We start from the raw sequence: 71,324 nt of genomic DNA on the forward strand, positions 1-71,324 counted from the left end.
TGGGGGGTTGGGGGATGGATGTAAGGGGAGTTGGGTAGACAGAAGGGAGAAGGAGGGGATTCGGGATAGTTGGGGGGAATGGGAAGGGTGGGATGGAAGAAAGATATATAAAGTCCTTTTTTTAAAAAAAGAAATAGAATAGTTGGGTGTTGAGGCACAAATCTTTAATCCCAGCACTTGGGAGGTGAAGGCAGGTAGTTCTCCATGATTTCAAGGCCAGCCTGGTCTACAGAGTTCTTCCAGGATAGCCAAACATACACAGAGAAACCCTGACTCAAAAACAAAAATTGTAAAGTAGAAATAAAAGAAATAGAGTAGGGGTTGGAGAGATGACTCAGTGGTTAAGAGCACTGACTGCTCTTCCAGAGGACCCTGGTTCAATTCCTAGCACCCACATGGCAGCACAAAACTGTCTATAACTCCAGTTTCAGAGGACCTAGCACGCATGGCAAAACACCAATGTACATAAAATATAAATAAATAATTGAAAAAAAGAAATAGAGTAAAGAAAAAGAGTCATGTAAAGATGGAAAATACACAGAGAAGCTGTATACTGTATGTGATTTGTTATAAGGAGGGCCCCTTTGTTCTTCCCGGCCACCAGCTAGCTTAGCCCCCAAAATAACCACACAGAAATTGTATTAATTAAAACACTGCTTGGCCCATTAGCTCTAGTATCTTATTGGCAAATTCTTACATCTTAATTTAACCCATTTCTATTAATCTGTGTATCACCACATGACTGCGGTTTACCAGCAAGATTCTAACTGGCGTCTGTCCCAGGCAGAAGATCCATGGCTTCTCTGACTCTGCTTTCTTCCTCCCAGAATTCAGTTCTGTTTTCTCTGCTTACCTAAGTTCTGCCCTATCAACTAGGCCAAGACAGTTTCTTTATTCATTAAACAATGAAAGAAATACACAAACAGAAGGAACTCCTACACCAGTGATTGTGTTGTCTTTGATTTGTTTGACTGTTGAGGAAGGAGTAACAGCTACTAAAAGACATTTGATTATAAATGCTGCTGGAGCCATGCAGTGGTAGTGTATGTCTTTAATCCCAGTACTTGAAAGGTGAAGACAGGTAAATCTCTGTGAGTTTGAGGCCAGCCTGGAATACAAGAGCTAGTTCCAGGACAGTCCAAAGCTACACAGAAACCCTGTCTTGAAAAAGAAAACAACAACAACAAAAAAGTGTTGTTGGATTAAATTAATGTATACATTTTGAAATATCTTGACTTCAAAATATAATTCAAAATATAAGTCCCAAGACTGGCAAGGAATTCCGATGTAGATAAGAATATCCTTGAACTTCCTGCTGCTTCTTCTCAAGTGCTTGGATGAGAGGTGTACAACACTGATCCTGGCTCAGGCAATAATGTAGATCTAACCAAGGCCTCGAGCACCCTAGGAAAGTGCACACCCTCAGAGGCCGGACACTGATGTCCCACCCAGTGGTTTCTGTTTGTTCTTTCTTGCTCCAGTACTTCTAGGAAAATAAGATAGAAATGACCCAAGTGGGTTACATTCATTCTTCTGCCCCTTATGGCTTTCCAAAGATGGTCATTGTCTTTTTGCTTCCTGACTATGGCTCTCACTATGTAGGCCAGACCATCCTTAAACTCTGGATCATCCTGTCTCAGTATCAAGAATATTGTTGCTTTCCTAACCTCAGCTAAACCCAGAAAGAAAGAGAAAGAAGGAAGCAGAGGGAACATGATGGAAGAAGAAGGGGTCGGGGGTCCGAGAATCTGAATCGACATGAGCAGACATAGGGGGTCCAAAAAGCAAGATTTACTACTGGGGAGCATTGCAGAAACTGATCAATCAGGGAACACAATATAGACTTGGGAGCTGACTACTTCTGGTTTTCTCCTTTTTTGGCACCCAGATTGGCACCAACCAGAAACAGAACAGAACCCAGGAACTTGAGTAACCCCCAAAGATCCAGAAAACAGCAAACTGGGCAGTGGTGGTACATGCTTTTAATCCCAGCACTGGGGAGGCAGAGGCAGGATGATCTCTGTGAGTTCTAGGTCAGAATGGTCTACAAGACCTAGTTCCAAGACACACTCCAAAACTACAAAGAAACTCTGTCTCAAAAAAGAAAAAAAAAACATAGAAACAAACAAAAACCCAAAACCAAAACAAACAAAGAAACAAAAACTAAGAAAACAGACAGTCTGAGGTGCTGCCAAACTGGTTTTGAAGGCCATCATGTTTGTGCATTCAGATTTCTGGCCAATGCATCGTAATGTTGTGGGTTGAATGTTCCAAATAAAACCAAACACAAACGGAGGTTCTAAAAAGCAAGATTCATTACTGGACAGCATTTCAGAAAATGATCGATGAGAGACCACAGAACAGACTCAGGAACTGATTGCATCCCTTAATATTCATCTCACCAAGCAAGTAAGCACCAACTCACAAACATCTGTACCAATGGGTTATTTGAAACACAGAGGTGGGATTGTCCTAGAGGGAGAAGGGACCGCATAGTCAGGGTCAGTGTGATCATGAGATGGCAATGAGCACACAGTACAGCCCACTGGACTCTGCTTACTCAAGATATACACACCACTTTCACCCTAAGCCAGGATCTTAATCATCTTTTCTCTTCTCTGAGAGTTGGCTGTTTGGGTGGAGCTTCACCCCAGTTCTTGGCATTTGTTTTGGATTGTTAGGTAGAAAGTTCATTTCAAGCCCCTTGCCCTTGGAGTTACCTCAGTCCAAACTCCACCTACAAAAAAACCTGGCAAAGGTGACCCCTCCCCAGAGAGGGTCAAGATCATTCCCACAGGTATTTAAACTGCCCCCCACAAAGAACAAACGCATGGTCTTTCTGGTTCTCATTTTCTCTTTCCTTGTTTTCCCAGAGGGCCACCCAGGAGTGCTGGCATTAATTAAACCTGGGCTTTTTCTAATTCAGGTGATTTTGTCTGATTTGGATTATTGTGAGAGCAGAGAGGCCACCTTGAACCGTGGAGAAAAGAGAACCATTGGCAGGTCCTGCAGAGAAGAGATGGTCAAGGTGTCATTAGTGACCAGACTCCAAACTCCCAGCTGTAGGAGTGTGGGTGGGGCCTAGAAGGTCATTCTGATGGATGTTTAGGGAGATGGTCCCTGGAGAAGAATTTAGAAGAAAATATATTTTCAGAGTCTTTCTTATGAAGCTCTTTCCCCTCACAGTGGGCACCTGTCACCACTCTGAACTTGATGGAGATTGGCTTTGCTCATGAGTCACTATTCCTTGGTCTCAAAGGCAAACTCACTACACTGGCAGCTTCTGGAGTCTCACTCAATCAGTCACATTCACCATTGTCCCAACCAGTCCCAGCCTGCTACTCTGAAGCCCATAGTCCTTTGGAAGGGGGAATCCAGGAAGGAAAAATCTGAGCTCTTTCCTCACGGCAGAAAGGATCCTAATCACCTTTCAGAGACAATGGAGGTGTTACATGCCCACAGTACCCATGTTCTGATTTTAACAAACTGATCCTGTGTGCTAGGGACTGAGGAGAATCTGTGAAATGGGGTCATTGCCTTTAATTTTCAAAGATTTAGCACCTTGTTTGGGGAGACTATTTCATACTACTTTGGCATAGAAGGTGTATTGGGTATATGTTTGGGGGACAGTATTGGGGGTTCAAGTCTGTTTAGCATCTTTTTTTTCATTTCCTAATTATGTAGCCAGAGCTGGCTATGTATTCCAGGCTGGACTCAATTCATCCTAAGATTCTAGAATTGGACTCTAGTCAATCTGGTGTGACCTTAATGCTCAGTGTGGTGCCATTCAAACATTTGCCTTTCAAATACTGAATGATGTCAGTCTGGTTGGCAAAACCCAGATATTTCATTACTTTAGAGGCAAATGCAGGAGGAATTCCATGCAGTCTAGTCTACACTTTGAGTTTGAGGCCAGGCCAGTAGCAGATGTTATAAAAACAAAAATAAGCAGGAATGGTACGGATTGATGAGTCCCTTTGATTTTGACTGAGGTTGTCTGGTACTGGAGTTTGATCCAGGTCCTGGCCTGTGTTAGACAAATGTTCTACCTCTGAGCTGCAATCAACTCAATCATTTCCTTTTATTTTACATAGAGACAAAGTCACTTCATGTACCCAGGCCATCCTAGAGCAGGAATTTGGTTTCCCTCACATCTCTAGTGCTAGGATTCCAGCATTGTGCAAGTAGCCTACATGGCTTCTTTTTATGTCAGTTTGAGGAGTGAACTCTTCAAACTGACCAGACTGAAGCAACTGCACCCCAACAGGCACTGTCCGAAGAATCACTGTCTTGTGTCCCTTCTTAACAAAACCATCCCCAGGCTTGTTTTTAAGATACCGTTAAAAATTACATCGATTATCAGGGTGGTGGTGGCACAGGCCTTTTATCTCAATACTTGAGAGGCAGAGGCAGACCAACCTGATTTATATAGTGATTTCTAGGACATCCATTGCTACTGCCTTGGAAATCAAAACTATTTTTTTTTCAATTTAAGCACAAAAGTACAACCCATGAGCTTCAATTTCTGGCATTATATCACATCAAATAACAATGATTCCATAACTGAAAGCAGCATAGCAGAGAAGCCAGGACAGAGCTAGAAGACCTGAAGTACAAGAGCAGTCAGGCCTGGGTAAGATTTTGTCTCAAGGCTCTCAAAATACTGAAGAACCTACACTTAGATAAAACTTAATTATAGTCTATCAGTCATTGGCCATTAAAACCCAGCTAAACCACTGGGCGATGGTTACAAAGACAGACAGATCTCTGTGAGTTCAAGGGCAGTGTGGTCTAAGAGTGAGTTCCCTGACACTCAGGACGACACAGAGAAGCCCTGTCTCAAAAAATGTAACAAGCAGAAAGCCCTAACTAAATCAAGACTAATGAACCAAAAATACCACCCTGCCTCTTGAAGGAATTTTATTTTAATTTTTAAAAATATTGCTGATTTTGTGTGTATGGTTATTGGGACTGCCTATATGTATGTGTACTATTTACATGCAGTGCCAGGCCAGCAGAGGACTTTACATGTTTGTGATCTGTTATGTAGGTGCTGGGAATGGATCCCAGGATTTCCAGAAGAGCAGTCAGTGTGGTGTCTCATGTGTTAGGCCATCTCTGCATCCCCTAGAGATAATATTAACATGTAGCTCAGTTACTTCAGGTGCTTGCCCAGAATGCAAGATGTTCTGGGTTCTATTCCCAGCTCTGTACTAACCTGAAAAACACCTAGAATCTGAACAGTGAGGAGTTGTAATCAAAAAGATCATACATTCAAGGTCAGCCTGGGCTACATGATACCAATTCACAAATATACAACTTTCAAAGCTAAATATGAAGAAACAGGCCTGTGACCTACACCCCACCTCTTGTGAGGTGCAGAGGCAGAGTTCCAGTTCCCAGTCAGCCTGAGTTAGAGAGATTTCATAACCTAATGAGAATCCATCCCAAATAAAAATTCTAAAGTTCTTAAACAAACACCTATTTTATTTTTTTTCCTGATTTTTCAAGACAGAGGTTTTTTGTTTTGTTTTGGTTTGGTTTGGTTTGGTTTTTGGTATAGCCTTGGCTATCTTGGAACTAAATCTGTAGCCCAGGCTACCCTCTAACTCACAGAGATCCAACTGGATCTGCCTCTCATGTTCTGAGATTAAAGGCATGTGCCATAGCTGGAACCTATAAGCTAAAAATACATGTTCTTCCATGGTCATAATTGGGACATGAAGGCAGAAAGACAGTTCAAGGTCATTCTGTTACACATGATCTCTAGGCCAATATTTCTATTTTGTCTCCAAAAGCTAAGAGGAATTTTAAAATACATTTAAATTTTTGATCTCCACACTCAAGAGGTTCAGGCCCATGAATTTCTGCAGGTTTGAGTATAACATGGAGTATGGAACCAGACTACTTCAAAAAGCAAAATTACAAATTTTCTATGTGAACCGCAAGAAAAGCTTAAATCAAGACACTGATATCTCTTTTCCCAACAGGACTTCTAGATGTTGGGAGGCTGAAGCAGAAGTCCATGCGTGAATTCACCTCACAACAGTGAGACTATTTACTTTTTAAAATTCGTACATTTATTTGCTTATTTATGCCCTTGGCTTATAATTTTCTTCTGTGATGGACTCTTACTTCATAGATGATTTTGTTTAGGACACTCAGCAATCCTCCTGCCTCTTTCGTCCTGCAACTGGCTGAGTTTTTTCATGTATTCTCCACATTGTTCTGAGTGTGCCTCAGCCTAGTGTTTATCTGTGCCCAAAAGTAGACAAAAATGAGCTGAAATTATTATTGTCACACCTGTGAGTATTTTCTGGAGTTCAAGACTGAGCTTGATGTTCTTTCACCCTCTACTGTGGCATCTCTGAGAAGACTGAGATGGAATACTGGCGAAGGAACAGTTCAAAGTCATCTTCAGCTCTACAGCATGCTTGAGGACAGCTTGAGCTAATTGAAATCGTTCTTTTCAAACTTAAGTAAAAATAAACTGTAACTGGTTCTGCTTGTTGGGGTTTCTGTCCTGCCCAGTTTCCACAGCTGGTAAATCCCAAAGAAATCGCATAAAGGTCTCCAGAAGTTATAAACTGATTGGCCCATTAGCTCAGGCTTCTTATTAACTCTTAAATCTTATATTAACCCATTATTCTTATCTATGTTAGCCACATGACTCAGCACCTTTTTCAGTGGGGCAGGTCACATCCTGCTTCTTCCACGTCTGGACAGGACTGTGGGAAGAGCTTCCTTCTCAGAATACTCCTGTTCTCATTGCCCCACCTCTACTTCCTGTCTTGTTTACCCACCTATATTTCCTGACTGGCTACCGGGCCAATCAGTGTTTATTTAAAATATAATTGACAGAATATAGAATTGTCCTGCACCAGTGAACAAAAACAGAAACAGTGGCTTTCAGGGAGAAGCAGCTCTTAGTTCCCCAAGGGTTAATAGTGTTACATAGAGGATTAGATTGCAAATGGATAGAGAAGAGGAAATTGAGATTGGGTGGTGAGCATGTGGCAGACCACACCTTTAATCCCAGTACTCAGGAAGCAGAAGTAGAAGTATCCCTGAGTCTTGAGGCACAGCACCCCCAAGATGGAGATAGAGAGAGAGATAAAAATGTGTGTAAACTGGGCAGAATGATCGTACAAGTTTGTCATAGAACTGAGGGGTCTGAAGAAGACTGCCATAATTTGGAGTCTAGTTTAAACTACAGAATGAAACATTATCATCTCACCTATCCAATGAACAATAGTGAGAACAGGAACTCAATACAGAGAGCAACTTCACATTCAGTCAGGAACTCCATGATGTTGTCAGTGTAGGACATCCTGCCATGGCGGTGAGATCCTCAACCTCCTCCCCCACCCCACTTACCCAGCGCTTACACACACACACACACACACAGAGAGAGAGAGAGAGAGAGAGAGAGAGAGAGAGAGAGAGCAAGGAAAGAAAGAAAGAAAGAAAGAAAGAAAGAAAGAAAGAAAGAGAGAGAGAGAGACAGAAAGAAAGAAAGAAAGAAAGAAAGAAAGAAAGAAAGAAAGAAAGAAAGAAAGAAAGAAAGAAAGAAAGAAAGGAAGGAAGGAAGAAAGGAAGAAAGACACAAAACAATAAATTGAACAAAGACTGCCGGAATAGGTACCCTTCAGGCACAATCCCATTACAAAGGACACTTTTGTTATTGTTGTTGTTGTTTGTTTTGCTTTGCTTTTTTGAAACAGAGTATCTCTGTGTAATAGCTCTGAATGTCTTCGATTGCTTCATAGACCAGGCTGGTCTTAAACTCACAAAAATTGAACTGTCTTTGCTTTCTGAGTCCTGGTATAAAGGCTTGCACCACCACTGCATGGCTAAAGAGCTCTTGATACATTATTTGACATTTAATCCCAGCACTCAGGAGGCAGAGGCAGGGGATCTCTGTGAATTTGAGGTCAGCCTAGTCTACAAGAGGTAGTTCCAGGACAGGTTTCAAAGTTACAAAGAAACCCTGTCTTGAAAATCACACACACACACACACACAAAACAAACAAAGAAAGCAAAAAACCAACCCCCAACATACAGGACAGACAAACAAAACAGAACTTCCACTTCATCAGAGATAGCCACAAAGCTCACTTTTCTGCTTAGCATCCTTCACTCTGAAACACAGACTGGAATCTCTTCCCATGTTTGCGGGCAGAGGTAAAGGCTCCTTCAGCCATTGCTACACGCCCTCTTGAAGGTGGGCTTTTTGTTGTTTTCATTTTTAATTTTATGTGCACATTTGTGTATGTGTATGAGGCTGTCAGATTCCTAGGAACTGGAGCTACAAACAGCTGTGGGCTGCCATGTCAGTGCAGGGGATTGAACCTGGATCCTCTGGAAAAGCAGCCAATATTCTTAACCACTGAGCCATCTCTCCAGCACCTCAAATGGGCTCTGAATGTCCTAAGATTTCTAGTGCTTTTCATCCAGAAGCTGCTGTCCTGCTTTTTCCTCCCATTCTCCCTAAGGCAGGGTCATATGTGATCCACGTTTGCCCTATCCTGCCCCTGCTGGCTTTGAACACCTAATCCTGTTCTATCAAGCCTAAGATCTATACTCATCCTAAATCCAAAATTCTACTTGTGCTTTTATTTTATTTCTATTTCTCAGTCAAACAAATTGTTAATACTTTATATCTAGTGAGACAAAAGGATGCTCTGAGAGCCACCTTGGGCTACTGTCATCCTTGTATATCGGCCAGGGATGGACTATGTCCCTTTGGGGGGGGGTCATAAATTACCACTTTTCTAGTCCCACAGAATGAGGGATCAGCTTAGTGAATCCCCACTCTGCTCATCCACATGGAGTCCTAGATGGGCCTTGTGGGCAGTGGTGATCATGCGAAGGTCAGGCGCTGATTTTCTTTTGGAACTCACTATGTAGACCAGGCTAGCCTCCACGGTGCTAGGGTTAAAGGCTCTTGTCAACATGCCTGGCCTCAGAGACTGGCTTTCAAGTGTCACTTTTCTCCTCCCACTGGAATTCTGGAGATCACACTAAGGTCTTTGGTCTTCTGTGGCAAACCCTTACCCACTGAGTCATCCCAACCTTCCACAAAATTACTTTTCTGTCTAAACCCAAGAATAAAGAAAGCATTTCCCAGCCAACACTCTGGTTGTTGTGGCCACATGTTAGGATCCTCAGTTAATTCTCATGGATGCTCATGTGTCATTAATGTGCTCCTGGATTGACCACACCCCTAACAATCATCTCTTAATGATAGCACATTTGTTGCCATCAGTTCCATGGACTATACTCTACAGTGATATTTTATTTGTGTTTTAATATATAAAGCTTGCCTAAAGATCAGAGTGCAGAGCTAAGCCACTAGAGGCCAGGGAGTGGTGGTACACACCTTTAGTCCCAGGACTTAAGGCCACCCTGGGCATTGTGAAATTGAACCTGTCAAAAAGAGAAACAGTCTTCACAGGAAGCTGTTCGCAGCACATGGGAGTCACAGGCCTTTGATCCCAGCACTAGGGAGGTGGAGACAGGAGTGAAATGGCTGGATGGAGAGAGGTGTGTGAGGCAGGAGGAGACAAGATTGCAGTTTGAGGTTTGGTGGGGAGCATTGCAATCTGCAGTCATGCTGATGATAGGATCACCCCTTTTTTTTGTCTGAGCCTTGGTAGAGGCAAGAACTCTCTACTTGCTTGGCTGCTTTGTTTTCTGATCTTCAGCTTGAACCCCAATATCTGTCTCTGGGTTTTTAAGTCGTGATATAGTCCTCCATGAAGATGAGCAGGTGGAAATTAAGAAATACGATCCCTCAAATTCTGGGATTGGAAGGCAGTGGTTGATTAGGGCACCTGTGACTCCTGTGGTCTTAGAGTTTCACTGGAGCCATCTACAGTGATGGAGGCTTCAGAGATTTGCTGATTTCAGTGTCCTCCCATCGGTTCCAAATGTAGTGACTCCATGACTTCAAAGGAACCCAGTGCATCATCCTCAGCCTGTCTTCAGAACAATAGCTGCCCAAGTGATACAGAGACATTCCTTTATACGCTCTAGATTAAAACTATTAACATATCATTAGGGTGAAATATAGAAAAGATGAACATGAAAACAAATGTTGACATTTGGGTTTGAGATAAGTATTGTTGTTTAGACTTGTAAGGTGAATGTAGTGATATTTTATTTATATTTTAATCAATAAAGCTAGCCAGAATATCTGAGAGCAAAACTAACCCACTCTGGGCCAGGGAACGGTGGCACACACCTTCAGTCTCAGGACTCGGGAGACAGAGACGATAGAGTTTTAAGGAACATTTAGGATAAATCTCCAGGCAGGTACAGGATGCACACACACTGTACCAGCCCAGCCTCCTGCCAGCCTCTGCTTCCTGTCTTGAGGTGTGTTCTCATGGTGCTGGCCAGACTGGTCAGTATCTGGTGAGCTCTGCTGCCACCATAGTCTTTCTCTCATCTTTCTAGTTACCTGCGACCACATTTAGACACCCCACACCTGAATTTGACAATCAAAAGACACAAAATATCGGGAGCATCTTTGAGATGGCTCAGCAGGTAAAGTCACTGCCTGTGTCTTTGTCGTGACCTGACCTCAAATTATCTTCTGATCCTTTTGGAAAGTCGTGAGATGTTTAAATTCAAGTACACACAAGAATAATAAACAAAATATAACTTATATTTAATTTTTAAAAAAATCTGGATGTAAGAGCTGGAGATATGGCTCAGTGGCTAAGAGCACTTGTTTCAGAGGATCCAGATTTAGTTCCCAGCCCCCAACCTTCTCTATCTCTAGTTCAGGGTATCCATTGCCCTCTCTGGCCTCCATGGGTACTAAAAGCCTTTTGTGCACTGATGTAGTGTACTTGCAGCAAATGTTCATATTCATCAAATAAAAAAATCTATGAATCTTTAAAACTATTGCAATAGAGAAATCAGTATTTGCATTTCACGTTAGCTTTCAAACTGTAACCTTTCATCACAACATTTGCATAAATATAAGTCCCCCACTGTGTTCTTATTCACTGACCTCCCCCTTTGCCTTCTTCTTGTTTCCTGTATTCCCACAATACTTGAAGCTCCATTTTGGAACACACTCCATGTTTTCCCACTAATACACCTCCAAGCCTCCAAGTCAGGGAGGCCACCATGCCTTTTCTATTGGTGTGAGCCTTGGCTCCCATTATTCATTTTATTTATTATTATTATTATTATTATTATTATTGGTTTTTCAATACAGGGTTTCCCTATAGCTTTGGAGCCTGTCCTGGAACTAGCTCCTGTAGACCAGTCTGGCTTTGAACTCATAGAGACCCACAAAATTAAAAAAATTTAAAAAAGCATAATTTTCTGGATAGATACTAGATACAAAAATTAAATCAAGACCAGTTAAATGATTTAAATAGACCTATAAACTGCAATGAAATATAAGCAGTCACCAAAAGCCTCCCAAACAAAAAAGCCCAGCACCAGATGGTTTTAGTGCACAATACTACCAGAACTTTCAAGAAGAGCTAATACCTTTACTCCTCAAAGTATTCCACATAATAGAAAAAGAAGTAACATTTCCAAACTCTTTATCAAATGTTATTGTTACACTAAATCCACACAAAGGCTCAAACAAAAAAAAGAATAACAGACCAATCTCACTCATAAACATAGCTGCAAAAATACTCAATAAAATACTGGCAAACTGAATCCAAGAAGTCATCAAAAAAAAATCATTCACCATGATCAAGTTGGTTTTATCCCAGAGATGGAGGGATGGTTCAATATACAAAAAGCTATCAATGTAATCCATCATATAAATAAACTGAAAGAAAACAACCAATTAATCATCTCAGTAGATGCTGAAAAAGCATTCAACAAATCCAACACCCCTTCATGATAAAGGTCTTGGAGAGAGCAGGGATACAAGGAGCATATCTAAACATAATAAAAACAATATACAGCAAGCCGACAGCCAACATCAATTTCAATGGAGAGAAACTCAAATTGATTTCACTAAAATCAGAAACAAGACAATAATGCTGTAGCAAGTCCTACAGGCAATAGCCCTTAAGCTACCTGCCCACTGGGGCATGGCCTCTTTTACTTTTTATGCCAATGTAAATCATGTGTCTGCTCTGTTTTTCAGTTGCAGGATTCGATCCCTGTTCTCCATTCCAGCAGAGGATATTGACTTGTGGGTCTACTCCTAAATAAATAACCATCTACTATTCTCAATTCTGAGGTAGTGTAGGATTTATTTTAAGCTTCCATCTTCATCTGGCACCCATGTGGAATCGAACTCCACACCTACTTCGTGGACGGCCTAAAGACCTAGCAGGTCTATGGCACAGAAATTCTCCCAACCCTGCCCTCTTGGCTTGCTTTTATGTAAGCAGTTTTTTGTAGAACCCCCACCACAGTGGAGCTTACTGAGTGTGGTAACTTGGAAATTTCCCAAGCACACAGACAATTGCTGTGTTTCCTGGTGTGGTTCCCTGGCAGGGTTCCTTGCTGCATGGCAATTTCTGTAGCTTCCAGTTTGTGCTTCCTGCCCATGAGTTCTGGGTTTCTTGCTCCGTGTATGAAATTGATTTAATTGCTTTTAATTTGTCAAGCAAATCATATTTCTCAGTATTTAACCAGTACCAAGGCAGGAAACTAAAGTGGCTCAGGACCGTTCCTGATGCCACCAGTTGCATTGTTACTAGTCGCAACTCTGCAATCAAGACACTTGCTGGACAATAAAGATTACAATTTATCAGATCACATAACAAGTAATTAATAAATCAATATGGCAGGCTACATTAATATTGAAACATTTAGTAACTTTTTTGCTAATACTCTAGATTGTATTCTGCAAGGCTTATATGGTTCTGGTGATACTTCAATGTATTGGCTGTTGGGACTCAGTTTTTTCCTTCATATTCTATCATTAAAAAAGAATATGGCACTTTTAGGAATGATACAGTCTTTACTGACTAATAATGTACAGCAAGTGGACAGGATCAATACCATCAAAACTCAAAAGTTACCTGAAAAAATTAATACTATTAAAAGTGATAACATCAATTTAACAGACAAAATTGAATCCATATTTAAGAGTACTGAGAAAGTATCTGAAAGAATTTGTACTGTTGAATTTGACAATCAAAATTTGTTAAAAAGTTATGATAGGTTAGCCAATAGAGTATCTCTCCCGGATGGCAATCTGCATGCAGTCCAAGTAATGTTCAAGGATGAGGTGTTATCTTTAAAGGAGAAACTTTAGACCTTGGAAACACATGTGAAGAATGAAGACCAGAGGCTAGGTGCCACAATGCAATCACTAGAAATATATAGTCCAGGAGATTCAGACTTTACAAAAGACATTAGTAAAAAGATTTGAAATAATTGAGGAAATTATTGGAGCTGATGAACAGGAAAAGAAGGCACAAGGACAGGATTCATCATCGCCAAGAACTGTCAGAGATGACGCAACCAGGGTTTTAGTTTCCTACCCTGCAATCTTCTCTGACAAAGTATCAAGTTCTAAAGCCCCAAAAGGATCCAAAGAAGGTAGATGGATACCTGTAGGAATGAATGATCTAAAAGAAAATAAGGAAGCTGTTGTAACTTTTGGCTTGCATTCCACATTTATAAGGGAGATGATAAAGACTTGAGCTTTTAGCATCAAGGCAACACCAAATGGCTGGATTCAGTTAGTTTCAGCAGTCCTGGATGATGGGCCCCAGTTGATGTTTAAATGTTATTTCAGGGAAGAGGCAAACATTTTGGAACAACAGGGAAAAGCAAAAGACCTTGAGACTTCCCAAGATCAAATTCTTGGTGAAGGCACTTATGCTGACAAACAGGTTCAAGCTCTTTATGATGAACAAATCTTGTCCCTAGGCGAACAAATAACCTTAAATGCTTGGCATAGGAACCAGGAAAATGAATTGAATCCTATACCAGGGCTGAACATGGCCAGAGAGAACCTTTTACTGACTTTATACAAAGATTAACTAAGGCTGCACAAATAGGAGTAACAGACCCAGATGCTAGATGAGTATTTATTGTATCTGTGACTTTTGAAAATTCCAACTTAGAATGCAAAAACATAACTTGTTCTAGATCATCAGCTAGATAAATAGATCCTGCATACAATGAACATTGAGACATTTGACTATAATAGTGAGTCTTGACTTGGAGAAGCAATTTCCAAGAAAAATGAGGAGACATCAAAATGCCAAATGTTTTAATTGTGGTAGAATAATACATCTGAGAAGGGAATGTAGACAAGGAATTCCTAGGAATAATGTCTCCTCTGGTAATGGCAAGAATAGGAGGAATCAGCTTTCCGGTATGTGTAGAAAGTTTGGCAAAGGTCGACATTGGACCAATGAATGCAGACTAATAAAAGACAGACAAGGAAACTTGATACCATTGGGAAACTCCTTGAGGGTCCTCTTGCAGATCCCTAAGCAAAAGTGTCCCAGTCATTCCCAGTCACCATGGAGGACATGTCTCACCAGAAAAATTAAAAAATTCAGAGCCTTTTGTAAAAGACCATACTGTTTTAGATGATGGCATAAACATGGAGAATAAATTTCCAATAGGAGAGGGAAAATGTATATTCTAGCAGACTTCTTTAAATGATCACAGACAAAGGCTAAGAGTGCATAGAAATGCTATTATAATTGTTGGTTTGATAGACACAGGTGCTGATGTAAGTATCATTACTCCAGAATATTGGCATCCAAATTGGCTTCTTCAAGAGGCAGTTGTTCAATTACTAGGAATTGGAACTATAACTCAAGTTAAATATAGCACAAGATGGTTTGGCTGTACTGGGCCAGAAGGACCAAGAGGAAAACTGAGGCAATATTTGGTTAATATTGTAGTAAATTTACTATTTATGCTGAAAAGTGTGCATCTGCTCTCCTTTCCAGCTGTGGAATTCAGTTACTGTCCTCTGTTCCAGCAGAAGACAATGATTCATAAGTCCACCCCTAAGTAATTAATCATCTATTATTCTCAATTCTGAGCTAGTGTGGGATTTCTTTTAAGTGTCCATATTCACAAGGTTGTCCACTTTCTCCAAATCTATTCACCATACTTCTTTCACCTATGGATATAGCAATAAGACTACAAAAGGAGATCAAGGGGATTCAAGTTTTAAAAGAAGTCAAACTTTCATTATTTGCCAATGATATAATAGTATATATAAGTCACCCTTAAAACTCTACCAGGGCACTCCTCAAGCAGATAAATAACTTCAATAATGTGGCAGGATCCAAACAAACCAAAAAAAAAAAAATCAGTAGCCTTCCTATATACAAATGATAAAGAAACTGAGAAAGAAATCTGAGGAACATAACCTTTCACAATAGCCACAAATAACTTAAAACATATAGGGATAGCACTAACCAGAGAAGTGAAAGACTTATTTGACAAGAACTTTAAGTCTTTGAATAAATTGAAGAAGATACAAGAAAATGAGTAAATATCGCATGCTCTTGAATAGGCAGGATCTATAAATATTGGAGGGGGAGAATTTTGAGAAAATGTAACATAATAAAAAATAGAGACTAAAGATTTTAATGCACATGGATGTAAACTTCCCAACTAAACCTGAGTAATAAAACTCAGCAACACACCTTTCTATCTCTCTTCCAAAGAGGCAGCTTCTGTCTCTCTTCTGCCCACTTCTTCCCCTCTCTCTGCCTCTCTTTCTACTCTTTTCTCCCTTTTCCTTTTCCCTTCCATAACCCAATAAATAAATATACAACCTCACTCTGAAAAAAAGCAAAACAAAACAAAACAGAAAAAAACAAAACCTCATAAGTCAGAATTGTACAAATAGGGATCAAAGGGTCAGAGGTGAGAGGTCGGAGGCTTGCCATGGTGCATGGGGAAGAAGGGAGGAAACAAGAGCCCTGGAGAAAATACAAGGACCCCAGGGTCAGTTGGGAAATGTTTGAGGGCGTCTTGTGAGGAGTGTGGAAATCTGGGTCTATTGTAGATACAGACTAACATGTTGGATTGGGTGAAGCTGTAAATCAGCATATGCACTGCTTGACATGAGATCAAGGGCTCAGCCCACCTCATATAGTGGAACACATTCCAGGAACATCCTTATCAGCTTCCAGCTCTTCATTGGAGACTCGAACATCTGTCCACTGTGTGGTAGGTGAGGCAGCAATCTGAGTATTTTCTAAAAGTCTGCATGAGAATCCCAAGCTGGTTCTCCTTCTCAAGCATATGTTCAGCTGCTCAGATTTTTTCATCAACACCAAACTTGAAATCACAATCTAGAATACACATTTTCTGAATGTCCATGTCAGGCATGTCAGCAGTCTTAGAAGTCTTTTAAGAGGCTGCACGACAGAAGTCTGTGACTCAGTTTCTTCATCTGGTATAGGTTAAACCACAAATTCCTTTTCATGTGGGACAGGAATTCTCTGTCTAAGGGACTTTGTGGGCTTGTGAAAAGCTGGGAAGTAATCATTGGACTTATGTGGGAGACATTCAATGTCTGAATATGAGGCCTTCAATAGTGTTCCCATTGACCAAGGGTGTCTCACACATACTCTTTTCCTTTAATGAAGTATTCAAACTTCACATCTGGCCAAGAGAATTTCAGATCTTCCTTTTCTGTTATGTATGGTGTCTATACTAACATCCTTATCCAAAGGGCCTCTGGTTTTACATTCTGATCAAGCAACTGTCTGACATTCCCACTCTGCTTGAAGACACATGTACATGAGGTGGACAGAAGTCTTGGACACACTTCTTCTAATCAATATAACATTCTTCCCTTCAAGTTTGAAGCCTCAGAGTTAAGGAATAGCAAGGAGAGTCTGGAAAACAGCCATCAGTCTTGAGGGCAATCATCAGAAATGGACTGCTCCTAACCTTAGTGCCCTGAACAGGATGACTGAACACCACACTGTGAGGTGGAAAAAGTGACAAACACCAGCCTCGCTCTTGCAATAATGTTCAGATCACTGCATATCTGCATATCATATTCTGAAGATGCCCTACATGATATTGTTACTTTGTTGTTGTTTTGATTGTTGTTCTCTTCTTGGTGTTATTGTTTTCTTTTAAGTTTAGAAGAGGACACCTTGATATTTTCTTGGTATGTTAATTATCTACTGGCATTAAACTCCGGCAACCAAATGAATAAATGTTTCACATGTTCTACTCTATTTGGAAATCACAACGTATGCATATCTTCCACCTTTTGGTATCAAAGACATACTGCCATGTAATTCAATTTTACAAATGTAGTCATTTTAGCAAACATAAAAAACAAACAAAATAAAAACCTCAACAACACAACAGGAATATGTGCCCCTCTGGTAAAGATGACTGCATTCAAGGGATACATAAATAGACTCATGGATAGAACTAGAGGATCATCCAAATATGTGAAGAAGGTGCCCATAAGAATTTCAGCATTCATTCAGAGTTAAAATAATAAAAAAAAGACAGAAAAGAAAGTTCACATCTTGACTAAATCAGGTTTTCTTTCATTAATTAATATTTTCCAGCCTGATCACTTTAAAAATGTTTTCCATGGCAAACCATTGGACAACATTGTGCTATATGAAGAGAAACCCGAGAATTTCCATTAAAATCCTAAGTGAGGACAGTTGTATGTTAAGGTACATATCTTAATCTAAACACTTGGGAGGCAGAGACAGTCAAAGCCCTGTCTTTTTATGGCAAGTCTGGCCTACATAGCAAGTCCAAGCCAGCTAAGGTTGCAAATAAAGACCACACCTCAAAATACATGGGCAAAAAGTGGACAAGTTTATACATGTTGTCCACTCTTATTCAAAATAATCCTTCATATCTTAGTAAGTATAAAAGGAAACTGCAACCATAAAAATCAGAAAAGAAGGGAAGAGATGTGTCCATTGGTAGCATACATGTCTAACTAACCCCAGCATTCAGGAAATTGAAGAGGCATATCCTTGTGAGATCTAAGTCAGCCTAGTCTATAGAAAGAATGAGGGAGGTCTATCACCACTACACTGTGAAACATGCCTTCAAGGAAGGAGAAGAAAAAGGGAAGATTTGTTCCTAACCATATTGTGGAGAATATGAAAGAGCCTGTGCATAGGAGACACTGCAGTTTCAACACTGAACTCAGCACTGAACAGAGCATGCAATGTGAGCCTGCAACATTGGCAGCTTTCCAATGCAGTATATAGACCCCATCACCATTTTTTTTAATGGTTTGTAGATATTTTAAACTTTAAGAAATCTTTCAATTAACTTTAAGTTATTTAATTTTTATCCAGGTTCTGCAGTATCTGCAGCCTTTGTAAAGTACTTTATTCTCAGGAAACACTCTACTTTCTGCTGGGGTTCTATTTAGGAAGTGGTTCCCTGTGCCAGTGTGTTCAAGTGTACTTCCCACTTTCTCTTCTATAAGGTTCAACATTCCATTTATTCATACTGAGTGAATCTGATCAACATAGCTTTTTTTTTCTACAGGTTAGTGTCCAGCCTCCCAGATGAACAGCCCAGATAATCAAGTTTTCACATGCTTATTTCTAATATTTATTTATTTGTGATTTTTCGAGACAGGGTTTCTCTGTAACTTCGGAGCCTGTCATGGAACTACCTCTTGTAGACTAGGCTGGCTTTGAACTCACAGAGATTTGTCTGCCTCTGCCTCCAAAGCACTGGGATTAAAGGCATGTGCCACTACTGCCCAGCCCCTGTTTATTTTGAATTACACAATGAGATCTAAGGAGAACACTAGTCCTGTTTGCCTCATATCAAGTACTAAGTAAGTCATATCGCCACCCACAGCAAAACGCTTGCCCTAAGTTTGTCCTACTTTCTCTGTAGTCCATTTCCACTAAAAGAGGCTCTCCAGCCCGCACTAAGCAGAAAGCTCCCACAGTGACAGTATAGGTTCTAAAAGGCAGTCTAAGTAGAATACTAGGAAAATGGTATAAGAAGAATTTAGCCGTAAACACAACATTACTTCCCAGTTTCTCTTTGCCTCAAAGATAATAAACAAAACCTCTTTAAAGGCTCTACGGGATTAAAAATGAGTAAAATAATGTATCAGAGATAACTGGAAGAAATGGGTCAAAACACAGTATTGATCTCCTTGAACAGAGGACCTGGGAGGGAGATTATATTTAGAAACCTAATACTCAGCTTCTCATTAATAATGATTGGCTGGGAGGAGGAGTGATAGGTCTTGTGTAGTATTAGTAATGAGGCACAGAGGTCTGGTTTTCTCTCTGAATCATCTGAATACTTAAAAATCAGCATTCAACATGAAAATAAAGTGTGGTTCTATGATGAGCTGGGTGGTTTTGGAGCCGTAGGATTCAGAAAATTTCTGGGTTTGGTCTGATTAATGGATTTCAAGACAATGTAAGCACAGGCTTTGGTTAGATATTTTGGACCTGTCACTTGTATAGAATAGGCCCCACTGTGTGTGCTGTGTGGTGTTCAATTGCTCTAAACATGGAGCTGATTTTCCCTGACATGGACTCGGTAAAACAATTCCCAATGAGGAACCGTAAATTCTGACATCGTGAGTCCTCTGAATCAATGTGCATGTCTCACTGTGGATCATTCAAAGATATCTACTGACATCAGTTCTAAAGGTGTTAACATAAACACATTGATAAGGCTGTCATGGGACCAAATTTTCTTAAATTGGCATCTTCCCAGGGGCATAATTTCCAAAAAAATAATGAGTGATGTCATAAAACTAGCATATCTGTACTTGTATCTATTCATAAACCAAATTTCATCACAAGTTTTTTGGAAATCAGATGCAGAGCCTCAGGGAAGAGAGTGTCAAAGTTTTCTCAACGAATAAGAAAACATCTGCACACACACAAAAAGAAAGGATTCGTGAATGCATAAGTAGCTTCTCACTTGGCCACACAAATAAAAGCAAGTGGCGATACCCAGGTGTTGATTTGATGTACTGATCTGCATGGCCTGTCTTGATTCATCTGTCCAGACTTAGAGCAGACAAACATGCTTACTTTGGTTTTGTTCTTCTTGCTTCAGAACATTTTACCTCAGGAGCCCAGTTCCATTAGTCCCAGGTGCTTTTGGAGAAAGAAGCAGAAGGAAGAGGATGATGGAGACTCATTAACATATCACACCTTCTTTACTAGCCCCATAAATAGAACAGATGCTGCTGAGTATTTGAAAGGCCATTTGAATGAAGGGTAAGTGCCTTTGTATTTTCTATGTAAATGTCATCCTGGATATTCCATGAGGGGTCAAGAGGATTAACATCTGAACAATGCCTTGAATCTTCTGCCCTCTTCTCCCAACCTGCATACAAATAAATAACACCACATTTTTTAAGAGATTACACGTTGTTTTTCTACTTTTAATTTTTTCCAGGGAATGTTCTATTTTTCTCCCAGTCACCCTCCAAATTACCAGACTGGGTGCTGTGTGAATACGTACTCTATACTGTTTCTGTCACATATAGCCTGCCTCTTCACAGTTTCCACAGCACAGTAGCAGGTGATGCCTTGTCTAAAGAAACCCCATTCTCTTTCTATGAATGTCATCCTAACTGGGTAGAAGTAATGGCCATAGAGTCCCCTGATGAACATTCCATCAATGTGTAAGTCCTATGTTCAATGCTAGGACAACTAACAATTTTGGTACTGCTAGCTGTAAAGAGCTTTCACATAGATTTTCAGTTACTCTCTCAGATGCTCTGCATGTGGTCACACAAAACTTTTAAAGATGCATCAAGACAGGAAGTAGGAGACCTGTCCACTCTGAACTTCCTATGAGTTCCTGTTCCTCCATAGTTTACATATACACCTGCACAACCACTGGGCTTCATTTTCAAAGTCCATTTCTTCACTCAAACGTTAGTGTAAAGAAAGAATGTATTAATTGATAGGTTTGTATTTTTTGAAAAGTGAAACTGTCACTAATAGTGGTGACTGCTCACTTCTGCTGTCACTTGCTTTAGTGCCAGTTGTGGCATTTGATAGTTGCCACTACCTGATAACATGGATAGAGGAGGTACCTACCAGGTTCATCTCTGTCATTATTTAAGAGGCATGTGTCTTTTCTTTCCATGTCTAAGTTGTTTATTCTCTGACCCTCATATCGCATTGACCTCTCATGTTTTTCTGTGTCATTTTATTAATTAATTTCTGCCCATTTTGCCAACTTTTGAAATATACATATTTTGATAATATCAATTGTTAACAGCTGTTTTCAAACACAGAAATTTAATCCACTAGGTCACTTTATTGTCTCAAATTATAGATGTTTCTTAATACTTAGTTTACAGGACTTAGGGTTTGAGTTTCACAAGTTCTAATCTCAGATTCCTGTTGCAAGTTACTGAAATTTTCAATGCTATATTTTCTGTGTGGTAATAAAGAACATTCTAAATTTTTATTTTAAAATATATAGATAAATACCTATTTTCATACATAAAAAACCACGGTGGTACAATTTCTAAGTGGTGAAATGATTGTCTTTAACTCGGAATGAATTATTCAAAATGATAATGCGTGTTTGATATTTAATGGACAGATGATATGCAGTGAGTTAGGAGAAAACAGCAATTATTATTCTTCTCATTCATAGAAACACAAATTGATATCATTCTCTTCCAAGTGACTACTTACCCATTTTTATTACATGAAAGTCCATAAATATTTTCCATACAGTTTACAACTAAGGTCTTCTATTTTGCAAACATCTAATACTGGCACATATACATCCCAGTAGGATGACAATTTTGTGTTAGTGTAACTGGAAAGATATATGAAAAGATATTTTCCAGAGGAAAATTTATGTTGGCCAGATACACCTAGTATGAATATATGGCATATCAGTGTAAGCATAAAATAGGGGAGGAAGTACAAGCCTTGCAGTAGGTATAACCCCATGCCTTTGAGGCAAGTCCAGTCTACAGCAAAGGATCATTAAAAACTATGAAATCCACTCATTATCTATGACCTAAATATGCATTAATAATGTCCATATACACAGATGCATACAGACATACATCTTTACAAAATACACCTCTGGTATTTGAATACATTTTAAAATACAACTTAAAAAAGATTTTATCCATGAAAAAGATAAACAAGAAACAAAAGGAAGAAAATGAAGATGAACAGGATAGGATATGTTAAGTACATTACCACTGATTAAAAATAATTGTAAGTAGAAGAGCCAAATATTATCCATTCTATTTTACACTCATCAGACATTTTGACTGCCTTAGCCAATTCAGTTAATTTCACAGAAAATACAGTAAATTCAATGCTTCACACATCATGTATATTTTTATTGTTCAATAATTTAAAACTGAAACCATGACCAGGTTTACTCTTTGGTCAAAGCCTGTGGCCTTATCTTTACCTTCTGAGCAAACACTCAAAAACCAGAGATGGACAAGTTTCTCAGTGAAAGGTGACGATGGCGCATCTTCTATATTAGAGATTCACTCTTATGAAATTTTAAAGTGTTTTCAAGCTTGCAGCTTCTTATGTCATCTGAATATCACAACACAGAAGATTCATTTCAAACATTGGGGGTGGTTGGAATTACCATTCAGTACAGATAGTCCTCATATTCATTGTACATGATTTTCTGTAGGTATTTGTCCCATTAAACACTGTTATTATTTTACAGAACACCAAAGGAAAACTATAAATTTGTATTGGCCTTCATTTTTTCCTTGGATGAAGTCATCAGAAACCCTGATCTTTTACCAAATATGTCTTTCCATTTTGAAATTCTGTCAAGTCGATGTAAGACTGTGTCACAATTACGCAGTTGCCTTGAACATTCTCTCAACATTGATGATATTACTCCTAATTATAAGTGTGTAAATTTGAAGAAATGTGTAGTTATGCTTTCAGGACCAAGCTGGATAGTATCTTCTATGGTTGGGAAAGCCATGCACAGCATCATTCATCAGCAGGTGAGATTTTGTGTGGTTGTGGGTTTGCAAGAAACCCTGTCTCCATTGGGTCCATTCTAGGGTGCTAAGAAAAGCATGAGGAGGAGACAGGCCTACACTTATTTCAAACTGTGTAGTCCATGGGTACTATTCAGAGACTTTAGGGGACTTCTATATTTACATTTTAAAATTTAGATGAGGGAAGAAGTAACAGAAAGAGGGTGTTTTAGAATTCTTTGCAGAAAGGGTTTTTAACAAGTCCTTAGCAGTGCATGCTACCTCATGCTGCTCTGTTTCCTAGATTCTTCAGCTAACCTATGGACCCTTCCATCCTACCCTGAGTGATTGTGAACAATTTCCTTTTCTGTATCAAATGGCCCCTGAAGATACATCTCTACCCCTGGCCATGGTCTCCCTCATACTTTACTTCAGTTGGAATTGGGTTGGACTGACCGTCTCAGACAATGATCAGGGTATCCAATTTCTCTCATATTTGAGAACAGAGATGGAAAAAAGTATCCTTTGCTTTGCTTTTGTGAACATGATTCCACCCAGCATGCATTTATACATGTCAAGAGCTGAAGTGTATTATAACCAAATCTTGACATCATCCACAAATGTTGTTATCATTTACGGTGACACAGACAGTACTCTAGCTGTCAGCTTTAGAACGTGGGTCTCCCGAGGTATACAGAGAATATGGGTCACCACCTCACAGTGGGAAGTCACTTCAAGTAAGAGTGACTTCTTGCCTGAATTGTTCCGTGGGACTCTGGCATTTGCACACCACCATGCTGAGATTTCTGGTCTTAGAAATTTTATCCAGACAGTGAACCCTCTCAAATACTCAGATGAATACCTGGCAAGGCTGGAATGGATGAACTTTAATTGTGGAATCTTGGATTCTATGTGTAAGACTCTGAGGAAAAGCTCATCCAACAGCTCATTGGAATGGCTGATTGCACAGACATTTGACATGGCTTTTAGTGATGACAGCTATGACATATACAATGCTGTGTATACTATGGCCCATGTCTACCATGAGATGCTTATTCAGTCAATGGGCAATCAGGAAGTACACTTGTCTAACTGCTTGGAGGTAATATTTCTATTTGATAATACTCATTGTTTTCTATATCAGATTTTATTAGAGTTTCAGTTGTCCCATTCTAGTGTGTTAGGATATATTTCCTCAAATAGAAACATTTTTCCTCTGTAGGCAGTAAATTTAGAAGTTTGGAAAAATCTCAAATGCAAACGTTGTAGTGTGGGAGACATAATTTCTAAATGAAAATCAATAATTCTGTTATAGTGTACCTGACTATCATCACCCCTGCTGTAATACTGGAAACACGGGAGTCTTCTTCATTAATCCTCTTCATGATAAAAAGATGAGCTTTTGTTCCTTAATTGACAAATATGTGGCAATCAGTGTAGAGTGTGGTTTGCACAGGTGTTCTAAACTGATTCTGCCCCCAACTCTGGGTCTGGAAAACTCACGTGTGTGTGAATGGATGGTTCTTATTGTGTAAGAGTGAATGTTTGTGTGTTTCTCTGTACTTCTGGGTATGTCTGTTTGGATGTTAAATATGTGTTTCTATCTATCTGCATATCTACCTGTCTGTATAAGGAAGAATAAATTGGCCTTGTGTCAATATCTTTCTCTATGGGTGTGTTTTTGTGTGTCTCTCCCTATGTGTATTTGTCAGTGCATGTGTCTACAAGTGCCCATGTGTGTGATTTGTCTGTGTTTTTTGGTTGTGCTTACACTTATGCATATTTGTGTTACTGAGTATGGGCATGTTTTGATGAGTGTGTTGTACATATGTATATCTGTATTTCTGTTCCTCTGTATGTGTATCTGTCTGTCTTCGCATTTGAGGATAAATTTGTCTGTGTTGATGTCTCCCTGCATGGCTGTCTATATCTGTATATGTCTCCTTGCGCATATTCATCCATGAGTTTGTGAACATGTGTGTGGGCCTGTGTATGTTTTTATTGGTTTCTCTTTCTCTGTGTCTGAGCGAATAAGTTTGTCTCTGTGTGTCTGTATGTTCATATCCTTTCTTGGCTTCAGGTGTATGTATGTGTAAATGGTATGTGCCTGTATTATGTATGTACCTATGTATGAATATAAGTCTCTCTGTGTGTTTATGAATATTTAATACTTATCATTGGTGACTTCATGTATGTCTGTGCTTATGCTTGGTATTTCTTCTGAAAGAAATAGAATTTTAGCACCGCTATTATATTTCCATTTATCTACTTGCTTTCATTGAGATTTCTCACATGGGCATATTCAAGAAAGTAGCATTTAAGATGAAATCAGAATATATTTTCTGACTTCAAGGAAGGGCACATTCACTAAAGAATTCTGCCTTTCTTTCAGCTGTACTCCTTAATTAGGAAGACCCACTTCACTAGTCCAGTTGGGGACAGAGTGAATATGAACCAGAAAGAAAAACTGCAGCCAGAGTATGACATTTTCCAGCTTTGGAATTTCCCAAATGGTCTTGGACTTAAGGTGAAGATAGGAATGTTTAGCCCGTATTTTCCACATGGTCAACAGCTCCATTTATATGAAGACGTTCTAGAGTGGGCCACAGGAAGTAGACAGGTAGGTCTGACCTGATGAACTGATTTACATTACACAGCAGTAACCCTGTCACGTGGGTTCACTTGTGCTTCAGTGTAACTTAGTAAAAGTAGATTGTCACATTAGGAGCCATTTTGAGCCTTCTGTAATATGTTTCTTCTTTTCAGTTTTTTTCCTCTCTCTCTCTCTTTGTTTTTTTTTGGGGTTTTTTTTTTTTTGGTTTTTTGAGACAGTGTTTCCCTATAGTTTTAGAGCCTGTCCTCAAACTAGCTCTTGTAGACCAGGCTAGCCTCAAACTCACAGAGATTTGCCTGCCTCTGCCTCCCGAGTGCTGGGATTAAAGGCGTGTGCCACCACCGCCCAGCCTTCTTTTCAGTTTTTTGATGTGACATTGTATGAATGGTTTCAGGATTTCATACATGGATAATGTGAATTTTATCATACCAGAACACGATTCTAGCTTTTATTATAAATTGAAAACTGGTGAATATCACCATTTAATCTTATTTCCTGCAATCGAGAAATATTCTGTTGGTCTCATTCTGATTACTATACAGATGCTGAAAGACTGTGGCTTGTTGTAAGGGAGCAGAAAAATAAACATATGCAAATCATTCATTTTTATTATATAATTTGCTTTAAGCAATTTTGCTGACAGGTTCTAAATTGTCAATATATTGACATTGTAGCATGAGGGTCCTGCTAGTTGAGGTATCTGTCCCTCCCAGTACCCCGCAGCCGGCAAGCCCCAAAGAAAATCACACAGAGGACTTCATAAAATAAACTGATTGGCCCATTAGCTCAGGCTACTTATTAGCTCTTATAACCTATGTTAGCCCATTAATTTTATCTGTATTAGCCACATGGATCAGTACCTTTCTCAGTGGGGCAGCTTACACCTTGCTTCTCCAGTGGTCTGGGCAGAACTGCGGAGGGCACTTCCTGCTTCCTAAAATACTCCTGTATTCATCGCCTCACCTCTACTTCCTGTCTGGTTGATCCACCTATACTTCCTGTCTGGCCAATCAGTGCTTATTTAAAATATGATAGATAGAATACAGACAATTCTCCCACATCATGCCATAGTATTTTTGATCCTTTTAGAAACCTTATGAATTGTAACCTTGTTTTTTCTTATTCTTTTCTGTTGGTATGAGTGTTTTTCTGCACATATTCTGTGCAGTACTAGAATGTTTGGTGCACATGCAGGTCAGAACAATGATGTAGATTTCTGGGAAACTGGAGGCAACTGGGTTCCACAAAGGGTGAACTATAAATGAATCTTGCATCTGTTCATGAAGAGGAATTGTTATTGACAGCTGAACCATTTCTCGAGCACTGAAGCTTATACTGTAAAAGAAATTTCTCACTAGAGGAACATTGCTTGATCCCATTAATTCTTTCAGAGTTCACCCAAAACAAACAAATGTGTATCTAGTTTCCTTATCTCTTTGTGTGTAGGTATTGGTAGTAAGGAAGTTTGCTTTTGAAAATTTATAAACAATATATTCCACTATGGTTTTTATGTATGTTATAGATAAGAATTCTCATGAAGGTGATTTTAAGGTCTCTAATTCAAACTTCCAAACTACAAAGTGGTTGGAATTTTAAAGGAGTTAACTTTAAGAGAGACTTCAAGCTTTATCTGAAGTTATATCTCAGGTAGCCCAGGTAGTTTGAAATCTACAGTTAATATCCTTTTTCAGAGTGATGAGGAGAGTCATTCTCAGGGAAAAGGAAATTTGATCTGAAGGTTTAACTACTGAACTATATACCAATTCAGAGAGCAGCAATAAAATTTCACATGTGCAGTAAGCAACCCTCACTTGAGTATGTTGGAAATATCCACTGGAGGAATACAGAACATTACAAACAAATCAACTGAGGCTATGCTTCAATATATGCAAATTTTAATGCACATTCAAGTGAAGAAAAATATGAAGACATCTAAGCAATATAACTCCAAATGTTAGAGTCAGAGGTTTAAACAAGATGTGTTCAATGATGTACCAAACAAAGAATTCAAAGCTGATATTAAAAGTCAAACAACCTCAAGAACAATGCAATGAGTTAACAAGAACTTGAACACAATACAGAACTCTGTAAGTGTGTGACAGATACATAACAAGAGGCACAAAATAGTGAAAATATTTACACTAAGATATGTAAAGGAAAGACAAATTAAATCCCCTAAAAATCAGTGAAAGTATCACTAACAGAATAGTACAATATGAAGACAAGGTGGAAAGTCTCAAAGACCAGACTGAAAATAGAAATCTGAAACTATGATGAAGATACAAATAAGAAAAAAAAAGATGTGTGAGGCCAAAAAGATAAAATTAAAGAGTTCAATTCTTAACCTATAACCAGTAGAGAAGGATATCCCATAAGCATCAACAGTATATCCAATAAAATGTAAAAGTGATTTTTCAGAATATAGTGGGACATGTAGATCTCTGGAAACAGGAGACATTTAAACACCAAACACATAATATCAGAAGAGAACCTTCGCCTGACATATTTTACTTTGGATGCAAAATATACAGGACAAAGAGAAGAAGTTGAAGACTTCAGGAAAGAAGTCCATTTCATAGAAATTCCCCACATGGATTACAGTAGATTCCTTCATGAGCTCTCTTAAAATAGCACAGTATCAGTGATAGAACTGAAGCATTTAGATTCATAACTGCCAACCCCAGTTACTATACTCAACAAAGTTATCTTTTATAAATGAAGGAGACTGTGATGACTCTTCTTGGTTAACAAGTTGAGAGTATTTAGAATTTAACAAAACCCAAATATGTAGAGCAAAACTGAAAGGTATTTTTGCTTAATGTGAAATAAAATGATCCACTTCTTATCCATATCTTTGAGATAGAAAAAAAACACCCTACAAAGAGCAGTGGTGGTGTATGGCTTTAATCACAGAACTCTTGAGGCAGAGGCAGGGGAATCACTGAGTTGGAAGACAACCTGGTCTACACAGTGAGTTCCAGAACAGCCAGGGTAATTATAAAACTTGCCAATAAAAGCAAAACAAAAACAATAAAGATAAAAAAGAAGTAAGACAAACAGACAGGAAGGCCAACAGGCTAAAAAAGACAGAGATGGAGACAGACAGAGAGAGAAAGAGAGAGACAGAGAGAGAAAGAGAAAGACAGAGACAGAAACACAGAGAGAAAGAGTATGTGAGAGAAAGAGAGAGAGAGATTGAGAGATAGAAGACTTGCTATTAATTGATATGTTTTAAGTGTGGAAATACATGTCTTTTATTTGGATTTTAACTTGGAAAGACACAACTTTAATCCAGATCATTTCATCTTGGTAAATCCACCTCTTATCTGGGATACACCCTTTGCTGGAAACACATATAAGAACATAGAAAAAGAAAACTTTTGCTCTTTGCTCATTCTCAAGTTTATTATTCCACTGACATTAAGGGTATTTCTTTGGGATTCCACTGTATAATGGAGATCAGTTGAGACATTCGGCCTCATGGACTGAGAAGTTGTTGGATTCTTGAACTTTCCATTCATATTCAGAAATCATGGCTTTGCTAGATCACAAGAAATTCTAATAAGTTGCATATGTATATATGTAGAGGAAAGAGCCACAGAGAAAGTTTTGTTGAAAACTTTGAGAAAGAGAAACAGAGATAGTTTTGTTGTGTAAGACTTTTACTCCTAAGAATCCTAACTAATACAGAGACAGAACAAAATTCAGTGATGAAAATAAATTCTAGGAATTCAAAACCATTCTAACACTTAAGGAAGACATCTGACGAACTCTTGCAACAGGAAAATTAAGATAACTACAAGTGGTGAAAATATATAGTGACAGGGATAGAACACCAGACAGATAAACAACTATTAAAAGTATCAAATATTGCAATTATAACAATGAGCAATAATAATTAGCAAATAATTCTTAATAACACTTTTATGTTAATTTTTCCTATCTCTAGTCAAAATACACAAACATCAAGATTGGCTGTAAAACCAGCAGTAATTTTTGCTTCCAATACCAAACTTAACCTACAAACATGAAGAGACTACTTTTATAAAAATGGGGGAGGGAGAATTTTGAGGAAATGTAGCATAATAAAGAAAATTAGAGACTAAACATTTTGATGGACATATTAGTAAAAATTATGAACTATACCTGAATAATAAAACTCAACAACATGCCTTTCCATCTCTCTCCCAAAGAGGCAGCTTCTGTCCCTCTTCTGCCCACTTCTTCCCCCCTCTCTGCCTCTCTCTCTACTCTTTTATCCCTTTTCCTTTTCCCTTCCATAACCCAATAAATAAATATTCAACACCAATCTGCAAAAAAAAAAAAAACAGAAAAAAACATCCAAAAACAAAACATCCACAGCACAACAGAAATATCTGCCCCTCTGGTAAAGATGACTGCATTCCAGAGATACAAGTTGGGTTCAATATATGCAGATCAGTTATGTAAATGTGGCACATAAATAGACTCATGATAGAACTAGAGGAACATCCAAATATGTGCAGAACGTGCCCATAGGAATTTCAGCATTCATTCAGAATTAAAATTAAAAAAAGACACAAAAGAAAGTTCACATCTTGACTAAATCGAGATTTCTTTTAATTAATTAATTAATATTTTCCAGCCTGATTACTTTAAAAATGTTTTCCATGACAAATTACTTGACAACATTGTCCTACATGAAGAGAAACTCAAGAATTTCCATTAAAATCCTAAGTGAGGCCAGTTGTATGTTGAGGTACATATCTTAATCTAAACTCTGGGAGGCAGAGGCAGTCAAAGCCCTGTCTTTTTATGGCAAGTCTGGCCTACATAGCAAGTCCAAGCCAGCTAGGGTTGCATATAGAGACCACACCTCAAAATACATGGGCAAAAAGTGGACAAGTATATATATGTTCTCCACTCTTATTCAAAATAGTCCTTAATAACTTAGGAAGTATAAAAGGAAATTGCAACCATAAAAATCAGAAAAGAAGGGAAGAAATGTGTGAAGCTGCAGGGCAATTGGTAAAGAAAAGTCCCCAGACTATCTTGATACAAAATATACAGCTTTAATAAACAGAAGTAAGACTTACAACAGCTTACACCAGAATCCAAACGATCCGTCCGGATGCAGGAGCCAGGCGAAAAGAGAGCTAGCAGAGTACGCTTGCTGGATTCATAGGCAGGCTTTTGCCTGAGGGTGGCATGCCCCCAAAACAGAATATGATTGTTGAACTCCCCTATCATCTCCCCCTTTTTTCTAAACTAAGACAGAACCAAATCAAATACAACTATATACAATAGAAGCAAATAATAAATATAAAGTTACAAACAACAAACAATGTTAAGCAAGAAACATATAACAAAAGTTCTGCTAAACATTCTATCTCAGGGAGTCTAAATAATGTAGGTGGTAACTTTAACTATCTAATCTTCAACTCCATCAAAGATCTGAGAAGGAAAATAATTTTACTCAAGCAGCCTGGAAGTACAAACGGGAAACTTCCAAAATGTGCAACGAATGGAAGAGACAACTGAATACCTGGGCAATCACCCAAAGTCTCGTATGCAATGTTGAGTCAACCAACTTTGGCTAAGGCTTGATGTAACTGACATGCCATTTTTCAAAGGCAAGAAACTTTTTAGGACTCTCTCACCCTGTCTTGGCAAGATAAGACAATCCTGCTTTTATCCATTTATGGATATTCTGTAATTCTGTCAGTGGTTGAGGTATGGGCTTTTTCTTTGCCCAAAGGCCAGTTCTGCCAGGAAGAAGACAAGCTCCATGTGGAGTGTCTTTGGTGCTCAACGTTCTCTCGGGAGTAGAGCGGCGATGCCAGGAGCGATTGTGTCTCACTCCTATAGAACAATGAGTTAGATTAAAGGCCATTTTCCACAGCTTTTCGAAGAGGTTGAAGATTATACCATCTATACTAAGTATGATCTCTATGCACCAAATTAACCTTATTAGCCTAAATATAGATATAATAAACATATATGACTATTGATTTCTATCTATCTAACTTGAAGACTAACAGAATGAACAACTGTGCAATGAGTGAGGACAATGACCTCCAAATGTAAACAATGTACATAAATATCTTAATCAGGGGTAGGAATGTAAATATATGTATATATATTAATACAAATAGAGGTAGAAGCAAAATCACATACAATATTCAATATATCAACGTACAAAAATCAACACCGATACAATTTTCTAAAAACAATAACTCACAAATACCAATATATTATTATCCCATCACCAATCAATCCCCCTTTTTTTGATAAACACCCCTGAGTTTATAAAATACCTCCCCCATTCCCTCATCCCTATATCAATTATAACCAATCCCTAAATAATGTCCCTAAACCTAAGGGCAAATTCTACTGGGAGAGGGGACGTCATCCTCTAAAATTGCTACCAGCTGTTGCGGGGGCGACGTTTCTCTTAGGGGGGTCCTGTGAAAATAATTGATGGTAAAACTCCCATATAAACATTTGGTGTGAGAGAGTTGTAAATAGTCTCTGAATAAGTTGAGGAGGTCTGGTCAGAGTGTTGTCAAATATTGTGCATCATCCAGAACCATTTTGTGTAGCTGGTACCAAAAAAACAGGTCTAAAAAATAGCGCTATGACGTCATAGTAACCAGGTGGAGTTGGTGTTGTGGGGCCCCATCTTCATCCTAGAAGCTTTAAAGATTACTGCAGGAAAATTTATTGTTTGTTATGGGAAAGTTAAACATTATGTACGAAGACATATACAGACATATAGATAGATAGATAGATAGATAGATAGATAGATAGATAGATAGATAGATAGATAGATAGATAGAAACAGATGTGGGGAAAGGCAAAGAAAATTTGTCAATTATAGTTATTCTGTCCAGTATCTTGGCTCTTGACATGAGAGAGAAACTCTGGGATATCTCTTATCAACAGGCTTGGAAATGAAGAGGGACTGAGCCATTGTCCAACTCCAAAACCAGCTCTACATATTTACAAATAAATGCACATTAGTACATATTAAAAAAAATAGTAATACTTACCTAAACTATTTGGATTCATTGTTGATCCTCTTTTGGTCGTAGGCGGTTTCTATATTCAATTATCCAGGGTCCCTTGGATCCTTTGAAAATGAACATTCTTCTGTGGAGACAATAAGAGAACCCTGCCCCCAACCTTTATATTTCTCTTACCTTTGGTGTGATTAATATCCTTGTAAGTGAGTTATAATTTATCTCTTCCAAGAGGCTTCTCTTCAAACCGAACCTTTATTAATTTTGATGGTATCCACAATTTTTCCTTTCCTGTGGAAACAAGAGCAAAACCCCTTCCCCAAGGCAGCACATCTCCTGGCTTCCACTGTGAGGTCAGCACATCCTTGAAATAAATTAGTTGATTTAATTCAGCAGACTTTTCCAATATCCAATGTCTTTCTGCAGCCGTTGTCCCCTTCTCATTAGCGTTGAGAAAATTCAAGGTTAATAAAGCATTATGTAACCTATTCCTGGGGGTATTTTCCAACCCTTTCTGTTTGTTCAACATATCTTTTATAATTCTATTTGATCTTTCTATAACTGCTTGACCTGTAGGATTGTATGATATACCTGTAACATGCTTAATATTATAATAAGCAAAAAATCGTTTCATTTTCCTAGAAACATAAGCTGGACCATTATCTGTCTTTATCTGTGTAGGTATACCCATGATGGCCAAAACTTCTAATAAATGCATGATTACTGAATCAGCTTTTTCTGAGCTTAAAGCAGTTGCCCATTGGAAACATGAGTACATGTCAATGGTGTGATGTACATATTTTAATTTGCCAAATTCTGGAAAGTGAAACACATCCATCTGCCAAATTTCATTCCTTTTAATACCCTTTGGATTAGTCCCTGCAGGCAATGGTGTTTGGTTATAAAAGGAGCAAGTAGGGCATTTCTTTACAATCTCCTTAGCTTGTTGCCATGTCATAGAAAACTCTTTTTTCAAGCCTTTGCTATTGACATGATGTTTTTTATGAAATTCAGATGACTGCAGCACACTACCAATCAATAAGTGATCAATATCTGCATTACCTTGTGCTAGATGACCTTGCAGACCCGTATGGGATCGGATGTGTGTTATATACATAGGGCAAAGCCTGTTCCTGATCATGTCTTGTACCTGGATAAACAATGAGGTCAGTTCTGTATCATCAGGTATAAATTCAGCAGTTTCAATATGCAAGATAACTCTTTCTGCATATTGTGAGTCAGTAATTATATTAAGAGGTTCTTTAAAATCCCTAAGCACCAGAAAAATGGCATATAATTCTGCCTTCTGGACAGAATCATAAGGACTTTGTTCCACTTTATTCAATTCTTCTGATTTGTAACATGCTTTCCCTGATTTATTAGCATCAGTATAAAATGTACGGGCTCTGGTTATTGGAGCATCGCAGATAATTCAAAGAAGGATCCAAGAAGTCCTCTTTATAAAATTAAGTCTCTTGCTTTTTGGGTAATTGTTATTGATTTCTCCCAAAAAATTAGCACAAGCTCTTTGCCATGGTTCATTGTCTTCCCACAACTTTTTTTTTATCTCATCAGCAGTGAAAGGCACTATAATTTCTGCTTGGTCTATACCTGCTAATTGACGAAGTCTCAATTTTCCTTTTATAATCAATTCAGAGACTTTTTCCACGTAAGTTTTTAATTTTTTACTTGGTTTGTGTGGCAAAAAGATCCATTCCAAGATAATATCGTCTCTTTGCATCAAAATTCCTGTAGGAGAAATTCTGGAAGGCAGTATAACAAGAATACAACTAAGCTTTGGATTTACCCTGTCCACATGAGCCTCCTGTAATTTTTCTTCAACTATTGTCAGTTCTTTTTCTGCTTCAGCTGTTAATTCTCTGAGACTGTTTAAGTCTTTATCACCATCCAAGGTTTTGTTTAAATGAATTATTAGATCAGGTGTTATCCCAACAGCCGGTCATAGGCTGGAGATGTCTCCTAATAATCTTTGAAAGTCATTAAAGAGTTCGTAACCGGTCTCTCCTGATTTGTGCCTTTTGTGTCTTAATTCTTTGTAAACCTATTTTATAACCTAAATAATTAACGGAATCTCCTCTCTGAATTTTTTCAGGAGCAATTTGCAATCCCCATTTAGGTAACACTATTTTTACTTCTTCAAACAGCCTTTCTAAGGTATCTTTGTTTTGATCAGAGATCAGGGTGTCATACATATAGTGGAATATTATGGACTTAGGAAATCATTTGCATATAATTTTTAATGGTTGGCTTACAAAATATTGGCACAGGGTGGGAGAGTTTAACATTCCCTGTGGGAGGATGGTCCACTGGTACCTCCTTGCAGGTTGAGAGTTATTATAAGTAGGCACTGTGAAGGCAAACTTTTCTCTATTTTTTTCTTGTAAAGGTATAGTGAAGAAACAATCTTTCAGATCAATAACTATAAGAGGCCATCCCTTTGGTAACAGGGAGGGCAGACGAATTCCAGATTGCAGAGGGCCCATTGGTTGAATAACCTTGTTGATAGCTCTAAGATCTGTCACCATTCTCCATCTACCAGATTTTTTCTTAACAACAAATACAGGAGAATTCCAAGGGCTGGTAGATTCTTCTATATGTCCAGCATCTAATTGCTCTTGTACCAGCTGTTCTAAAGCCTGTAACTTTTCCTTAGCTAAAGGCCATTGTTTAGTCCATATTGGTTTCTCAGTCAACCATTTTAGAGGCATGGCTGTTGGTACCTCTGAAGGGCCATCAATTGTGTTGTGTTCTTGTATAGTTCTAATGGCTTGTTTCCGCCATCTGTAATATCTTGTACTATTTTCCTCAGGAATATAGGCTCTAGCAGCCGCAGGAATGTTAATTTGGGTATTCCATTGCTGCAATAGGTCACGGCCCCATAAGTTCACTGTAATACTGGCTACATATGGCCTTAGTTTTCCTATTTGTCCATCTGGACCTATACAATTGACCCATCTCATGCTTTGTCTTACTCGAGAGAGAGTTCAAATTCCTAGGAACTGAATATCTACCTCCTGAAGAGGCCAATGCGGATGCCAAGATTCTGGAGTAATGATACTTACATCTGCACCTGTGTTCAGTAAGCCAGTAATAAATTTGCCATTTACACACACTCTTAGCTTTGGTCTTTGTTCATTTATAGAAGTCTGCCAGAATATTCATTTACTTTGTCCTCTTAGATTTCTTGATTCATTTACCACATTTAACTCATCCTTCAGGCCGTTATTGCTTTTAACAGCAGGCATGGGGCATTCTAATTTCCCTGAAGAGGCATGTTCTCTGCAGTGATCAGAAATGACTGGACCACATTTGCCATGGGGGCCTTCGAGAGGCCCCCTATTGAGTTTCCCGATGGCAATGGGTTGCCCTGTTTATATCTTGTTGACCTACACTCATTCGTCTAATGCCTGCCCTTTCCACATCTCCTACATAAACCTGAAAGCTGAGTCCTCCTATTCCTGTTATTCCTAGAAGAGGCATTATTCCTGGAATTCCATTGTCTGCAGTCCCTTTTCATCTGTCCCATTTTGCCACAATGAAAGCATTTTGTAATCTGATGTCTCCTTTTACCTTTGGAAATTGCTTCTTGCACCCATGTTTCATTGCCATAATCAAATGTATCAACATTCATTGTATGTAATACCCATTCATCCAAAGGTGCTGATCTGATCTTTAAAGGCCCCAGGATCCTTTTGCATTCTACATTGGCATTCTCATAAGCTAAAGACTCAATTACTATATTTCTTGCTTCTGGATCAGGTATCCCTATTTGTACAACCTTAGTTAGTCTTTGTAAAAAGTCACTAAAGGGTTCTCTCTGACCCTGTTTTACCCTGATATATGATTCTACACTCTGACCTGAATCTTGAACCCTGTCCCAGGCCCTTAGAGCTGCTGTGGCACATATGGATAAAATGTTTTCATCATAAAGAGCTTCTTCCTGAGGATCAGAGTAAAGTCCTTCCCCTAGAATTTGATCTAGAGAAACCTCAATTCCTTTCGCTGATTCTTGTTGTTGTAAAAGTCTGGCCTCTTGCTTGAATAGGCATTTGAAATGCCATAAAGGTCCATTCTCCAGGACAGCTGAGGTCAGCTGATTCCAATCTTGAGGGGTTGCCCTACTGCTGAGAGCCCAGGATTTTAACATCTCTCTAACAAAGGACGAATGTAGTCCATAATTCACAATTGCTTGTTTAAATTCTTTCAGATAATTCATACGTATAGGCTCCCATGTATGTTCTTTAATGACCTTAGAGTTTTTGGAGCCAGTTTTCTTTTCTGATGTTGTTACTGGAAAGGTAGGTATAACTCTGTGTAGACTCAGAGTTTTGGGAGGTAAATGTTGCCTTTCTACCTTTTGCTCCTGTTCATCAGAGTCTATGATTTCCTCAATCTTATTAAATCTGCTCACCATTGCCTTCTGTAAATCCTGAATCTCCTGTCCAATATTATGCTCCAAAACCTTCATTAACGATTCTAAGGCATGGAGCTTGTCCGTCAGAGACACCATTTTCTCCCTGGACACTATCACCTTCATTGATAATTCTAAGGTGTGGAGCTTGTCCATTAGAGATACCATATCCACCTTGGACATAATCCTCATGGCATGTACTGTGCCTTCTTGTATGGAAATCCTGTCAATTAATCTATCATACCCTTTTGATAAATTCTGATTTTCACTTTCAATGGTTTTAATCCTCTCAGCTAATGTTTCAGAACTTACAGTCATGGACTGGAGATTACGAGTCATTTTGGTTGTCCTCTCCTCCAGAGCAGTGAAGCTCCCTTCTAAAGAAGCAATATCAGACTGTACCTTCTTGACATTTTGGTCAGTTGACCGAGTCATATCAGACAAAGATCCAGTCTCCTCCTTGAAATCTCCAAACTCTTTTTTGAGGAGGTTGGTGTCAGTCTGAATTGTCCTTAAGGTTTTAATCTCTGCTCTCAGCATTGCTGATTCAATCTTGAAGGACTGCATCATTCTTATAAAATATCCAAACACCAGAAAAGCGACAAGTCCCAGAAATAACCAAGTAAGAGGAATATCAGAAACCTCATGGAGGATATCCTCCATAGCACAATTAAAAAGGCCATTGAATTTTTGGATAGTAATATTTTCTGACATGTTCAATCAAATGAAATTGTATTTATTTATTTGTTTTCAACTGAAAAGAAAAATCTTACCTGTAATGACCCTTGCCTGCCAGTAAGTGGCAGGGGTGCACCTGAATCCACGTGGCAATGGCGCCAACCCAGAAAGATTCTGAAATATATATAAACTCAAATCCAGAGGTTACTTTCAGGCTAGCACCGCAAGCCAAACTCAGCCGGGGCTGCAGGGAATACACTGCCCGAGTGGGGGTAGAGCTGCCACTTGCCCGAGTTCTGCAGCTTTTGCAGAAGCCTGAAATCCCTAGCCCAATTCTATTGAACAGAGCTGGGATCCAGTGCAGGCTTTACTGTAAAGGCTGTGCGCTCAGGTTGCTAGGCCCGCGCCACAAGGTGGGAAAAAGGGCCCACGTTCGGGCGCCAAATGAAGCTGCAGGGTGATTGGTAAAGAAAAGTCCCCAGACTATCTTGATACAAAATATACAGCTTTAATAAACAGAAGTAAGACTTACAACAGCTTACACCAGAATCCAAACGATCCGTCCAGACGCAGGAGCCAGGCGAAAAGAGAGCTAGCAGAGCGCACTTACTGGGTTTATAGGCAGGCTTTTGCCTGAGGGCGGCACGCCCCCAAAACAGAATATGATTGGCTGAACTCCCCAATCAAATGTGTCCACTGCTAGCATACATGTTTATCCCCAGCATTAAGGAAGCAGAAGAGGCATATCCTTGTGGTATCAACGTCAGCCTAGTCTATAGAAAGAATGAGGGTGGTCTACCACCACTACTCAGTTAAACCCTTTTTCAAGGAGGCAGAAAACAAAGGAAGATTTGTTTCTAACAATATTGTGGAGAATATGAAAGATCCTATGCATATGAGACACTGCAGTTTCAACAATGAACTCAGCACTGAACAGAGCATGCAATGTGAGCCTGCAATATTGGCAGCTTTCCAAAGCAGCATTTAGACCTCTATCACTAGATTTTTGATAATATAAATAAAATTTATTTGAAATTTTTCAATTAACCTTTAAGTTATTTAACTTCTATCCAGGTTCTGCAGTATCTGCAGCCTTTGTAAAGTACTTCATTTTCAGGAAACACTCCACCTTCCAGCTCAGTGCACATCAACTCAGTACTTCATCACTGGAAATGCACGAGGCTCTACCTAGTCATCTGTCTTTTTTACACTCTGTCATGCTTTGCAGGATGATTTTTGTAGCGTTTTTGTGTGTTATCTCAGATTTGAGGAGTATTTCCCTGTTTTAGATTTCTCCATTGGTCCTAGCTTGCTATGCTATTGCTGTGATTACACAGACTATAAGAAAAGTGAGAAGGGAGGGATGGTTTTATTCATGGGTTATAGTTGAGGGAAGACAAGGCAGGAATCTGAAGACTGTGACTAAAGCATAGATCCTGAAGGAATACTGCTTGCTGGCTTCTTTTGCTTGATTCCTCATACAGCCTGCCTAGGGGACAGCACTGTCCACACCAAATGTGGCTGGGCACTCCTACATTAAATAACAATGAATAAAATGTTTTGCAGTATGATGACAGGTTAATCCAAAGGAAAGAATTTTTTGGTTAAGGTTCCCTCTAACTTTCAAATGTACTTTGTGTCAACTTGCAAAAATTAAGTAGTAAAAAACTGTTTGCATGATCTGTCATATTTATTTGTCCAAAGTGAACAATTCATTCTTCTTACTAAATTTCCAGCAATGTGACACTACTCAATTTTCTATTAAATTTTTTCTACACATTTACATAAATTGGCATTCTATAATATGCTAAGTGAAATATGGTCACTCTTTGGTGTATATAAAATAAACCGAATGATACTTTATCAAGGTAATTTAAAGTAGCTATGGAATGAATAGGCAGGTCTCCTGATAACAGTATGTGTCTAATTTTCCTTAGATGTTGCCCTCTGTGTGCAGTACTGATTGTGGTCCTGGATTCAGAAAGCTGAGGCACGAGGGAATGGCAGCCTGCTGTTTTGATTGCACTCCCTGCCCAGAAAATGATATTTCTAATGAGACAAGTGAGTATTTGCTGCTGAGATGAATCCTTCATGTTGATCATCCTCTTGAGCATACACAGTGATGATCAATGGGTCTAAAATATGCTGCACTGATTGAATATATCACTTTCCCAAGTTAGATTTATTGGAATGTGATCTTTTTTTTTGGAAAGTAAATTTTATTAAATTATAAAAGTTTCCATTTCCGCCCCTCTTCCCAACACCCTCAATATCAATGTCCCTTTAAGTCACACTGTTTGCTATGACATACATTTTTTTTGAAAGTAAATTTTATTAAATTATAAAAGTTTCCATTTCCACCCCTCTTCCCAACACCCTCCCACTCCCCCCACGCCCTCTCCTTCTCCCTCTTTGTCTCTTAGGGCAGTCAGGGTTTCCTGCCCTGTGGGAAGTTCAAGTTCCTCTCCCCTCCCTCCAGGTCCAGGAAGGTGAGTATCCAAACAGACTGGATCCCCAAAATCCAGTATATGCAGAGGAAACAAGTCCCAGTATCATAGTCAATGGCTTTTCAGAAAGACTTCGGGCCAGCCACATTCAGAGAATCCGGCCAAATTCCGAGAATCTGGTTAGATCACGTCCTCGTTCAGTCCCAGTCCAACTGGCCTTGGTAAACTCTCATTAGATCCGTCCCCTTGTATCAGTGGGTGATAGCATCCCTCACAGTCCTGATTTCCTTTTTCATGTTCTTCCTCCTTGTGCTCCTCATTTGGACCTTGGGGGGCTCAGTCAGGTGCTCCAATGTGGGTCTCCGTCTGTATCGCCGTCCTTCGCCAGATGAAGGATCTATGGTGATAAGCAAAATATACATCAGTATGGTTATGGGCCACGGCCGGTTCAGGCACCCTCTCCTCTGTCCAGAGAACAATCTGGGGGATCTCTCCTTGGACCTGGGATCCCATATATAATCAAGTCTCCTGTAAACCCTAAAATGACTCCCTTAGTTGAAATATATTCTTCCCTGATCCCATATTCATCCTTCCTCACACTCCCCCTCCCAGGCCACCGAGCTTTCCCCATTCCTCCCCTACTCCCTTCTCTCTAACCCTCTCCCCTTCCATCAACCCTCCCACCCCCCCATGCACCTGAGGTTACCTGGGACTCTTATCTATTTCCTACTTCCTGGCGGATAGCTAAATAATCTTCATCAGGTTCATCTTCTTATTTAGCTTCTCTAGGATCACGAATAATAGGCTCAAAGACCTTTAATTATGGTTAGAATCCACTTATGAGTGAATACATACCATGTTCCTCTTTTTGGGTCTGGCTTACCTCACTCAATAAAGCGTTTTCTATTTCCATCCATTTGCATGCAAAATTCAAGATGTCATTGTTCTTTACCGCTGAGTAAAACTCTAATGTGTATATGTTCCACACCTTTTTTAACCATTCTTCTATTGAGGGGCACCTAGGCTGTTTCCAGGTTCTGGCTATTACAAATAGTGCAGCTATGAACATAGTAGAACAAATGCTTTTGTAGTATGTTAGGGAATCTCTAGGGTATATTCCCAAGAGTGGAATTGCTGGGTCCTGAGGGAAGTTGACTCCCAGTTTCCTGAGAAACCGCCACACTGATTTCCACAGTGGCTGCACAAGTTTGCATTCCCACCAACCATGGATGAGTGTTCCCCTCACCCCACATCCTCTCCAGCATAGGGTATCAGTGGTGTTTTTGACTTTAGCTATTCTGACAGGTGTAAGATGGTATCTCAAAGTTGTTTTGATTTGCATTTCCCTGATCGCTAAGGAGGTTGAGCATGACCTTAAGTGTCTTCTGGCCATTCGAAGTTCATCTGTTGTGAATTCTCTGTTCAGTTCAGTACCCCATTTTTTAATTGGGTTAATTAGAGTTTTAGTGTCTAGTTTCTTGAGTTCTTTTTGTATTTTGGAGATCAGACCTTTGTCTGTTGAGGGGTTAGTGAAGATCTAACTTCATGTGTATTTGTGTCCCTACAGACATTTATATTCACCCTGAACTTATAACAATCAATGAGGATCAGAATAGGGCATCAGATCCACTGAAGTCTGATGTGGGAGGTCCTTCTAATAGCCTCTCACTATAGAACTCTGTTATGTGGGTGTTAGGAGCCAATTGCAAGTTCTCTGTATGTTTAAAAAACAGGAATAATTACTTGTACAGTTAAATAAGAAACAGTTAAATATGAGACAGAAGACTTTAAGCAGTATCCAGAGATCTTCTTTTCAAAAGATTAATGTGATTTGAACTCTAGGGAAATATTGATAGGTACAGACACATAATATAGAACATATGAGTAATCTTGCATTCAATATTTTTATGTATAGCATCCACATTAATGATGTCACAAATACAATATTAAAACAGTTGGTATGAATGTAACTTAGTCACAATTATCTGAATGGTGGTGTCACCTATATACTCTTATTAGCCAAATGATTATTTGTTTATGATTGGCTATATACAGATGACAGACATATTGTTTTTCTCTATTGGTTCTCACTCCATGTAGTAAAATAAAAGTCTTTAAAGCATATTAATGGTCAATAGTGTGGCAAATAATTAGATAGCAACCACAGTTTCTCCTCCCTCCTCTATTTCCAATCCCTTCTATCAACTACATCCACTCCTGTCTCCATTCAGAAGGATAAGGCCTTTAATGGGAGCCAACAAAGCATGACATGTCAAGAGTTAAGGCAGGACCAAGCTCCTACCTTTTGTATTGATACTGGACAATCCATCCTGCCACAGGGATTATATCCCAAAAGGCCAGTTCATGTGCCATGAATAGATCCTGGTTCTACTGCTAGGAATCCCATTAACAGACTATCCTACACAACTGTTAAACACATGCAGAAGGCCTAGGAGAATCCTATGCCAGCTCCCTAGGTGTTGGTACAGATTCTATGAGCTCTCTTGTGCTCAGGTCAGCTATTTCTGTGGATTTCCCTGTCATGATCTTCAGCCTCCCCTGTTGACTGAGGTTTCTGTCCTGTCCAGTTCTCTGTGTCATTAATTCCCAACACAGAGGTCTATATTATCTATAAACTGATTGGCCCAGTATATAAGGCCATTCTTATTAACTAATTCTTATAACTTATATTAACCCATTATTTTTGTCTATGTTAGTCATGTGGCTTAGTGCCTTTTTCGGCAAAACAGTCGCATCTTGCTTGCTCTGTGATTAGGTCACAACTCCAGACTCAGATTTCTTTCTTCCCTGAATTCTTATTGCCACGTCTCTACTTTCTGCACCCCACCTTTGCTTTCTGCCTGGCTACTGGCCAAACAGTATTTATTTAAAATATAATAGACAAGGTACAGACCCTTGTTCCACAGCACTCCCCTCACTCATATAATCCCTCTTCCCTATCTTCACCTGGTTTCTGTACACTGCCATTTTGTCTTACTGACAGTGACTTTTGCTTACAGAAACATTTCTGTTTTCAGAGGTTCCATTTATTAATTGTTGGTCTCAATGTTTGTGCTGCTAGTGTTATATTCAGGAAGTAGTCCTCTGTGTCCATGTGTTCAAGGCTACATTCTACTTTCCTTCCTATCAGCTTTAGTACAATTGGACTTATATTGAGATCTTTGATAGACTTGGACTTTGAGTTTTGTTCAGGGCAATAGATATATATCTATTTGCATTCTTCTACTTGTCAATACAAGTTTTGCCAGTATTACTTGTTGATGATGCTTTCTCTTTTGTTGATGTTGTATGATTTTGGCTTTTTTGTCAAAAATCAGGTGTTTATAGGTATATAGATTTATGTCAGGGTCTTTCATTGAATTCCATTCATCCCTTTTTCTGTTTTTATGCCAAACCAAACTGTTATTACTATAGTTCTATAGTAGATCTTGAAATCAGGGATGGTGACACCTCCGGAAGTGCTTTTACAGTATTATTTCAGCTGTATGGGGTTTTTTTCTTTTCCATATGAAGTTGAGTATTGTTTGTTCAAGGTCTGTAAAGAATTATGTTGGAATTTTGACAGAAATGAATTGAGTCTATAGATTGCTTTTGGTAAGATTTCAATTTTTACTATATTAATCCTACCAATCCATGAACATGGGAGATCTATTTTCTGATGTCTTATCCAACATCTTCTTTCAAAGACTTAAAATTCTTATCATACAAGTCTTTCATTCGATTTGAGCTATCCCATGATACTTTACATTATTTGTATCTATTGTAAAGAGTGTTGTTTCTCTGATTTAGTTCTCCGCAATTTATCATTTTATAAAACTAATCCTTTTCAGTTAATCTTCTATCCAGCCAGATTACTTAAGGTCTTATCAGATGTAGGAGTTCCGTGATATAATTTTTGTGGTCACTTATATGTACTATTGTATTGATGTAGGAGGGTCTTCTATCTATCTGTTGCTTTTGTTGGCTAATTAATAAAGAAAAGTGCTTGACCTGGTAGGTCAGAACATAGGTATGTGGGGAAGACAGAACAGAATGCTGGGAGGAAGAAAGGAGAGTCAGGCAGATGCCATGCTTCTCCTACCCAGGATGGATGGTGGTTAGACTCATGCTGGTAAGCCACAGTCAAGTGGCGATACATATTAATAGAAATGGGTTAATCAAAATGTGAGAGTTAGCCAGTAAGAGACTGGAGCTAATGGTCTGTGGGGGAGCTGGGCAGCAGGAATTCAGCCCACCACTGCTTTTACAATTGGCACCCAATACGGGGCTAAGACGGCCCTCATGTTATATCGTATCATCTGTAAACTGCAAAAATTTGACTTCTTTTGTTCCAATTTGTATGTCTTTGATCTCTTTTTTTGTTGATTTTTCAAGACAGGGTTTCTTGTGGCTTTGGAGTCTGTCCTGGAACTAGCTCTTGTCGACCAGGCTGGCCTTGAACTCACAGAGATCTGTGTGCTTCTGCCTCCCAAGTGCTGGGATTAAAAATGTGCCACCACTGCCTGGCTCCCTTTGATCTCTTTTTTTGTCTTATTTGTTGTCTTATTGTGCTATATAGAAGAAGCATTATATTAAAAAGATATAGAAAGAATAGACAGACTTGTTTTGTTTCTTTTTTTAGTGGAATTACTTTGAATTTCTCTTTATTTAATTTACTGTTGACTTCTAGCTTGCTTTTATTGTCTTTATGATGTTTAGGTATGTTCCTCGTATCCCAGACTGCTTGGAATAATTCTCTTGTACCCTGTAAAGATTGTCACTTGTAGTGATGTACAAAAACACTAATTGGCCAGTAGCCAGTCAGGCAGGAAGTGTAGGTAGGGTGACCAGACTAGGAAAATTCTGGGAATAGGAAAGGCTCAGTTTGCAGTCACCAGTCAGATGCTGAGGAAGATGAGAATGTTCCACTGAGTAAGGTACTCAGCCACATGGGTAAACATAGATAAGAATTATGGGTTAATTTAAGTTTTAAGAGATAGTTAATAGTAAACATGAGTTAATACTTTACCAGTTTATGATTAATATAAGACTCTGTGTGTATTTGGAATGAATGGCTATGAGACCGGGCAGGAAGAAACATCTACACCTGATCTTCCAGATCCGTTATCATGAAAAACTGTTGAAATTCATCAAAACCTTTTCTGGAATCTAATGTGATGATCATGTGGGAGTTTTCTTCAAGTCTGTTTTTTTGGTGGATTACATTGACAGACTTCCAACAAAAGAAAATCTGTGAACCAACCCCGCATCTTTGGGATGAAACTTACTTGGTCATAGTGGATCATTTCTTTTTATGTGTCCTTGGATTCATTTCACCAGTAATTTATTGAGAATTTTTGCAACAATGTTCATGAAGGAGTTCAATCTCTAATTCTATTTCTTTCTTGCATCTTTTCTGGCTTGGCTATCATGGTAACTGTGGCCTAATAAAAATTTACATATTCCTTCTGTTTCAATTGTTCAGAACAGGTTAAGGAGTATTGGTTGTTCCAGGGCAAAGAGTGGCTTGTTCATCCTGGCAGCCTGGCTAGCTTATACCTGAATATTTAATTAAATCACTGCTTGACCCTTTAGCTCTAGGTTCTTTTTTTGAATTTTTCTATTCAAAAATATACACTTCCTCCCCTCTTCCCATTCCCCTCTGTCTCCCCCATTTACCCCCTTCCCTCCCCCTCCCTACTTGAGAGAGTGCAGGTAACCCTGCCCTGTGGAAAATCCAAGGCCCTCTCCACTACATCCAGGCCTAGGAAGCTGTGCATCCAAATAGACTAGGGTCCCAAAAAGTCAGTACATGCTGTTATCAATGACTGCTCAGTCAGCCCCTATTGTCAGCCACAATCAGAGAGTCCGGTTTGATCACATTCTCATTCAGTCTCGATCCAGCTAGATTTGGTGAGCTCCCATTAGAACAGGCACACTGTCTCAGTGGGTGGAACAACCCCTCATGGTCCTTACCTCCTCATTTGTCTTCTCCCTCCTTCTGCCCTTCACCTGGACCTTGGGAGCTCAGACCAGTGCTCTTATGAGGGTCTCTGTCTCTATCTCCATCCATCACTGGACAAAGATTCTATGGTGATATTTGAGACAATCATCAGTGTGATAGTGGGACAAGGATAGTTCAGGCACCCTCTCCTCTGCTGCCCAAGGACCTAGCTAGGGATATCCCCGTGGACACCTGAGATACCCTCTGGAGCCAGGTCTCTTGCCAACCCTAAAATGGCTCCCTTAATGTAGATATCTTCTTCCCTGCTCCTATTTCTGCCCTTCCTCCATCTCCACCCTCCCATTCCCCTCAAGCTCTCACCAGTCTTTCCCTTCCCCCAACTCCATCCTTACCCCCACTGTCACGTTCCCAACTTTTGTCCATTAATCTTGTCTGCTTCCAATTTCCAGGAGGATCTAACAAATATGAAATATTCTTCTTGATCTCTTTTGATTTATTTTTGTTTGAAGTCTATTTTGTTATATATTAGATACCTACACCAGCTTGTTTCTTAGGTTCATCTGATTGAAAATTTTTCCCAACTCTTTACTCAGGGGCGATGTCTGTCTTTGAGGTTTAGGTGTGTTTCTTGTGTAGACCAGATGGATAGACTCTGTTTTTGTATCCAATCTTTTACCCTGTGTCCTTTTATATGTTAGTTGTGTCTATGTATATTAAGGGATATTAATAACCAGTGATTGCTCTGTTCTTTAATTTAGTTTTCATTATTGGTGATGTTAATTTGTGTGTTTTTCCCTTCTTTGGGATTTGTTGCTATGAGATCATCAATTGTCAGTGTTTTTTGTTTTTCTTTTTGTTTTTGATGTAGCTAACTTCCTTGGATAGTTTTGCTTCTAACACTTTGTATAGGGCTGGTTTTGTGGCTAGGTATTGGGTAAATCTGGTTTTGTCATGGAATATCTTGTTTTGTCCTTCTATGGTGATTGATACTTTTGCTGGGCATAGTAGTCTGGGCTGACATCCGTGGTCTCTTAATGTCTGCATAATCCTTCACCCGACCTTTTGGCTTTCATTGTCTCCAATAAGAAGTCAGGTGTGATTTTGATAGGTCTGTCTTTATATGTTACTTGGCCTTTTTCCTTTGTAGCTCATAATATTATTTCTTTATTCTGTATGTTTAGTAGTCTGATTTTTATGTGCCAATGGGATTTTTTTTTATTATCCAGACTATTTGGTTTTCTCTTCACCTTTTGCATCTTCATAGGCATATCTTTCTTTAGGTTGGGAAAGTTTTCTTCTAAGATTTTGTTAAATATATTTTCTGTGCTTTTGAGTTGAACTTCTCCTTCTTCTATACCTATAATTCTTAGGTTTGGTCTTTTCATGGTGTCCCTCATTTTCTGGATAATTTGGGTTAAGCTATTGTTATATTTGATGTTTTCTTTGACTGATGAGCCTATTTCCTCTATTGTATTGTCAGTGCTTGAGATTCTCTCCTCCATCTCTTGTATTCTGCTGTTTATGCTTGCATTTGTGGTTCCTGATCATTTTCTCATGATTTCTGTTCTATAATTCCCTTGGCTTGTGTTTTCTTTACTGTCTTTATATCAGTTTTCAAGTCTTGAATAGTTTCTTACATGTGTTTGATTACTTTTTTTGGTTTCCTTAATATATTTGTTAATATCTTCCAATTTTTTTTCTATCTTTTCCTCCATTTTTTTGAGGGAATATCTCATTTCCTCTTCATGTGTTTCAAACATTCTCCTGAAGTTATTTTTTTCTTCATTTTCTTCTGCTTCATCTATATTTGGTAAACCAAGTCTTGCTGTTGAAGGGGCTCTAGATTTTACTGGTGTTGTATTTCTCCTTGTGTGTAGGAGGAGTGGCGGGGCTGCATTCCAGGTGCCAGGCTAGCTTAACCCCTGAAATAACCACATGGAAATTGTATTAATTTAAATACTGCTTGGCCCATTATATCAAGCCTCTAATTGGCTAACTCTCACATATTAGTTTAACCCATCACCATTAATATGTATTGCCACTTGACTGTGGCTTACCAGCTTTAGTCTAACCAGTGTCCCTCTCAGAGAGGAGAGTAATGGCATCTGCCACACTCCCTTTTTCCTCCCAGAATTCTCTTCTCTCTACCATGCCCATCTGAGAGTTGCCCTCTCAAAAAGCCAAGGCAGTTTTCTTTATTCAACCAATGAAAGCAACACATAAAAAGAACACCCTCGTACACCACTTGCAATGTTGCATGTGTTCTTACCTTGTCTAATCATCTTTTCCTCTAATTGGTATGGTTGTGACTATCTGTGACTCTGGTCATTAATCTAGGTGCCAGGGGATCCAAGGCTCAGATGGTTGTTCCTTGTGATACAGTCAGAGCCATGGATCTAGTTACCCCATTGGTCACTTGTTGTTCCTGGAGGTCACTCAGCACTTCTGGTGTTTTCTGCTCTCCCATATCATTTGTTAACTCAGGCTTGCTTTTGCCTAGGCTGCCAACTCAGACCTGTTTCTGTAAATGACCCTGGTGTAAATCTGCTTCTGCAGAGGACCCTGGCTCGGGATTGGACTTGCAAATGTCTCTGCCATCTATCTTCTCCTTAAGAGGTCCCAGACTTGGGTATGCCTGAACCCAAGTAAGACCTGGCTCAGCACTACACTCTCAGAGCTCCCAGACCCACAGAATGTTCTGGTCCTACCTAGTTCCTCAGAGGTCCCAGACTGATCCTGGGACCCACATAGGTCCTGGCTCATGCCTACTCCCTTAGAGGTCCCAGACTCACACCCAGATCTGCAGGGGTCCTGACTCAGATTTAGTCCCTGGAAAGTCCCAGATTTATGAACAGATCTGCAGTGGTTTCTTGCTCTAGCCCACTGACTCAGTGGTTGCTCCCCTATACCTGCTCCTGTGGAGATCACTGTCTCAGATCTGCTCAGACCCAGGTTACTGGCTCAGTCCTACCTCTGCAAATATCCCTGGTCTGGATCCAGTTCTCTACCAAGGCTGGGTGATCATAAACTAAGCTGAGCTTACTTAGTTCTATTCCTGAACAATTTTATACATGTCCGTCTTTTGCTAGTTCCATTCCCAGTATGTAGCTTTCCATGGCATATGTCTCGCAGCTTGGGAATCTAAAAATCCTATCATCTCAAAGTACAAATGTGACTTCACCTTCACAGATGCATTCAATGAACTATCACAGAATCTTCATTGAGTTTCTGACTCTGAAAAGTTCTGCATTGAAAACAAGGTCACATGAAAACAATAACTCTTTTTACTGTGTAACATGCTGTGTTTTCCCAGCTTGCCAAAGCTCTCAATTCATCATCTCCCTGCAGTAGAATCTTTGCCACAGCACCAAGTTTCCAAAATTTTCTTTGTAGGCACTTAGTGCTATGAACTTTCCTCTTAGTTTATACTTTCCTAGTGTCCCATTAGTTTGGGTATGTTGTGGATTCATTTTTATTGAATTCTAGGAAGTCTTTAATTTCTTTCTATATTTTATTTTTGACACAGTGGTGGTTCATTTGGGAGTATTTCCATAAGTTTATATGTTCTTTTTTGTTTGTGCTGCTGCTGAACTCTAACTTTAACACATACTGGTTCCATATAATACAAGGAGTTATTCAAATTTCTTTGTATCTGTTGAGATTATTTTTATGACCAAGTGTTTGTCAATTTTAGATAATGTTCTATGAGGTGCTGAAAAGAAGTACATTCTTTTTTGTTATGGTTAAGTCCATTTGAGTCATAACATCTGTTAGTTCCCTTGGTCCTCTGTTGAGTTTCTGTCTAACAGACCTCTCCATCGGTGAGAGAAGGGTGCTGAAGTCTCCCACTATGAATAAGATGGGTTTAATGTGTAATTTAATGTTTAGTAATGTTTCTTTTATTATTTATTAAAAATTTCCACCTCCTTTCCTCCTCCCATTTTTCTCCCTCTCACTCTAATCTCCCTCCCCCTCCCTTCCAGTCCTAAAGAAGTTAGGGTTCTGTGCCCTGTGTTAAGTCTAAGGTCCTCCCCACTTCATCCAGGTCTCAGAAGGTGTGCATCCAAACAGAATAGGCTCACAAAAAGCCAGTACATCCAGTAGAATTATCCAGTGCCATTATCATTGGCTTCTCAGTCAGTCCTCATTGTCAGCCATATTCAGAGCATCCGGTCTGATCACAAGCTCATTCAGTCCCAGTTCAGCTGGCCTTGGCGAGCTCCCATTAGATCAGTCACACCATCTCAATGGGTGGAAGCACCCTTCAGGGTCCTGACTTCTTTGTTCATGTTCTCCTTCCTTCTTCTCTTCATCTGAATCTTGGGAACTAAGTATAGTGCTCCAGTGTAGGTCTCTGTCTTTATCTCTATCCATTACCGGCTGAAGGTTCTATGGTGATATGCAAGATATTCATCAGTGTGTCTATAGGAGAAGGCAAGTTCAGGCACCCTCTCCTCTACTGCTCAAGGACCCAGCTAGGGACATCCCCTTCGACACTTGGGAATTCCTCTAGAGCCAAGTCTCTTGCCAACCCTAAAAAGGCTCCCTTAATTAAAATATCTTCTTCCCTTCTCCCATATCCACCCTTCTTCCATCTCAACCATCCCAGTCCTCCAAGCTCTCCCCAATACTCCCTTTCTCCCTTCTCTCTCCCCATTGCCCTTTCCCCCAACCCTACCTTCACCATCGTGTTCCCAACTTTTGCCCAGCGACCTTGTCTACTTCCAATATCTAGGAAGATAAATATATGTTTTGCTTTGGGTTCACCTTCTTATTTAGCTTCTCTAGGATCACAAATTATAGGCTCAATGTTTTTTGTTTATGGCTAGAAACCACTAGTGAGTGAGTACATACAATATTCATCTTTTTGGGTCTAGGTTATCTCACTCAGTAAAGTGTTTTTTATTTCCATCCATTTGCATGTGAAATTAAACATGTATTTTTTTTCCACTGAGTAGAACTCTAATGTGTATATGTGCCATACTTTCTTTATCCATTCTTCCATTGAGGGTTACCTAGGTTGTGTCCAGGTTCTGGCTATTACAAATAGTGCTGTTATGAACATAGTTGAACAAATGCTTTTGTAGTATGATAGGGCATCTCTTGGGTATATTCCCAAGAGAGGAATTGCTGGGTCCTGAGGGAGGTTGACTCCCAGTTTCCTGAGAAACCACCACACTGATTGCGACAGTGGCTGTACAAGTTTGCATTCCCACCAACAATGGATGAATGTTCCCCTCACTCCACATCCTCTAAAGCATGGGTTATCATTGGTCTTTTTGATTTCAGCCATTCTGACAGGTGTAAGATGGTATCTCAAAGTTGTTTTGATTTGTATTTCCCTGATTGCTAAGAAAGTTGAACAAGACCTTAAGAGTCTTTTGGCCATTTGAACTTTTTCTGTTGAGAATTCTCTGTTCAGTTCAGTACCCCATTTTTTAATTGGGTTATTCAGAATTTTAAAGTCTAGTTTCTTGAGTTCTTTATATATTCTGAAGAACAGGCCTTTTCTGATGTGGGATTGGTGAAGATCTTCTCTCATTCAGTAGGTTGCCTTTTTGTCTTAATGACAGAAGCTTCTCAGTTTCAGGAGGTCCCATTATCCAATATTGCTCTTATTGTCTGTGCTCCTGGGGCTATATGTAGGAAGTGGTCTCCTGTGCCCGTGTATTGCAGACTACTTCCCAATGTCTCATCTATCAGGTTCAGAGTGGTCAGATTTATATTGATGTCTTTAATCCATTTGGATCTGAATATTGAGCATGGTGATATATATGGATCTATTTTCATTCTTTTACAGGTTGATATCCAGTTATTCCAGCACAATTTGTTAAAGATCCTTTCTTTCTTCCATTGTATTCTTTTAGCTCCTTTGTCAAAAATCAGGTGTTTATAGGTTTGTGGATTAGTATCCGGGTCTTCGATTCAATTTCATTGATCAACATCTCTATTTTTATGCCAAGACCAAGCTTTTTTCATTACTGTAGCTCTGTAATAGAGTTTGAAGTCAGGGAAAGTAATGTCTATGCTCCTTAATGTGTTTCACAAAGTAGAAACAGAAAAGTCATTGCCAAACTCCTTTTATTAAGCAACTGTTACCTTGATACCAAAATCACAGAAAGATTCAACCAAGAAAGAGAATTACAGACCAGTCTCACTCATGAACAATTGATACAAAAATTCTCAATAAAATACTGACAAAATGAGTTTAAGAACACATCAGAAAAATTATCCATTATGATCAAGTAGGCTTCATCCCAGAGATGCAGAGCTCTGTCAACAAATGGAAATATATCAATGTAATCCATCGTATAAATAAACTGAAATTAAAAAAACTATATGATGATTTTATTAGATTGTGAAAAAGCATTTGACAAAATTCAGTACCCCTTTATGATAAAGGTCTTGGTGGTCTTCCTTGATCAAACCTAATTTTTCTTAACTCAGAATAAATCTATAGCCTTTTATTTTCTATGAAAATAAAAGCAGAACTTCTCCAAAACATACCTTTTGACTTCAATCTTGGATTAATTTAGCAACATTTATAAACAAATACATTTTAGCAGCTGTTGCTCCTTCCTCAGCATTCAAACAATTCAAAGAGAACATAATAACATACAGTAACCAGTTTCTCTGTGTGTTTTTCATCTTTATGTGACTTTATTTTAAACTCTATTTCTTTTATTTTTAATTTTTGGCTTTTTGAGACAGGGTTTCTGTGTATCTTTGTTCTGGAACTCACTCTGTAGACCAGGCTGTCCTTGAAGTCACAGAAATCTGCCTGCCTCTGCCTCTCAAACATTGGGATTAAAGGCATTTGCCACCATGCCTTGAACTCATAGAAGCCTGCCTGCCTCTGTCTTCTAAGTGTTGGGATTTAAGGTGTGTACCACCACACCCAACGACTTTCTTTTTTTAAAGGAATTTAACCTTTTTCTTTTCTCTCCCAAGCTCGCATATATTTTTAACACACTTTAAAACATTTAGAGGTTTTCTTCATCTTTAAAACTCTCTGTACTATATATCTCTCTTTTTCTGACCACTTGAGTCTAATTTGCTAAGCAATATGGAGAGGATTAAAGCCATGGCTTTGACAGCTGTATCCGGTCCATTCCTTAGCTTTCTGAATTTCCAGTCTCATTGCAGAGGTACCAGTTGTAGCCATGTTTATTGCCACAACTCTTTGGCATTTCAAGGTCCCTGCTACCACCAGAAAGCATGTGGTCAAATTTTCATCAACATCATTTAAGTGTTTTGTGGCAGGACCTCTTAAGAGAGATGCTATGTTTTGCGGCTAAAGCTGAGTCAGGAATCCTCTCTTCAATGATAGTGCTTGCCTCTATCAAGCAGAGCCCACAAGAGAAAATACTGCTATTAAGAAGCCATGTTTAACCATATTGTTTTTTATCTATGATAACTTCACAAGCTCTCTTAGGCTTTTAAATAGATTTCTCCAGTCCCACATTGCATGCCATTTGTTGTCAGAGTTTTCTGTCCTGCCTGGTTCCAACAATTGTTAAGTTCCAAAGCAATCACACAGAGTTCTACATTAATCATAAACTGATTGGTCCATTGATGTAGGAGAGTCTTCTATCTATCAGTTGTTTTCATTGGTTAATTAATAAAGAAAACTGCCTGGCCTGATAGGTCAGAACATAGGTAGGCGGGGAAGACAGAACTGTATTCTGGGAGAAAGAAAGCAGAGTCAGGCAGTTGCCATGACTCTCCTCTCCGAGACAGACACAGGTTAGGACCTTTCTCAGTAAGCCACCACCTCATGGTGCTACACAGATTACTAAATATGAGTTAAAGCAAGATATGAGAATTAGCCAATAAGAGGCTGAAACTAATGGGACAGGCAGTGTTTAAAAAAATGCAGTTTCTATTTAATTATTTTGGGTAAAGCTAGCCATGAGCCAGGCAGTGGGAACACAGCCCAGCAGCTCCTTTTACAGCCCATTAGCTCAGGCTTCTTATTAACCCTTAAAACTTATATTAATCCATTATTCATATCTATTTTAGCCACATGGCTCAGTACCTTGTTTGGCGTGGCAGTCACATCATGCTTCTTCTGAGGCTGGGCCAGGACTTCAGAGGAATGGGTTCATTATTACCAGAATTCTCCTGTTCTCATTGACCTACCTCTACTTCCTGTCTGCTAGTCCAGTCTATACTTCCTTCTTGACCAATTAGAGTTTACTTAAAATATAACTGACAGAATACAAACCATTGTCCTACACCATATGTGATGATGCAACCTGGAAGCAGTTCTCTCAACTGCTTGCCACTCATGGGATCTGTCATGTTGCGGCTTGTTATGAACAATACTGAGGAGTACACCAGCCTTACTATCAGATGATGACACAGCTAAGGGCATACTTATTTAATTTATTAGATTATGTTTGCATTTCCCAACATCAAAATTATTTGTATAACCTTCCTTTCTCATTTCCCCCTCCTACTTACCCCATATAAATCCAACTGACCTCATATTCACCATCTCTTCTGATACTTTACACGTAAACAAATGCAAATTTATGGTTCTGACAAGACTATAGCCATTCTAAGCGTGGAAGATATATCTCTAACAAACCCTGTTCTTCTCTCACATTCCCTTTACATTGCTATAAACCATTAGATTACTATGGTAGCTTCAATAAAATTTTTCTCCATGACATCACAAGGTGTGATCCTATTAGGATGTTTGGCCTTGTTGAAGAAGGTATGGTCTTATTGGATCAAGTGTGTCTCTGTGGAAGCAGAGTTTGAGGTCTCATATATGCTCAAGACACAGACAGTGAGTCTGTTTAGTTTCTTTTGTCTATGGATAAAGATGTAGAATTCAATGCTCCTACAATGTCAGGTTCATCTGCATACCACCATACCCCAACATGATGATAATGAACTGAACTTCTGAACTATAAGACACCCAATTAAATGTTTTTCCTTAAAAGATTTGCCATGGTCATCACTTCTCTTCAAAGAAATATAAAACCTAAGACAATATCATTCCCAATCTAGCCATGAAGAACTATTGCCTTTTTCACTCACTTCCTCAACCTGAGACTATCAATGTCCAGCTATAAAATTGTAAAGTCAAACTAGCAAAAATCGCTTGTGAGTGTCCTAATTAACCCCATAATCTAATTTATCACTTCATCCTAAAATTTATAAATTTATAAATTGCCATTTTTCTACAGGTTATGCCTGTTTCTACTTTATCCAGATGAAGTTTTGTCTTCCTGGCCCAAATATCAACTCCTTCTCTCCTTTGTTCTGTTCCCTTCTCCCTCCCTAATCCTCTATCTCCTGTCTTTCTACTAAAACCATCTGTGCTGTCTTTATAGCATGACAAACAGCATCATTAACACACATTTAATAGACATTGTAATGATTTTTTGGTTTTATTCCACTAAAAGATAATAAATGAATATCATGAAATGGAAGCATTGCTATGCAGCATTATCTTTCAATGTCATCCTCAACACAAGTGCACATATTGCAATGCTAATTTCAACACACATAAATGAAATGTCTTATCAATAAAAATGCTCAAGATTCACTAATCATAGTTTTCTTTCTCCATCAGATGTGGATCAGTGTGTAAAGTGTCCAGAGAACCAGTATGCCAAAGCACAACAGATCCATTGCATTGACAAAACTGTGAGTTCTCTGACCTATGAAGACCCCCTGGGGATGTCTCTGACATTAATGGCCTTGTGCTTCACTGCATTCACATCTATTGTTCTTGGGATCTTCATAAAGCACCATGACACTCCACTTGTGAAGGCCAATAACCAGAATCTCAGCTACACCTTGCTTGTTTCACTCATCTTTTGCTTTCTATGTCCCTTGCTCTTTATTGGCCATCCCAATGCAGCTACGTGCATCCTTCAGCAAATCACATTTGGAGTGATATTCACAGTAGCTATTTCCACTGTGTTGGCCAAAACAGTTACTGTGCTTCTGGCTTTTAGAGTCACAACCCCCGGAAGAAGGATAAGGTGCTTCCTGATTTCTAGGGCACCCAACTTCATCATTGTCATCTGTAGCCTCATCCAAATTATTCTCTGTGCAATTTGGCTGGGAGTTTCTCCTCCATTTATTGACATTGATGCCAAGAGTGGGCATGGCCACATCATCATTGTATGTAACAAGGGCTCAATTATTGCATTCTACTGTGTCTTGGGATACCATGGCTCCCTTGCATTAGGGAGCTTCGTTGTGGCTTTCTTGGCCAGGAATCTCCCTGACACATTCAATGAAGCCAAGTTGCTGACATTCAGCATGTTGGTGTTCTGCAGTGTCTGGGTCACCTTTCTTCCTGTCTACCATAGCACCAAGGGCAAGGTCATGGTAGCTGTGGAGGTTTTCTCCATCTTGGCCTCCAGTGCAGGCTTGCTGGGGTGTATCTTTATTCCCAAGTGCTATATAATTCTGTTAAGACCAGAAAGAAATTCTCTTAGAAAGTTCAAAGAAAAAGCATTTTCCTGAACTACCATTTCCTAAATTAAAATGACAGCTGTAGTTTTGATTTAAAAAAAAAAAAACCTGTTATGATACAATGGAAGATGTATGTATTACTTTTACTGTTTATTCTAATGAAGATGCCTAGAATTGACATACATACAACTTATCTGAACATAATCTCTTGGAATCTTCCATTAAACCATTTAATTAATAAGGCCTGACTATTGGATATTACTGTGTCATGGAAGACTTTTTCTTTCTCTAATATACAATCAGATTTAAAATAAACTAAAAGTCCTTCTATTGATGTCTGAGTAAATGTGAGTCTTTGACAGCCAGTGAGTATTGAGCCTAAAGACTCACATCCCCCATCCCTATTCTTTTTCCCAAATTCACTATGTCTCTATTACCCTTCAAAAAAGTACAGAACTCCAAGAAACAACCACTGTGCAGCGATAAAATATACAGTGAGACAAGACAAAAAAAGCATTTTTTAAGTGTTTCCAGTCAATTTGAGTTTTCCTTTTGAGAATATTCAGTTAGTTTGGGATCCATTTAAAATTACAATCTTTGATTTTTGATATATAGTCTCTTGAGTACTCCATATATTTTGGATATTAGTTCTCTGTCAGATGTTGAGTTGCTAAAAATATTTTCCCATTATTTAGGTTGCTTTTGAGGAGTTTTTCAGTTTGATGAAGCCCTATTTATTGATTGCTGGTCCTATTCTCTACACTATTGGTGTTTTCTTTCCAGAAATTCTACTTCTAGTCCAATGATTTTGAGGCTCTTTCCCACTTTCTCTTCTACCATGTTCAGTGTATCTGGTTTTATCTTGAAAGCTTTGATAAATTTGGACTTGAGTTTTATACAGGATGATCAGTATAGATATATTTATTTTCTTCTGTATGCAGACATTGAGTTGGACTATCACCGTTTGTTGAAGATTCCATATTTTTTTCAAGTCTGCTTTTCTTACTTATCAAAACTAGGTGCCCATAGCTGTATAAATTTCTATCTAGGATTTCAATTGAATTCCATTTGATTGATTTGTCTCTGTTTATACCAATAACATATTTTTAATAGTGAAGGATTTTAGTACAACTTGAAATCAGGAATGCTGATATTTCCAGAAGTTCTTTTATTGTTCATGATTATTTCAGCTATTCTGTTATTTGTTGTTTATCAATATGAAGCTGAATATTTTTCTTTGGATCCCTGTGAAAACTGAGTTGGAATGATGCATTCTGATGGTAATCTCAGCTCTGTTTTTCCTGTTTGAGTTCCTAAAGTTTTACCTTTCTGATATTTTTCATTTTGGGTCCTTTTACTAATTAATGACTTCATTTACATTTATTGGTCTTGGATTGTTTCTTTAATGTCCTTCCAACTTGATTGTGTTTTACTGAATTAAATTTGCAGACAAATGGATGGAACAAGAAAAAAAATCATTCTGAGTGAGGTAGCCCAGAACAGAAAGACAAACATGGTATGTGTTTACACATAGGTGGTTATTAGGAATAAGGTATAGGAAAACCAACCTACAATCCACAGCCCCAGAGAGTCTAGATAATAAGGTAGATCCAAAGAGGATTCCATGAATTTCACTGGGAATGGGAAATAGAAATTTTCTCCTGGGTAGCCTGGGGGCCAGGAGTTATAGGATGGAAGGATGGGAAATGGAGGGAGTTGTTTGATTGGACTGGGTGTATGAAGTAAGTTAGAGGCAGCCTGGAGGACGAGAGTAAGGAAAGAGATGTCTTGATAGAAGGGACCATTATGGAGTTGGGGAGAATCCTGTTGCCAGTATGATCTTCAAGAATCCACAAAATGATCCCAAATAAGACTCCCACCAATACTAGAGAGTGTGCAAGAACTGGCTATCTACTGTAATTAGACTGGAGACTACCCTAACTGCTCTCAGAGACACTCTATCCAGTAACTGATGGAAGCAGATGCAGAGGTCCACAGACAAGCAGTGCGCTGATCTTAAGAGTCCTACGGAAGAAAGTGAGAAGGACTGGGTTAGCTGAACCAAGTTAGTCATGATGGGGGAACCCACAGAGATAGTTAACCTGAGTTCACTGAGCCTAATGGATGATATACCAACAGTTACAGAGCTTGCATGTGTCCAATCTTGGCCTCTGCATGCATGTGTGTGACAATTGTGTAGCTTGGTCTGTTATTAAATTTCTAACAGTGAGAGCAGGACCTATTCCTGTTGCTTAGCTGACTTTTGATAATATGTTCTACATGCTGAATTACCTTGTCCTGCCTGGAATTATGGGGAAGAGTTCCATCATGCCTAAACTTGATATGCCATATTTAGTGCAAGTCCATGAGAGGCCTGCCTCCTTCTGAATGGAGATGGAGGAGAAACAGATGGAGAGTCGGGTAGATGCGCAGAAGGAGGAGACCAAAAGAGAGGAGGGGGAAAAATAAATGTAAAATAAATGAAAGAATATTATCTAAATAAAATTGAAAAAAACAGTTTCTGACATAAGCAAAAATAAACCCCATCATATTCATACAGGCTATTTTAAGGTCTTGTTATTGGGCTTCTGCTATGTTGGACTATTTAAAGGCTGCAGTGGTAGTGTTACAGAGCACTAGTGGAGACATATGGCCCTGGCTGGTTGTCACTGTGTTCTAGGAGATGTCTAAATACCTAGGATTACTAAGATTGCACCTATAGGTTCTGATATCTGTTTTTTTTTCCTTTGATGGGTGGCTGTTTTGTTTCTTGGTTTTTGTTTCTTCTCTGACTTTTAGGAGACTGTGATGGATGTGTGGTACCTGGTAGGAAATTTTCTGTTGCCCTGATTGGTGTGAATCGTGAGTGTTCCAGCTATATTTTCTTTCTGGGCATTAGACATGGCACTTAGGAACGGGGATAGGCTAGGAGTCTGAAGTGTTTCCAAAGAAAAGGATAAGAGTTTTCAAACAGGATATGTTCATTTAGTCTCCTTGAAATCAGGATACAAGGTAAAAAGAGGACACCAGAGGAGGTCTGCTATAAGACAGCAGATAAAACGGAGTATTCTGATAAGGAGGTAGAGTACCGAGTTAATGATCTACACGTAGTCTATCTTCTTTCATGGTAGGTATAGCATTTTCAGGGCATGTGTTTGGGGTTGTGGGACTGTGATAAAGCTAAGGAGAGTGGCTAGGAGGGGAAGATTCCTGGGGACCCCCAGGAGATGGCACAAGGGCTAGAGAAGCCTGAAGAAGTTGTTTCCTGTTGGGGACCCTTCCCCAACTTCCTCAGTTATGGATGACCCTGGGTAGAGATCAGGACACAGGGGATGCAGATCAGGAGATACAACTGCATACTTTTTTGCAAAGCCAGTGCTCTTTTTATAATACTCAAATCATGTTTCAAACTAGGTTCCCATAATACGTGAAAATAATTTCATAGACTAGAAACTTGGTTGCAAATAATTTCAAGAGCCCCTTTCCCTAGCTAATCTAAACAAAAAGCTCTGTGTTATGGGAAAAATTCTTGTTGTAATATACTATGTAAAAGCACCTCATTAGAGGACAAACCACAACCTAATCAAAGCCTTTGAAATACAGTGCACATCTGTGTTCTCAAGGACTGACCATTGGCAAGGCACTCTATTGATGGGAGAGGTTTGCCTCCTCCCAAATTTGGTTTGCCAAGCCTATCAGTAAGAATGCTACCTTAAGTCTCACTTGCACAGAGTTTCTATGCAGTTCAAAACAGGCCCTCTACAGTTCCCGTGTGAAGCTGAATGTGAGCCTAAGGATATGGGTCTGTAAGAAAAGGGGAAAATGCAGATCTTCAGTCACCTTCCTGGATCCCTAGTGGGAATGACCTGTGGTTTAGCCTGTTTGCTTCTTTTGAGAACATGCATTCTCAGTGGGAAATTGTACCAATGAATGTGGGCATTGGATTCTCCTTAGATGATATGGACTACATAGAGTTGGAGACAAATACAGGAAAATTCTTCTGTGTGGAGTGTAATAGATATTCTTTAATAACTGAAATGAGGAACAGTTTTGTTGCTCTTCTTTAGATCCTGTTGAAAACTAGCAATCAACATATATCATGTCCATAATCACTGACTCCGTGATGAACGGACCTTGTTGGGAAGAGTGTTGGATATATAGCTAGGGACATAACAGGACATGATTTTATGGGAGCATATGAAAACTTATGTTTAGATGTTACATTAAATATTTCCAGTGTTCTAGGTTGTGCCTGGAACTGTGTATTGATGTCTTTCCCACAATTATCAACTATTTTATATTTGTATTTTTACCTCATACATTGTCTGAAAAAAAATTTAATAAAATAGTCAATTGACAGAATAAAAACACAACTAAGTCTCTTGAGACTGCACACTCTGGAGTTTTGTTGATAGTTATTATCCTTTCAAAAAACTATTAAAATGACCAGACATGCCTTACACTATATTTATTTTTACTTATATGACTGTGTTGCTGACATATACATGTGTGCACCACATGAATTCTTTCTGCCTATACAGTTGTAATCTCCTAAAACTTGAGTTTTGCTCAGTTGTGAGCAATGATATAAGTGCTTGAAATCATACCTAGGTCTTCTATGAGATCAGCCCATCTTCTTAATGCTAAGCTATCTCTCTCTGTCTCCAAGTTCACAGTTTAAAAGACTGGGAAACCAAATAGAATTTAACAAACTTGGATGCTACACTACATGATATATGGCTTCCTAACACTGTGGGAACATGTAGGAAGAAAATGTTAGTGGAAAGGTGTCAGCCTAACTAGAGGGCAGGGTCACATCTTTTACTAAAACTAGCTAGTTAATAAGCCTAACTTCAGATAAAACCTGAGCAACAAGGGACAACGCTCCTGCAGCATTTAAGAGGGCAGCCTGTTCTCCCAGAGGATCAGCACCCAAATGGCAGCCAACAAAAATTATAAAGCCAATTTTTCTAAGCTATATTCTGGTCTCTGTAGTTACTGCATGCATATTAGAGGACACCCTAATGCAAGAAATGGAAATAAAATATTTTAAAGAAGAAATCTAACACTTATAAAGTGGGGTAAGAGATATTCATATTATAACAATAAAGGTCTGTGGTAGTTTCTACTATACAGCGGTTGTATTAAGACCTATGTTTTCCATCAGTGGAGATGTCACAAATGTAGAATTTTCATGGACAGCTTGACCTAAAATTCATAATACTGCAAGAGAGCAAGTTAATTAGCTGTTCTTCCCTTATCAATTCCACAACTGTGTTCATAGAGTATACTTAGTGTTGTAGGGTCTTATGTCATATGCATGACAGAGCCTCAGTCATCTCTTCTCACACCTCATTTCCCCCCTGGAGATTGTTGAAATGCCGATACTTTAAGATCACAATGAAACTCAGAATCACAGTGCAGAATCTTTCTAACATCTTGAGTATATATCCAAAGGATGCTCAATCGCGCCACAAGGAAATGTGCTCAGCCATGTTCATAGCAGCACTGTTTGTCACAGCCAGAACCTGGAAACCACCTAAATATCTCTCGACTAAAGAATGGATAAGGAAAATATGCTACATTTTTACATTGGAGTACTACACAGCAGAAAAAAATAATTATATCTTGAAATTTGCACTCAAATGGATGGAGTTAGAAAACATCATATTGAGTCAGGTAATCCAGACCCAGAAAGACAATTATCACATGTACTCACTCATAATTGGTTTTTAAAAATAAAGAAAACCAGCCTACAAATCACAATCCCCAAGAACATGAATAAGAATGAGGACCCTAAGGGAGACATACATGGATCTAATCTACATGGGAAGTAGAAAAAGACAATATCTCCTGAGTAAATTGGGAGCATGAGGACCATGGGACATGGTTGAAGGGGAGGGGAAAAGAAGGGAGGTGAGCAGAGAAAAATGAAGAGCTCAATTAATAAAATCAATAAAAACTGTATTTTGTTGTAGATGCTTATTGAATAAGGCCCTCTGCAAGAAGAGCACAGGATCTTAACTGGTGAAACAAAAATGTAGCTCCTATTGTATTCTTTCCATCTGTTTATCAAATCATTCCTCTCTTCTAATTTCAGCTCTTATAACTCCTAGCATGCATGAAGATCCTCTTAATATCCCCTCCAAAGGAGAATGTTGTTTTCCCTTCATCTGCAGACCTGAGTGTTCTCTCTATCACAAAAATCCTGTATTTTCTCCTCACTTCTTTACTGCCATCAAACCATTCTTTCACCCAGATATTAAAATAATAATTATGAGTTTATTTTGAGCACTTTGTATTTTAGAAAAGAAGTGGCTTCATCCCACACTGCAGTATTATCTACTGGTTAGGCCTTGTGAGATGAATGGCTGAGAGGCAAATTAGAGGAGACATTGTAGACATCATTAATAGTCATGAGATGAAACTATGAGAGCTGTTCTAAAAGAAATAGGTTTTGCAATATAATTCAATATTTGGTGGTTATTAACCAACAATGTATTTCCAGTTAGAACTCATGAAATATGACTTTAGGAAGAATTTTCCCTGATCTTTTAAAGAGAAATCATCTCTGGTCTTAATAAAATTGTAATGCACTTGGAAAAATAGTTACATCCCAATATCTCTGCAGGTGAAGGCAAGATGGAGAACAAAACCACAGCTACTATAACATCATCCTTGGTTCTATTGTATGCAGGGAGAAAAGTGACCCAGACCCTGAAGAACTCCAGTATGCTTTTAAAACCTGTCAGATTGATTCCTGCATAGTGAAGCTCCCCAGAGCCCAGCAAGAAAAAAACAGATTTCACAGTACATTCTAGATGCTCTGATAAAATTACTTATATTGGTGAATGCACAGAAGTTGAATTCATTAATCACAGTTAATTTTAATTTTGAAAATCAGATCACATAGTTCCAGTGCCCCCTGAGGTTATTGTCTTTTTATGAATGAAACCCCCAGAGAGATGAAGACTGTTTCTTAGACTTGAAGAATTTGAATTTGCCAGGCAATATAAATTACCATAGAAACAATACTAAATGTAATAAATAGATTGTTGTTGGATATTATTTTAACTACACAAAGATGTGTTACATTTGGTTATTCTTCAGAATATTGCTGCAACTATTTAAGATGTGTTACTTTTGTTTGTGCTGTGTTTAAAGATAAAAATGTGTGTTTCATTTGTTTCCCATTGCCTGTCTACAGCACCTGATTGGTTCAATAAATAACTGAACAGCCAGTAGCTAGGTAGAGCAAGGATAGGTAAGGCTGGTGGGCAAACAGAATAAAGAAAAAAAGGCTAGGCTAAAAAGGCAAAGACAGGAAGAATGAGAGAAGAAGGTGGAGAGAGCATAGGACAGACCCAGGGCAAGAGGCCTGGCAGACACGAGCCAGCCTGACATAAGGGAGCAGGGAAAGGAAGATGGACAGACATGAGAAAGATAATGAGCCCCACGGCAAAGGGAGATAGAAGAAAACAGGTTAATTCAAGTTAGAAGAGTTAACCAGAAGTGTGCCTAAACTACACTGAGCATTCAAAACTAATATCTCTGTGTCATGATTTGGGAGTTGACTGGTGGCCTGGTACAATCGGTTGTATGTGTATGTATATTAATATACGGAAAAGACAATGTAAAACAATAACCAAACAGCTCATGAATTTGAGAATGACTGGGTATTTATGGAAGAAATAGGAAGGTGGGAATGAGAGGTGAAAGTTATATGAATATAATAATGTTTGAGTATTGCAAAAATAGAAATTAAATAAATACAGCCTTATTTGTATCCTCATCTGGCAGTAAAGACAAAAAACCTCTGAGCCTTGTTCATAAGAAGCAGTGACCCTTTCACTGAAAGAAGAAACCTCTGTACATACTTAGCACTAAAAATACAACATCTTGATTCCATCACCTTTTGAAGAGATAGCCCCTTTCTCCTTCCCTAATTGCCATCTGGTGAGACCCACGCTCTGAGACTGTACTCAAGTGTGAAGTACATAGTGATAAAATGTCATGAGAATAATAACACAAAAACACTCAATCAGAACGCTTGTTTCATCCATGGCAATCATATAGATTGTTTCTTGTTTTCTTTCTTATATTTAACTTAAGGCAGAGATTTCTCCACATTTTTATAGAGGGGCTCACTTTGTGTTTGTAAATGAGACTACTTTTTTTTTTTTACTGCGAAGATATTAAGAGAATTTTTAAAAAACCAGTCTGGTTTCTTATGTAATTTGATAAGAGAAAAATATCCATTAAAATTCAATATTTATAGAAAATTATTTGTTAATTATTGTCTATCTGTTGTTATTACAATATTAAATGTTTTCTAATATTTTGTTTTCTGACTTGTGTTTCTGGGCCGTCTATATGTTCCTTTGACTTTCTCTGTTCATCATGCCTGTTGTTGAAGGAGTTTACATGCTCTTTCATACTGTGAAAAAGGATGCTTAAAAGAAATCCCACACTAGCTCAGAATTGTGAATAATATATGGTTGTTTTTTAAATTTATTTATTTATTTATTTGTTTGTTTAAAAAATTTCCACTTCCTCCCCTCCTCCACATACCCTCCCATTCCCACTAGTCCCTCTCCCCCCCCCCCAATCCCTCTCCTCCTCCCTCTCCAGTCCAAAGAGCAGTCAGGGTTTCCTGCCCTGTGGGAAGTTCAAGTTCCTCCCCCCTCCCTCCAGGTCTAGGAAGGTGAGCATCCAAACAGACTAGGATCGCAAACAGCCAGTACATGCAGACGAAACAAGACGCAGTGCCATTGTCAATGGCTTCTCAGTCAGCCCCCATGTCAGCCACATTCAGAGAATCTGGTTTGATCACATGCTCCTTCAGTCCCAGTCCAGCTGGCCTTGGGGAGCTCTCATTCGATCAGTCCCCGTGTATCAGTGGGTGAACGCACCCCTAGCAGTCCTGATTTCCTTTTTCATGTACTCCTTCCTTCTGCTCCTCATTTGGACCTTGGGGGCTCAGACAAGTGCTCCAATGTGGGTCTCCATCTCTATCGCCATCCATCGTCAGATGAAGGTTCCCTCTGATCCTGCCTTCCTTGCTCATGTTCTCCCACCTTATGCTTCTCATTTGGACCTAGGGAATTAAGTCCAGTGTTCCAATATGGGTCTCTGTCTCTGCCTTCATCCATCGCCAGATGAAGGTTCTACGATGATATGCAAAATATTCATCAGTATGGTTATGGACAAAGGACAGTTCAGACACCCTCTCCTCTGCTGCCCAGGGAAGAATCTGGGACCCTCTCCTTGGGCCTGAGAACTCCTCCAGAAACAAGTCTCTTGCCAACCCTAAAATGGCTCCCTTAGTTGAGATATATACTTGCCTGCTCCCATAACCATCCTTCCACCCCCCCCATTCCCCCAAGCCATCCCCAATCCTCCCCTTCTCCCTTCTCTCTAACCATCTCCCCTTACTTCCACCACCCCTCCACACACCCCGTGCACCCAAGTTTGCCTTGCAATCTTGACTACTTCCAATATCCAGGAAAATAACTATATGATTTTCTTCAGGTTCATCTTCTTATTTAGCTTCTCTAGGATCACGAATTATAGGCTCAAAGTTTTTTTAACTATGGCTAGAATCCACTTATGAGTGAGTACATACCATATTCCTCTTTTTGGGTCTGGGTTACCTCACTCAGTAAAGCGTTTTCTATTTCCATCCATTTGCATGCAAAATTCAAGATGTCATTGTTTTTTACCGCTGAGTAAAACTCTAATGTGTATATGTTCCACACCTTTTTTAACCATTCTTCTATTGAGGGGCACCTAGGTTGTTTCCATGTTCTGGCTATTACAAATAGCGCAGCTATGAACATTGTTGAACAAATGCTTTTGTAGTATGATAGTGCATCTCTTGGGTATATTCCCAAGAGTGGAATTGCTGAGTCCTGAGTGAGGTTGACTCCCAGTTTAGTGAGAAACCACCACACTGATTTCCACAGTGGCTGAACAAGTTTGCATTCCCATCAACAATGGAAGAATTTTCCCCTCACTCCACATCCTCTCCAGCATAGGTTATCATTGGTGTTTTTAAGTTTAGCTATTCTGACAGGTGTAAGATGGTATCTCAAAGTTGTTTTGATTTGCATTTCCCTGATCGCTAAGGAGGTTGAGCATGACCTTAAGTGTCTTTTGGCCATTCGAAGTTCATCTGTTGTGAATTCTCTGCTCAGTTCAGTACCCCATTTTTAATTGGGTTAATTAGAGTTTTAGTGTCTAGTTTCTTGAGTTCTTTGTATATTTTGGAGATCAGACCTTTGTCTGTTGAAGGGTTCGTGAAGATCTTCTCCCAGTCAGAAGGCAGTCTTTTTGTCTTACTGACAGTGTCCTTTGCTTTGCAGAAGCTTCTCAGATTCAGGCAGTCCCATTTATTCATTGATACTCTTATTGTCTGTGTTACTGGGGTTCTACTTAGGAAGTGGTCTCCTGTGCCTATATCTTGTAGACTACTTCCCACTTTCTGCTCTATCAGGTTCAATGTGGTCAGATTAATGTTGAAGTCTTTAATCCATTTGGACTTGAGTTTTGTGCATGGTGATAGATTTGGATCTATTTTCATTCTTCTACAGGTTGACATCCAATTATGCCAGCACCATTTGTTAAAGATGCTTTCCTTCTTCCATTGTATACCTCCCTTGTCGAAAATTAGGTGTTCATAGGTTTGTGGGTTAATATCCGGGTCTTCTATTTGATTCCATAGGTCGACTTCTCTGTTGTTACACCAATACCAAGCTGTATTCAATACTGTCGCTCTGTAATAAAGTTTGATGTCAGGGATGGTAGTGCCTCCAGAAGTTCCTTTATTGTATAAGATTGTTTTGGCTATCCTGGGTTTTTTGTTTTGCCATATAAACTTGATAATTGTTCTCTCAAGGGGGGTGGAAGTAAGGGGAGATGGTTAGAGAGAAGGGAGAGGGGGAAGATTGGGGATGGCTAGAGCTTTCAAGTGTGCTGTTAAGTCTCCAATATGTGCTTTCTCCGTTTTCTTTAATTGGGCACATAGTGCTATGAACTTTTCTCTTAGCACTACTTTCATAGTGTCCCGTAGGTTTGAGTATGTTGTGTCTTTATTTTCATTAAATTCAAGGAAGACTTTAATTTCTTTCTTAATTTCTTCTTTGACCCAGGTGTGATTTAATAGTTGACTATTCAACTTCCATCGGTTTGTTGGCTTCCTGGGGGTAGCATTGTTGTTGAATTCTAAATTTAATCCATGGTGATCTGACAAGACACAGGTGGTTACTAATATTTTTTTGTATCTGTGGAAGTTTGCTTTGTTACCGAGTATGTGGTCAATTTTTGAGAAGGTTCCATGGGCTGCAGAGAAGAAGGTATATTATTTCCTATTTGGGTGGAATGTTCTATAGATGTCTGTTAAGTCCATTTGATTCATTACTTCTATTAATTCTCTTATTTCTCTGTTAGGTTTCTGTCTGATTGATCTGTCCATTGGTGAGAGAGGTGTGCTGAAGTCTCCCTCTATTAGTGTGTGTGATTTGATGACTGCCTTGAGTTCTAGAAGTGTTTCTTTTACATAAGTGAGTGCCTTTATATTAGGGGAATAGATATTCAGGATTGAGACTTCCTCCTGATGAATTGTTCCTGTTATGAGTATGAAATGTCCATCTCCATCTCTTCTGATATATTTTAATTTGAAGTCAATTTTGTTAGATATTAGAATGGCTACACCCACTTGTTTCTTAGGTCCATTTGCTTGGAAAACCTTTTCCCAGCCCTTTACTCTGAGTAGATGTCTGTTTTTGTGGTTGAGTTGTGTTTCTTGTAAATAGCAGAATGTTGGATCCTATTTTCGTATCCAATCTCTAAGTCTGTCCCTTTTTATAGGTGAATTGAGTCCATTGATATTAAGTGATATTAATTACCAGTGGTTGTTGACTCCACTTATTTTTGGGGGGTGGTAGTAGAGTGTATGTGTTTCCCTTCTTTGAGTTATGCTTGTGAAGAGTTGCTAGATATCTGAGTTATTGTAGGCAGTGTTGGGAATGTTGGATTCCTTGGGTTGTGATTTTCCTTCTAATACTTTCTGTAAGGCTGGATTTGTAGCTACATATTGTTTAATTTTGTTTTTATCCTGGAATATTTTGTTTTCTCCATTGATAGTGAATGATAGCTTGGCTGGGTATAGTAGTCTGGGCTAGCATCTATGGTCTCTCAGTTTCTGCAGTACCTCTATCCAGGACCTTCTGGCTTTCATGTTTTCCATAGAGAAGTCTGGTGTAAGTCTGATAGGATTACCTTTATAAGTTACTTGACCTTTTTCCTTTGCAGCTCTTAATATTCTTTCTTTAATCTGAATGTTTTGTGTTTTGATTATTATATGGCAAGGGGATTTTTTTTGATCCAGTCTATTCGGTGTTCTGTATGCTTCTTGAACCTTCATAGGAATATCGTTCTTTAGATTGGGGAAGTTTTCTTCTATAATTTTGTTATATATATTTTCTGGACCTTAGATCTGCAATTCTTCTCCTTCTTCTACCCTTATTATTCTTAGATTTGGATTTTTTATTGTGTCCCACATTTCCTGAATGTTTTGTGATGAGAATTTGTTGGATTTGCTGTTTTCTTTGGTCAGAGCGATTTTTTTCTCTATGGTGCCTTCAGAGTCTGAGATTCTTTCTTCTATCTCTTGTATTCTGTTGGTTATGCTTTTTTCTGAAGTCTCTGTTCGTTTACCTAGATTTTCCATAGCCAGCTGGCCCTCAGTTTGTGTTTTCTTCATTTCCTCTATTTCAGTTTTCAAATCTTGAACTATTTCCATTACCTGTTTGATTGTTTTTTTTATGGTTTCCCAGAGTTTCATTTACGGATTTACTCATTTCTTCAAACATTTTGTTATAATTCTCTTCCATTTCTTTACTCATTTCCTCAATCTTTTTGTTATACTTATCTTCCATTTATTTACGGCAGATTTTCACCTCCTGTTTAAGTCCCTCTATTATTTTCATAAAGATCCCCTTAGAGTCAATTTCTTCTATTTCTTCTGGAGTAGGTTGTTCAATTCTTCTAGTTTTGTGATCCCTGGATTCGGTGATGTCATGCTGCCTTTCAGGTTGTTGGAAGAATTCTTGCATTGGCACGTGCCTATCTCCTCCTCTCTGGATGAAACTCCTCAGCACTCTCTGGATAGAACTCCTCAGCACTCTCTGGATAGAACTCCTCAGCACTGCAGCAGGGATATCTGGTATTCCAAGGACAGAGGAGACAAAATGGCTATGGCAGTGGGGGCAGGGAAGAGTCCCGTGGAACACTGAAGACCCTGCTGCAGAAGCTGAGGGGGGTGGGGCTGTGCTCTCTTCCAGGACAAATGGCCCCTGACAAGCACCCACTCACCTCTCTGGACTGAAGTCCTCAGCGCTGAAACAGGGGCTGCTGGTATTCCAAGGACTCAGGAGACAAAGGGGCTATGGCAGTGGGGGCAGGGAGGAGTCCTATATGGTTGTTTGTTTAGGGGTATACTCACAAATCAGAATCCTCTGCTGGAATGGTGAAAAGTAACTGAATCCTACAATTGGAAAAGAGAGCAGACACAAGCGTTACATTGGCATAAATAGTATAAGAGGCCATACCCCAGTGGGCGGGTAACTGAAGGCTACGGGCTGTAAGATTTTCCTACAGCCCCTCCCCCTTTTATCTAAATAAGAGAGTTTTAAGCCTAATACAAATTATATACAATAACAAATATATTTAATAATTATTCAATCCTAATGAGTTTAAATCTTGTATAATACATAGCTTGCCCACGTCATGAGAGAAAAGTAACTACAACTTTCTAGTCTTCAAACCTATTGAAGATTTGAGAAGGGAAATACTACTACTTGAGTAAGCAGAAAGTACAGTAAAGCAACTTGCAAAATGTGCAACAAGTGCCATAGACTACTGGCTACCTGGGCAATCACCCAAAGTCTCATTTGCAATGTTGAAGCAACCACCTTTGGCTAAGGCCTAGAGTAACTGACAGACCATTTTCAGAGGCAGGAAAATTTTCAAAACCCTCTTACCCTGTCCTGGTAAGGTTTGACAGTCCTGCTTATCCAATACTTCTGTTTCACTGGTTATGAATTCCTGTAATTGTATTCATTATTCAACATTGTTCTCGTTCTTTCTGAGGGATGACATTGCTATGCATAGTAACTCAGTTTGCAAGTTATGTCTCTAAGTGTGAGAAATACACATCTGTTGCTTTGCTGCTATAAGAGTGTCCATGCTATAATCTGCTGTCATCCAGATTGGGACCCTCTATGACTGCGACTTCTCTCCTGCAATTCTCAGTTTCCTCTCTGTGTTAACAAACAATGTTAAGTAAAATACTTCAAGACTTGTTCTTCTTATGTTCAGTGTTGGAAATTTAAATGACTACTGTATCTAGATGGCCACATGTCACAGTTCATTTTAGAAATGACACCTACATTTTACTGGATATACTATTGATTCCTTTAGTGTTCATGGCTTATAAATTTGATCTTTTAATCATAACTCCTTGATCTCCTGTTGTGGGATTTCAATCTGTTTAGCCAATAACTTTTGGGGGCAACAAGCCCTAGGCATAGTCATTTCTGTTCATGTGACCGTTGTCTGTTTATGTACATAAATTCTTGAGACCCTTTAACAGACTGTCATGTAGCAGTCTCCTATGTTTTACTTAATTCCTTATTGTTTTATTGCAGCTCACTGTGTCCCTGTCTGTGCTCTATGTGCTACAATACAGTTTGCGAGCTTTGGGCAGGGGCTGGAGGTTGAGAAAACACACACAGAGACAGACAGACACACAGACGTCTCATCACTGGTAAGTAG

At 39.0% G+C, this 71,324-nt stretch overlaps 1 pseudogene; it reads left to right on the plus strand.

Annotated features, from left to right (window-relative positions):
* Positions 1–19,989: 19,989 nt before the first annotated feature.
* LOC148121637 (vomeronasal type-2 receptor 116-like) lies at positions 19,990–56,555 on the plus strand (annotated as a pseudogene).
* The last annotated feature ends 14,769 nt before the right edge of the window (positions 56,556–71,324 follow it).

The sequence above is a fragment of the Myodes glareolus genome, chromosome 6, assembly GCF_982192425.1.
Source record: "Myodes glareolus chromosome 6, mMyoGla1.1, whole genome shotgun sequence".
NCBI lineage: Eukaryota > Metazoa > Chordata > Mammalia > Rodentia > Cricetidae > Myodes > Myodes glareolus.